Source organism: Sarcophilus harrisii, chromosome 1 (assembly GCF_902635505.1).
Source record: "Sarcophilus harrisii chromosome 1, mSarHar1.11, whole genome shotgun sequence".
NCBI lineage: Eukaryota > Metazoa > Chordata > Mammalia > Dasyuromorphia > Dasyuridae > Sarcophilus > Sarcophilus harrisii.
The window spans coordinates 669,568,946-669,638,139 of record NC_045426.1 but is presented as its reverse complement, the minus strand read 5'-3'; the positions used below and the strand labels follow the sequence as shown (position 1 = coordinate 669,638,139).

Genomic DNA, 69,194 nt, shown 5'->3' with positions numbered 1-69,194 from the left:
ATTCCTGACCCTCATCTGGTCTCTCACCCACAGGTACTGGGGAGAGTGGGAAAAGCACCTTCATCAAACAGATGCGGATTATTCATGGGGCAGGCTACTCAGAGGAGGACCGCAAGGGCTTCACCTCCCTGGTTTATCAGAACATCTTCACCTCCATGCAGTCAATGATTGAAGCCATGGACACCCTTCACATCCCTTACAGCTGCCCCGAGAACAGGGTGAGCCCAGCAAGAAAGAGCCAAGGGGGGTGAGGGATCAATGGGAAGTGACTGCTCAGCTCTCTCCTCACATCAATCCCCCATACCCAGTCATATGGGCTCCTGGGGAATGAGAGGGTCACAGGCTTAGGGCTGAAAGGAACCGCAGGGAACCTTTTGTTGGACATGTGGGGAGATAGGCTCAGAGAAGACAGATTTGTCCCAGATGGCCCACCTCAGGACTCTTTCTGCTGTTCAGAACTATCTCAGGTATCTTAGTGCAGTGAGTTTGAAGTTAGAGGCGCTCGGGTTTAATGAACAGTTTGCCCTTGATTTTGAGTCTCAATTTTCTCACCTGTAAAAATGGAGAATTGGACTAACTCCCCAAAGTTCCCATTGCATGAATTTGTATTCCTAATCTTCCTAATTATGGGAAGAAGAAGAAGATGACATATCAGGGTAGGCTGGAGGCAAAGGATGAAAGAAATTATTTTGGAAACTCAAGAGCCCACATCTCTCCTCTCTTAGAGGGGCCCGACTTGGGCCGATAGCCCTGATGAGCCTGTGGTCTCTGAAATTCTGACCCCTTTACCTCCCAGCACCACGCTAGTCTGATCATGAGCACAGATGCCTACAAAGTGACGACCTTCGAGAAGCCCCAAGCCCACGCCATTCAGTGTTTGTGGAAAGATGGCGGCATCAGAACCTGCTACGAACGCCGCCGCGAGTTCCATCTGCTGGACTCTGCTGTGTAGTGAGTGTGGGACAGATGCCCAGCTTTGGTGGTCTGGCTGTGGGGAGGATGGTGGTCCCTTGCTAGGCTTGTGGCCGATGGCTGACCTCTGGGAGTCTCTGGGCCACATCCAGGAGAGGGATGCTGGATGGAGCAGCTTGGGGGTGGGGGTCAGGGATCTAGAAATCCAGGGCCATCTCATACTCTGCACATGTGTGTGTGTTTTGTGTGTGTGTGTATGTGTGCTGTCCCACCCCTCTGTGGGAGTCTGCATCAGGGCACATCTTGGGGGGCTTCTCTGCTGTGCATGAGGAGAGAGTGGGTGAGATCTAGGGGAGAGCAAGGATTCTGTTCTGTTCCATGGACTTAGTGCTTCATCAGCCCTCCAGCCTTTTTGGAAAAGTGGGCTGCTGCCTACTCTTCCCAGCAACCACCAGGCTCTTAATATATTCTTAGCACACAACACCCTCACAAATAAACACCCAGGGTGTCTGTCTAAACCACTGTCCCACCGGTAGTCACCCACTCTAGGTCAATAAACTCTCATGTGCCAGACCCTGCGGGAGTCATAGTAAGTGTCTGGCCCCCCTCCAACCCTGACCCTGTGAAGGGTAGATCCCGGAGCCTCAGGGAAGGAAAGCAGGAGTGTAATCCTGGAAAGCTTCCTGATGGAGGCGGCGTTGGGGATGCTGTTTGGTGGCAGGCAGACAGGCAGGCATGGGTCCCTGCTTTGGTGGGTGGGATGGGAGGGAGTGGGGATGGTTGCCCGAGGACCCAGAAGGGGAAGAGGGCAGCCAGGGCTCAGAGCCAGGTCTGGGTTTGCAGTTACCTGTCCAACCTGGAGCGTATCACGGCAGACAGCTACATTCCTACAGCCCAGGACGTCCTGCGGAGCCGAATGCCCACGACCGGCATTAATGAATACTGCTTCTCGGTGCAGAAGACCAATCTGAGGTGAGCTTCCCAAAGCCCTCCCAGGGGCTGCCCTGTGCCTCCCCCAGCTTGGTTCTACTGATCCCTTGCCATGTAGCCTTGAAAAAGATATCTTTTGTCTTTCTGAGCCTCAGTTTTTCCATTTAGAAAATGAATTGGACTAATTGACTAATAGCAACTAGGTAGCTCAGTACAGAAACACTAGACAGTCAGGAAGACCTGAGTTCAAATCCAGATTCAGATACTGGCTGGTGTCCCTGGATAAGTACATTTCTGTCTGTTTCATTTTGTTCTCATCTGTAAAATAGGGATAATAATAGCACATTACCTCCATGGGTGTCATGAGGTAGTACAGAAGTTACAAACCTTAATGTGATATAAATGTTAGCTCTTATTATCATTATTATCTCTAGGGGTCCTTTGAGTTTTAGTACACAGAAGGATAGAGCACATGGACAGAGAAATAGTCATTTTTCTGGGCTAGCAACTGAGGGGCCAGTTTTTTGGGGGGAGATTTTGAGGTGACAGCCAGAAAGTTTAAAGCCTTGATTTGTCCCTCCCCACAATCTGCCCCTCCCCAGTTCTCAGCTTTAACATCAAGCAGAGGAGCCATGGCAAAGGTCTGATGAGGTTCCTGGCAGCGGCTCCATCCTGCCCCCACCCCACCCACTACCACAATAGAGCTGAGGCTACAGGTTTTCTTCCTGTTCTCAGAAATGTGGGTCACTGATAGTGGGGTCTGCGTCATTTTCCCCAAACCCCATGGGTAGGTTTTTCCCCCCAAATGGGCCTTCACTTGTGGGTATCATCCCATGAAACTTTGGGGAAAAGTAGGAGGCCGGAGATCTACCAGAGTTTCCCAAATCTCCGATTCTCTGAAGTCTGTCTGAGGTGGCTCCCCAGGGCTAACAAAATCCAAGGGAATATGGGAAAGCATGCTGTAGAATTAGTTGCTAAAACTAGAAAAACCATAAGATATTGAATGGGAAAGACCTTAGATAACATGAAAGATGGGAGGGTCCTTGGAACATGGAATGTCAGAGCTGGGAGGGCCCTTAGAGCCCAGAGAATCAGGGCTGGGAGGGCCCTTAGAGCCCAGGATGTCAGAACTGGGAGGGCCCTTAGAACCCAGGATGTCAGAGCTGGGAGGGCCCTGAGAACCCAGGATGTCAGAGCTGGGAGGGCCCTTAGAACCCAGGATGTCAGAGCTGGGAGGGCCCTGAGAACCCAGGATGTCAGAGCTGGGAGGGCCCTTAGAACCCAGGATGTCAGAGCTGGGAGGGCCCTTAGAGCCCAGGATGTCAGGGCTGGGAGGGCCCTTAGAGCCCAGGATGTCAGAACTGGGAGGGCCCTTAGAACCCGGGATAGCAGGGCTGGGAGGGCCCTTAGAGCCCAGGATGTCAGGGCTGGGAGGGCCCTTAGAGCCCAGGATGTCAGGGCTGGGAGGGCCCTTAGAGCCCAGGATGTCAGAGCTGGGAGGGCCCTTAGAGCCCGGATGCAAACTGGGAGGGCCCTTAGAACCCAGAGTGGGGTGGGGGGCCCTTGAGCCCAGGATGTCAGGGTAGGGGCCCTTGAACGGAGGTCAGGGCTGGGGACCCTTAAAATTTTTCGATGAACCCTTACCAGAGGGGTGGGGGGCCTTAAGGCCCCCAGGTGGGGCCTGGGGGGCCCCTTGGGAACCCAAAAGTCGGGCTGGGCCCGGGGTTTTTGGCCCTTCCTTCCCAGAGCCTCCGGGGGGCAGACCAGGCTTTCGGGGCTGGGGATTGTGGGGGGGCGGCCAAATCCAAAATGGATCACGTTTCAGAAGCATTGCCCTCTAAAGGCCCCGGAGTAGACCAGTGTCTGGAGGAGAACAACCAGGAGGTCAGTCTGCCAGCAGCCCTGCCGGCTCGGAAGGGGCTTAAATCACCCTGAAGGGCCACCCAGGGGCGGGCGGGGGCCGATCGCCCTGGGCGTTAGGGGCCCCCAGCCCCTTGGAAGAGGGAGATGGGGGGGAAGGCCAGGTGGGAGGGGATGGGGGCGCGGCCGGAGCGGTTGGAGCGGCCGTTCACTTAGAGAGCGAGTCAGGAGGGGGGGACGCTCTGTCAGCCCCAGACACAGGCGTGCAGACGCCCTCGGGCGAGAACCGGAGGCAGCCTCGAGGCCGCCAGCGCTGACCCCTTCTCCATCCCTCCCACCCCCCAGGCTTGGAGGGGCCTCGGGGCCATCCCAGACCTCGGCGAGAGCCCCCTCTGCGCCCCCCCCCCCCCGCAAACGGGCCCCCAGGCAGCCGGCTTTTTGCGTGGCGATGGCACGCCCAGGGTCACACGGCTGGTGTGGGAAAGTCCTCCTAATGTGGATCCGTCATTGGATGTGTCTTAGAGACCGACTGAGGAGCCGAGAGCTCGCCTCCGCCGGCTGGGTGTGTCTCAGTCAGGACTCGAACCCAGGGCTTGTGGGCGCCAAGGCGAGGTCTCCACCCGCTCTGCCCTGCGGGGCGTGATTGAGGTTCTCAGCTGGAGGCTTTCTCTACGGGCCTTGGCTTGTCCCGCCCGTAATTAGATGGTGACAGGCGCTAGGAGCTCCTTATAGCTGAGGAGGAAACCAAAGGCTAGAAAAGTGATGTGGTTTGTTCAGGGTCACCTACCTAGGGATCCATGGAAGCCTAATTGGAACCCAGAGCCCCAAGTACCACACCGAGGTCCCCACACCCATCCTCCCTCCCCCCCTTCCTCTCTCTCTTTCTTTCTTTCTTTCTTTCTCTCTTCTTTCTTTCTTTCTTCCTCTCTTTCTTTCCTTCCTTCTTTCTTCCTTCCTTCCTCTTTCTCTTTTTCTCTTTCTTTCTTTCTTTCTTTCTTTCTTTCTTTCTTTCTTTCTTTCTTTCTTTCTTTCTTTCTTTCTTTCTTCTTTCTTTCTTTCTTTCTTTCTTTCTTTCCTTCTTCCTTCCTCCCTCCCTCCCTCCCTCCCTTTCTCTCTTTTTCTTTCTTTCTTTCTTCCTTTTCCTTCCTTTTTTTCCTTCTTCCTTCCTTCCTTCTTCCTTCCTTCCTTTTCCTTCCTTCCTTCCTTCTTCCTTCCTCTTTCTCCTCTTTCTTTTTCTTTCTTTTTTTTTTTTTTTCTTTCTTTTTTCTTTCTTTTTTATTTTCTGTGGTTCCCATTTCCAATTAAAAATTTTTTCTTATTTTTATTGTTTGTAATTCCTATTTTATTCTAATTTTATAATGTACATAATGGTACAATAGCACAAGCTTATGATTTATAAATAAGTAAATATTATATAAGCATAATATATATTAATTATATAAGTAAGTATAATACGAATATAAATATTATATAAGTGCACATATTGGGGTGCATGGCCCTAATTTTGTTGATGTTAGCAGTATGCAGTCCCACTACCCCACAGTTTGTATATCTGTGCTAAGTCTCCCTCTATAGTTTCACGATGGCATAGAGGGCTCCAGATGGCATGTCTGCAGGGCACAAGGTCTGGAAAGGCTTTGAGTCTGAGCCCACAGACAGGCTCCATGTCACTAAGTTCAGAGAAGCTTATGACTGAATCCAGGTAACCTGTTGGGTAAGAAATGGCTCTGACCTCTGGCAGCCCTTCAAGACCACATCCAAAGGCTTACAGGGGTCTCCATAGGACTTATGTTGGTGAGCCTGGAAGTATAAAACAAATAATCCTGTGCACAGATACGATCAGATGCACACGATGCACAAATGTAGTCCCCCCAGCCCAAGACACACAAGGACTTACTTGTGCAGGAACAGGTACCCTTATTAACCAGCTTGCTCTCTTGCTTTTTTCATCTTTGCTGTGCTCCCGCATACAATTTTATACAAAATGTAAATAAAGGGAAATCTGTTTTGGAGGGAGAAGGGACTAGAAGCTTGGAGGATTAGTTGCTTGCCTGTTGCTAGCAATCTTTAAGTGAAGGCTGGACAGCCACTTGTTAGCTATGTTAGTGGGGCCTTAGATCTTGAGCTAGAAGATACCTTGGAGGATGTTGTAGTCCAACGCCTTTATTTTACAAAGTAGGAAGGCCGATACTCAGAGAAGTGAAAGACCAGGTCAGAGTCTCACAAGTAGTCAGTGACAGCCGGCGGATTCCTGCTCAGGTACTGGTTGGACTGTATGTAATAACCGTTCCCCGGGATGGCTTTCTCTTCCTAGAACCGGATGAAGGAGAGCCTGGCCCTGTTTGGCACTATCCTGGAGCTGCCCTGGTTTAAGAACACTTCCGTCATCCTTTTCCTTAACAAGACAGACATCCTGGAGGAAAAGATTCCTACCTCTCACCTGGCCACCTACTTCCCCAGCTTCCCTGGTGAGAAATCCCTGCTCTCAGCCCCGAGGGCCCTGGCCTTCTCTCCAGGGTCCCTTGTAGCCTTCTATTCTACCCAGAGACCCTTGCCCTATGGCACGCCGACCCTGGCTTCAGGGGTGGCCCTGTTTCATCTATGAGTGGTCCATATTCTTTTCTTAGAGCCTCTGAGCTGGAGGAGCCATTAGGGATAACCAAGCCTACCTTACAGGTGGATGGGGACTAAGGGGCCTAAAATTTCCCTGTAGGAGCAAAATCACTAGAACCCTGGTCTCTGCCCATATATCAGGGCCCTGGACCCCCTCTTCCTGACCAACAAGACAGGTGGGTTTCTCTATAAACATACAATGGACTGTTTGTCTCCTCTAGGGCCTTGGTTTCCTTTTCTAGAAACTAGGAGGATTGGATTTACTCCTTAATTGCCTTGGAGCTATAAAGTCTAAGATTTCCCTCTCCCTCTTTTTCCATAGCTTCTCCTCCTGAGGCACCTGTCAGTCCCCAGCCAGGGAAGCTTGTGTGGTTCCCCACCCCCAGCCCAGAGCACCGTCCTGCCCTCCTCCCGGTTCGCCTCTCTGGCTCTGGTTCCTGATTTGAGGAAACCAGACCCCAGACAGGAAAGGGGTACTTACTGGCCAGACTCCAGCCCCAGATGCTTGGTCCCACTTCCTCTTTTGTTTCTGTACTGGCTTGAGCCTGGCTCACGGAGACCCCAAGACACTCCCCCAGCCACCATATTAGGGTTTCACTATTCCCTTCCTCCTTCTCCCCAGGCCCCAAGCAGGATGTAGAAGCAGCTAAACAGTTCATCTTAGACTTGTACACCGGGATGTACACCGGTTCTGGGGACATCAAAGGCTCCACAAGGAAAAACTCACGCTCAAGGCGTCTTTTCAGCCATTATACCTGTGCCACGGACACCCACAACATCCGCAAGGTCTTCAAGGATGTCCGAGACTCTGTGCTTGCCCGCTACCTGGATGAGATCAATCTGCTCTGACTCTGGCCTCTGTGGGCTAAGAGAGGGGGTCCCAAGGATGGGGACAGCTCCCTTCTCTCCCTGGCTGCTCTTGGCTCCTCTGGTCAACCTCTTGCCTTGTGCTCTCTGGAACTGGTTCTAAGCCAATCATAATTTGTCACCTTGGGGTTCCTAGAAGGGAATGTGGGTGATGGTTTAAATGACCTTAGAATATCAAGACAGGCAAAGAGAGACCTTCAGAGTTAAAAAGACTCTTAGGACTCAGGATGTCAGAGCTGGGAGGGCCCTTAGAACCCAGGAGGTCAGAGCTGGGTAGGCCCTTAGAATCCAGGATGTCAGGGCTGGGAGGGCCCTTTATTACAGGGTATGTCAGAGGTAGGAAGGCCCTTGGAACATAGACTGTCAGAACTGGAAATTTTCTCTTTTTACATATGAGAAAATTGAATCCAAAGAAAGAGATTCAACCATCATTGCACAGCAAATGAGTTGTAGAACCACACTGTTCTACGCCACTCCCCGAGTCAATGTCTATAGCTCTTTAGTAACTTTGGGCCTGAAGGAGGGTGGTCCAACCCTGAAATGGTCTTTGCAGACCTGGTTAGTCCTGGACACCATAGGGGACTTTTCCAGATGTATGCTGTACATCCCATATGGGATATAGTCAGACTAGAGATTGCTAATGGGTAACTGGACTTTTATTCTTGTTTCTAAATTGGGTGATAACCTCCTTTTAAGCCTCTCATTCCTTCTACCCCATTCTCTTCTGTCTATTTATTTGCTGATCTCCTGAAAGTTCCATGGAGAGAAGTTATTAAAAGATATGTATAAATATTGCTGTTGTTTTATTCCCTGGGGTTCCTGCTTTATAGGGTACCATGGGACTCTCATGAAAAAGAGGCTGGGATACAGACTCCACGGTCCTATTGGGCTTCTTCTGGGGCATATTCTCCACTACTGTCTGAGTTCTGAAGGAGGGCCATATCAAAGGGCCTCCTTAGTTCCCTATTTTCTAGGTGAAGGATGACTTGGGTTGGGTGTAAGCAGCCTAAAACTCTCAGTTCAATTTAGACAGAGGCCATGGCCAGAGAACCACGGTCCTTCAGGGGCTATGTAATCCAACTCTTTTGTTGCTGTTTATTTTTGTCTTGTTAAAACATTTTTTTCTTGTACATCAGTCATTTCCAGAACTCCTCTCCCCTATTTTCCCCCTTTCTTTCATAAAGGAGGAACTTAAAGAAATGTGATAAAGTTAAGATCACATACCAAGTTAGTGTCAGAACTGGGACCTGGAAGTACAATTTAAGTTTCTGTTCTTTCAGTTTCTGCTGCCTTTCAGTGGGCCCAGTTCTCCAAGGATTATCCCTGCAATAAGGCTAGGATATAGGCAGCCAAAACATGACTAGAACCCTAGCCTTTTTAAAGATCTACCCAAATACCTCATTTTATGAAGGAGGACACCAAAGTCTCAGGAAGGATGGCACAGTGGAGAGAGCACCAGTCCTGGAGTCTGGAGGAAGGAAGAAAAGGAGGGAAGAAGTAAGGAAGAGAGGGAAGAAGGGAGGAAGAAAAGAAAGTAAGAAAGGAGGGAGGGAAGGAAGAAAAAAAAAGAAAGGAAGAAAAGAGGAAATGAAAGAAAAAAAGAAAGGAAAGAAGGAAAGAGGGGAGAAAGAAAGAAAAAGAAAAGAGGGAGAAATGAAAGCAAAAAGAAAGGGAGGAAAAAAGGAAGAAAAAAGGAAAAAAGGGAGAGAGGAAGAAAAAACAAAGGGATGGAGGAAGGAATAAAAAAGGAAACAAAGGAAGAAAAGGAGGGAAGAAAGAAAAAAGAAAAGGAGGAAAGAAGGAAAGAAAAAAGAAGGGAGTGAGAAAAAAAAGAAAGGAAGGAAGGCAGAAAGGAAGGGAGGGGAAAAGGAAGGAAAGAAAAGGAATGAAGAGAGAAAGAAAAAGAAAAGAAGGGAGGGAGGAAGGAAGAAAGGAAGGGAGGGAGGAAGAGAGGCAGGCAGGCAGGAAGAGGAAAGAAAGAAAGGAAGGAAGAAGGGAGGGAAAAAAGAAAAGTAAAGGGAGGTAAGGAAAGAGAGGAAGGGAGGGAGGAAGGAGGAAAGAAAAAAGAAGGAAAGAAGGAAGAAAGAAAGAAAGAAAAAGGAAAGGAAGAAAAAATAGGGATTTACCCAAGCTTCCACAATGAGCCAGTGGTACAATCAGAACTAGAACAAAGCTAAATTAGGAACATGTATAAAAGAGACCTCAGAAGTCATTTAGTTCAGTTTTCAGGTGAGGAATCAGCCCCGAGAGGTCAGAAATTTGCCCAACATTATGCCCCTAGAAAGCCAAACTGAGATTTGACCCGTGATCCAGTGAGTCTTTTTTTTTACCTTTTACCACATCGCCTCTCCATGTAAGGACTAGGGTGTGTAGCAGGGGTGGCCATCAAGGAAACGGAAAGCAGCCACAGTCCCTTGGTGAAGGGAATCCAGTGAAAAGGTTCTTCTACAGCCTGCTGAGCCACTCATAGGGCTTGTCTCCATGGCAACTGTATTCTACTACTTTCTTTGTGGTCCTGATCCAGGGAATCTATGTATAGATGAACTGAGAACTGTGGGAATGGTAACGAGGTTGCTGCTTTTCTTCTGTATAGGGTTTTGGGTCAGGGGCTTTGGATAGTTGATGAAGAATGGGATCAAGGAATCAGACTTGCGGGGGCGGGGGGGAGTTTTGTTGGGCCTGAGAATGTGATCTCCCAGATCTGTGACTGGGACACAGAAGTTGTTTTTGAAGATGATGCTGGTCACCTTCCCTCAGTCCCTGTTTTCCTCTGGCAGGGTGGTCAGCTTTAAAGCCTTTTCAGCACTGGGGGAGGGGTGATGCTGCCTCTGAGGACCTCAGCTCCTATTCCTCAGCTTCCCCAGGAGATCTACCAGGGATCCTTCTGTTCCCACTCAGAAAGAGCCCCTCCCCCAGTCACTCTACAGGGCAGCTTGATACCTGGGAATGGGAATTCTAATCTCCCTCACCCACATCCCCAGTTCCTCTTGCTCCTCTCCTAGCTCCCCTCTCCTGGCCTCCAGAATCATCAGCCCCCTCACAAAAACCCCTGTCCGAGATCTCAAAAATGGGGACATGACTGAGCCACAATAGCAGGGGACAGCAAAGGTGTGACTATGGGTAGGGAAAGAATGGGCAGGTGGAATATCTCACGGCTATAGGGGGCAGCTCAGGGAAAGGAAGGCCCTGAAAGAGAGTGGAAAAAGGGATTAAGAGAGCCCTCAGTAGACCCAGATTCAGGAGGGCACGCCCCAAACACACTCTCTGAAGCCTGTATCCTGCTGTCACTCAACTCCCTTCCCTTCAATCATTTTCTCCTCCTTAATTCAAAGGAAGCTTCCTAGAGGATTGGGGGAGTGGAATGGGATAAAGACAGGGGGACCCTAAAACTGAAGGGCTGGGAAAGCCCCTTTGCAGAACAGAACGACAACCAGGAAGCACAGAATAGAGAATGCCAGATTTGCTCCAGGTGTTGGAACATGGGTTGTCAGAGCCAGGAGAGAGTAAATGAATGAAAGAATGAAAAAGTATTTATAAAGGCCCTCTCTGTGTCAGGCACAATGCTGAGTGCTGGGGATACCGAAAAATGTCAAATCAGTCCACATTCTCATGGTGGGGTTCAACATGTAATTATAACTCAGATCTGCATGTATATGGATGTATACATGTACAAGTCACATATATGGCCTATATGTGTGTGTGTATATGTAAACATACATAGATGTGCACACATACAGACACATATTTGAGGGGTGCAGGTGTGTATACACACACAAAAACACACTATAGATATATAGATGTGTATATCTAAATACATATACTCTCTATGGACCTAGAGTTATATATCCGTATTGAGAGAGAGAGAGTATATATGTATGGATATAGAGCTACCTCTCTCTCTCTCTCTCTCTCTCTCTCTCTCTTTTTGGCAATTAGGCAGTTGGGGTTAAGTGACTTGCCCAGGATCACACAGCCAGGAAGTGTTAAGTGTGAAATCAGATTTGAACTCAGTTCCTCCCAACTTCAGGGCTGGTGCTCTATCCACTGTGTCACCCACCTGCCCGTCTTTCTCTAGATATATACTTTCTCTACAGATACAGACATACACATAGCATGTGTAAATGTATAGATATATCCATAAAGGTCTAGAGCTCCCTGGATTTACAGTTAATATATACTCTATAGATCTGCATGTATGTATAGAGAAATTTATATAGAGATAAAGCTATATCTAGATATATATTCTCTTTGGATATTAAACATATAGTGAATGTATCTATAGATATATCTATATAGATATAGAGCTATCTCTCTCTCTAGATATATAATTATATTCCACAGAGATATCTACATAGAGATAAAGCTATCTTTAGAAATAAGTACAGTGTGTATGTATATAGATATAGATGTATAGATCATGTCTTTCTCTAGACAGATAGCTAGAAATATATTCTCCCTACGGACATAGACTTATAACATGTGTATGTATAGATATATCTATAAATATAGAGCTATCCCTCTCTAGCTATATAACTAGATACACACTCTCTCTATAGATATAGGCATATAATTTATATGTATGTATAGATATCTCCATGTAGGTATAGAGCACTTTCTCTCTCTCTAGCTATATAGTAAGATATATAATCCATAGATAAAGACCTGTACGAATGTATAGCTATATCTATATAGAGATAAAGCTATCTCTAGATATATGCTCTTGCTGTGGATATAAACATATAGTGTGTATATGAACAGATATATCTATAGAGATATAGAACATTTCTCTTTTTCTAGACATATAGTTAGATATAAACTCTCTCTATAGATATAGACATATAGCGTGTGTGTATGTATAGATATAGCCATTTTTAATATAGAGCTCTCTCTAGCTAGATAATTAGATATATACTCTGTAGATTAGACATATATAGGTATATCTATGTAGACACAGAGCTTGCCCTCTCTCTAGCTACGCAGATATTTAGACAGTGCCTCCATGCATCTTATTCTATTTCCATGTACAATAACTGCATTGCGTTGTGTGTAAGAGAATGATAAGAAAGAGAGAAAACCAGGGAGTGGGGGATTCACCCTGCAGACACCGGATCTGTGGAGCCCCTCCCTGCCTGGTTGTTGTGAGACCAAATGAGATGCTATCTTTAAATCACCCAGCTCAGCCCAGGCTCACTTGTGTCACAGGTAGTGCTTCATATATGTTTGTTTCCTTCCCCATCTAATGAGCTAACGATTGAACACAACAAAAACTAGAGCAAAACAAAGTACAACCTTCTCTGACTTGTGATTTTGTATGAAGAACTCCCTAGATGGAAATTTCTTCTACCCACACAGGTCAACAGCTGCCCTCCAAGTTATAATTTTATATGTTGCCTAGAACGTAGAGAAGTGGAGTGAGTAGACCAAGAGCTTGTAGCCGACATGTCTCAAAAGCAGAACTTGAATCTAGGTCTCAGGAGACTTTTTGGTTGGTTCTTTCAGGCCTTCTAGAATGAAGCTCTCTTTAGGATTTTCTAGGTAAACTATGGGTAGCATATTTGAGTATGGGAAGAGTTCCTTCTCTTCCCTCTCCCCACCTCAGACTGGGGGCTTGCTGAGGGCAAGATTTGGTCTCCCCCTTTAGATTAAAGCCTCCAAACTCAGGGCTTATCAGACTGCTTCAGATCTACTGGCCCTCCTCTCCTTTCATGGTCAATTTGTGGTTCTTCCCACAGGGGGCACTGGCCATCCATTGTGGTTTAACAGTTGCCTAAGAGCTCTCTTCTGCTATCTTGGTGAACTGTTGGTACATTACTTACTGTCCTGCCTCCTCCTCACCAGAATCACGTAGTTATAGAATGTCAGGGCTGGGAGGGCCCTTAGAGAATGTCAGAGCTGGGGGGGCCCTTAGAACCCAGGAGGTCAGAGCTGGGAGGGCCCTTAGAACCCAGGAGGACAGGGTTGAAAGGGCCCTTAGAACCCAGGATGGCAGAGCTGGGGGGGGCCTTAGAACCCAGGATGTCAGAGCTGGGGGGGGCCCTTAGAACCCAGGAGGTCAGAGCTGGGAGGGCCCTTAGAACCCAGGAGGTCAGGGCTGGGAGGGCCCTTAGAACCCAGGAGGTCAGGGCTGAAAGGGCCCTTAGAACCCAGGAGGTCAGAGCTGGGGGGGCCCTTAGAACCCAGGATGTCAGAGCTGGGAGGGCCCTTAGAACCCAGGAGGTCAGGGCTGAAAGGGCCCTTAGAACCCAGGAGGTCAGGGCTGAAAGGGCCCTTAGAACCCGGGATGTCAGAGCTGGGAGGGCCTTAGAACCCAGGAGGTCAGGGCTGAAAGGGCCCTTAGAACCCAGGAGGTCAAGGCTGGGAGGGCCCTTAGAACCCAGGATGGCAGAGCTGGGAAGCCCTTAGAACCCAGGAGGTCAGAGCTGGGAGGGCCCTTAGAATCCAGGAGGTCAGGGTTGAAAGGGCCCTTAGAACCCAGGATGGCAGAGCTGGGGGGGGCCTTAGAACCCAGGATGTCAGAGCTGGGGGGGGCCCTTAGAACCCAGGAGGTCAGGGCTGGGAGGGCCCTTAGAACCCAGGAGGTCAGGGCTGGGAGGGCCCTTAGAACCCAGGATGGCAGAGCTGGGATGGTGTTTAGAACATAAAATGTCAGAGCTGGAAAAGTCCTTAAAACATAGATTTCAGAGCTTGGGAAAGGGGGAGAGTTGTGGAGGCCTTCAGCACACAGAATATCAGAGCCAGGAAGAACACAGGCCCTAGCACAGAGAATGTCATATATAGCTCAGGTGGGAGGACCCTTGGAACATAAGACAGTGTCTAAATTGACAGTGTCCTTAGACCACAGGATTGGAAGGGTCCTTAGAACAGAGGAGACAGAATGTCAAAAGGGGAGAACTGTCACCATGCAACATCCCCCTCAGTTCCTAGTCCGGTCCTGTCCTGCCCCCAGAGTCTCCCTGTGTTTGGTCTCTGCCTTGTGTCCAGGGGGATGCATCTCTGCTTTGCTTTTCAGTGTATGTGTATGTCCATTATTTCTGTCTATAATTTCTGTTTCTGTGTTGTTTCTTTCTGTGAATGTCTCAACAATGTCTCTGTTGTGTCTGCTTTGCCTTTCAGTGTACGCGTATGTCCATCCTTGCTGTCTGTAATTTCTATTTCTGTGTTCTGTTGATGTCATATAATATACAATGTCTATAATGCTAAATAATGTAGACTGTCTTCTGTCAGTGTTTTCTGGTGTCTATCAGTGGGGTGTGTGCACGTGTGCGCCCACAGGTCTGCATATAACTAGTAACTTCCAGGAACCTGGGCTCCTTGACCAGCTGCCAGCCCCTTCCTGGGCCAGACTGAGTTAAGGAGGGCGCCTGCGGCTGACTCGCTGCCAAGGGTTCCCTTGGCGCTCTAGGATGCCCGGGGCGCTCCTTCCCTCACTTTTTCCTCTGAGAGGCACGGAGGGGCCTGGAGAGCCACCTTCCCTTGCTCCCTGAGGGCCTGAGCCGTCCTTGGGCTCCTTCCCCGGCCCCGTCCTACTTGGGCCGGTCTGGGAGCCTTCCTGGGGGCCGTGCCGGCTCCCGTGTGGTGGCTCCTCCACCGCAGCTGGGGTGGAGGCCCCGCTGGGGCCCTGGCCCCTCCCTGCCCCTCCTGCCTCACCCTTGGGGGCACCGCTCCGCCGCATAACAGGAAATTTCAAACAACAGGAAACCCTGGCCTAGTCTTCGCTGCTCAAGGCGGGCAGGACACTCCACCCCGCTGCCGCCGGCCGCCGAGGTCTCCCTCTGCCTGCGGGGCCCCGGGGAATAGCCTCGCGGATTTCTCGTGGCCCCTGCTCTGCTCCCAGGCTGGGGGATGAACCTCTCCTCGTGCCGCCAGCTGGTGGACGGCGGGCACCCGGACCTCATCCTGCGGCACTACAACTACACGGGGCGGCTGGAGCTTCGGGGACCCCCGGGGGAGGGCTTGGGCTGGCTGCGGGCGCTCTTCGTGGCCGTCAGCTGCCTGATCATCGTGGAGAACCTGCTGGTGCTGGTGGCCATAGTCACTCACATGCGCTCCCGCCGCTGGGTCTATTATTGCATCGTCAACATCACCCTGAGCGACCTGCTCACGGGCGTGGCCTACCTGGCCAACATCGTGCTGTCGGGCCCACGCACCTTCCGCCTGACGCCCACCCACTGGTTCCTCCGGGAGGGGCTGCTCTTCATGGCCCTGGCGGCCTCCACCTTCAGCCTGCTCTTCACGGCCGTGGAGCGCTTCGCCACCATGATGCGGCCCGTGGTGGCCCGCAGCAGCAAGACGGCACGCGTGTACGGCTTCATCGGGCTCTGCTGGCTGCTGGCCGTGCTGCTGGGGCTGCTGCCCCTGCTCGGCTGGAACTGCGCCTGCGAGTTCGCCGCCTGCTCCAGCCTGCTGCCGCTTTACTCCAAGTGGTACATCCTCTTCTGCGTGGTCATCTTCAGCCTGATCCTGGCCTCCATCATGCTGCTCTACGGGGCCATCTTCCGCCTGGTGCGCGCCAACGGCCAGAAGGCCCCTCGGGGCCACGCGCAGGACAAGGCCCGGCGCCTCCTCCAGACCGTGCTCATGATCCTGGTGGCCTTCCTGGTCTGCTGGGGCCCGCTCTTCGGGCTGCTGCTGGCCGACGTCTTTGGCTCCTCCGACTGGGCCCAGGAGTACCTGCGCGGGATGGACTGGATCTTGACGTTGGCGGTGCTCAACTCGGCCATCAACCCGCTCATCTACTCCTTCCGCAGTCGGGAGGTGTGCAGGGCAGTGCTGGGCTTCTTGTGCTGGGGCTGCCTGAGACTGGGGGTCCGCGGGCCCGGGGACTGTCTGGTCCGGGCCATGGAGACCCATTCCGTCTCTTCCACCGAAAGCTCCCTCCGGCCCCGGGACAGCCTTCGGACTTCCCGCTCCCTCAGCTTCCGGATGCGTGAGCCTCTGTCCAGCGTGTCCAGTGTACGAAGCGTCTGAGGCCCCCGCCTCCAGCCTCCTGGCCCAAACCCCTCCTCTCGCCCTCGCCTCCTGGCCGTGGCCCACCCGAGGGAGGGCACGTCGGGGGTGGGGCCTCGTGCCCTTGGCTAACTATGGGCCGAAGTTCCGGGAACCGTCTCCCCTCGCCTACTTTCCTGCAAGGGGTTTTGGGCAATGATCTGGGGTAGGGGTCCTGGGCTTGAGGCCAAAGTCCTGATGTCTCGGGCAAAGAGGATGTTACATCATAGAGCCCAGCACCCCAGTGGGCACTGGCAGGATGTCCAGGGCAAAGATCTTCTACCTCTGGGCCCGAGGGAGTGGCTGTTTTGGCGGGCTGAGACTCTCTACTTGCAGCCACCTCTCTTCCACACCCCAGTGGACCCCTACCCTTTTGTTCTGGTTGGCCGGGAAGGGTAAGGTTCTTTGGAGGACTCCAGCCTCATCCTTCCTTGGGCTGGGATTGCTGAGGCTGCCGGGCCAGGCTGAGTGGGCAGCTTGCAGACCGGTGACTTGTTGGAGTGGGGAAAGTGCAGAGAAGAAAGGGGGTCGGGGTAACATAACCCTATGTACGTGGGCCCTGGAGAACGGGCTAAATGTCATGCGATGGAATTCAAAGCATGAATGGGAATGTGTGACAGGCGAGGGGATTAGTCCTGGGAAAGGCTTTCCTTAGGGACGTGTCTGGGCTGTTGCAAGGGTATGAAACACTAGACATTTGTCTATGTGTGTAGGTCTCAAGAGTCCACAGTGTTCCTCTCCACAAGAGCACATAAAGAGTTCATCTTGCTCATCCCCTTGCCTCCATGGCACTCCCCAGTGTCTCTGAGAGAAGAGTCTGCTCACCCCTTGGTTTTTAGAAATCTAGGGGTTCTATCTTCCTGTTATTTAAAGATCTCCCTCCACAAGAGCACATAGTTCATCTTGCTCATCCCCTTGCCTCCATGGCACTCACAGTGTCTCTGTGGGAAGAATCTGCTCACCCCTCTGTTTTTAGAAATCTCCAGGGATTCTACTCTTCCTGTTATTCAAAGGTCTGAATGGAGACACATGGGTATTAGGATGTGTGTTAAGAATGAATATGAGTTCATTTTAATTAACTTTACAGGATCACAGCTCAGTGGGACCTCAGAGATGTGCTAGTGTAAGTGACCATGACCTGGGGCTTGGGTATCTGTGCATGTTTTTAAAAAAATTTTAGATAACTGCATTTCAACATAACTGGTTTCCTCAGTAACCCTGTGTCTTTTGCTTTATGCATTTCAAAACATGATTTTGAGAAAGGGTGCAAAGGTTTTTCACCAGGTTTCTTCCTAAAGGGGTTAAGTATACAAGGGAAGGTTAAGAATCAGTGATTTAGGCCAATCCCTTTATTTCACAGCTGGGGAAACTGAATCCTACAGAGGGGAAGAGCTTATTTGTAAGAGAGATGGAATATATCTGTAAAAATTAGAATGTGATTGTGTATTCAGGGAGTAGGGTTGAGAAAGGAACTCTGTGTGTGTGTGTGTGTGTGTGTGTGTGTGTGTGTGTGTATGTTTTAAACCAACTGCAGGCTCCTCTTGTCATTTCCCCCTCTCTAGGTCTGGGGTATTTATCTGAAAATCCCAGTTCCCTGGCCTGAGACCATTAAATATGGTCATTTTCTCTCTATCTCCCAAGTCTCTGAGGCCAGAGGGATGGCATTGGCCATCCCTTTTCCCCTACCCATGGCCCCTCCCTTCTTACCCTTAAATGTTATTTTTCACAAATTAAAGAGGAACTGCCAGCCAGTCACTGTGGGGAGGTAGCTGCCATTTTCTGGGATGTTGGGGTGTAGGGCTCCATCCATAACCGTTCTACGTGGACAGTGGGTAATTGAGGAAGTCAGGGCTGGAAAATGGGAAGGACAGAGCCCCAAGTCCTGAGCCTCTCTGAGTCCAGATGCTAGCAGAGGCTCCTTTCTCTCTGCCCTGGAGACCCACGGTAGCCTCTCACCTCTTTTTATTTGTGTTCCCACAGCTTCTGTCCTTCCTTCCATATTCCCCAGGCTGACTTATTTCTTCGTTTTCCTAGAACAACAGACAGAAGCTGAGCTGGCTGTCTGGGACATTTGAGTTCTAGGTCCAGTTCTGACAGTTCCTTGACAGCCTCAATAACTTCCTCCATCAGATGAGAAGATTGTACCCATAAAATCAGCTCTCAACTTTGACATTCCATGTTCTCAGGACCCTCCCAGTGCTGACATCCTGTGTTTTAAGGGTTCTTCCAGCCCTGACATTCTATGTTCTAGGAGCCCTCCCAGCTCTGACATTACATGATCTAAGAACCCTCCCAGGGCTCACTTTCTGTGAGCTCTGACATTCTAAGGTCTCTGACATTCTTTATTCTAAGGTCTTTCTAGCTTGATGTCCTGTGGTCCTAGGTCCTAGACATAGTATGCATGAAAAATAATCCAGATGGGGAAACCTGGAATGCTGTCTCTGCAGATTTTCAAACAGACTAGAGGACCATTTGTCAAGGACAGTGTAGAGGGGATAAGGGTCTTTCAGAAGTCCCTTTCAGCTGACATTCTCTGAATCCCTCCTAGAAGAAAAAGAGACTTCTGGGATTAGTCAATAAACATTTTCTAATGACAATGTGGCTGAGGATTCATTCTTGATTTTGATCTCCAGGTCACCTTTTGAGTAGATTCAGATCATTTTCAGAAGCCCCAGAAACATCCTCTTCCCTCCCTCCCCCCACAGTCATTGCCTTGGAAACAGGAAGCATAGGGCTGCTACTGGATGTGGGAGGGTAAGAGATGGTGACCGTTGAGGAGGAAATAGCTAACACCCCAGCCTTGGTACTGAGATGAGTCTTTATGAAAGAGATACCAGATGCAAGAGAATTGTCTGAAATGGTGTTGGTCACAAGTGTGAAGGGAGCCCCCGTCTCTCTCCCTGCAGCTTTTTCAGGAAGATACAGAAAAGCTTTGGGTGTTCTTCAAGATTTGTGTTCTAGAGTTCTCGGTGGGGGTTCCACAGGCAATCTCCACCCCAGATCCAGTTCACTGACCACTTCTGGAGGAATTACCAGAAGACATAGTGTCATGCCAGAGAGATTCTTTCACTAGATGCTGAGTTCCACAAAGACACATACAGTGTCTTAGCCAAGACTTTGGGTTTAAGAGTTGAAAGGACCTTGAGATCCTTTGACAAATGACAAGGTCATAGATTTAGAGATGTAAGGGATGAATCCAATGAAGAAACAGAGTGCTAGAAGGGGTATGTCACTTGTCCATAGGTTTTGAACCCAGGTCTTCTCACCCTAAATTTAGGAGTTTGTCTTCTACCCCACAATACCATCTAAATGTGTTACTTCCTACAGTGTCCAGCAAAGGATGTTGCATAAAGGCAATCTTTTTTTTTATTTTAACTTTTTATTGACAGAACACATGCCTGGGTAATTTTTTACAACATTATCCCTTGCACTCACTTTTGTTCCAATTTTCCCCTTCCTTCCCTCTACCCCCTCCCCCAGATGGCAAGCAGTCCTATACATGTTAAATATGTTACAGTATATTCTAGATACAATATATGTGTGTGGAATTGAACAGTTCTCTTGTTGCACAGGAAGAATTGGATTCAGAAGGTAAAAATAGCCTGGGAAGAAAAACAAAAATGGAAACAGTTTACATTCATTTCCCAGAGTTTCTTCTCTAGGTGTAGCTGCTTCTGTCCATCATTGATCAATTGGAACTGATTTGGTTCATCTCATTGTTGAAGAGAGCCATGTCCATCAAAATTGATCATCATGTAGTATTGTTGTTGAAGTATATAATGGTTTTCTGGTTCTGCTCATTTCACTCAGCATCAGTTCATGTAAGTCTCTCCAAGCCTCTCTGTATTCATCCTGCTGGTCATTTCTTACAGAACAATAATATTCTATAATATTCATATACCACAATTTACCCAACCATTCTACAATTGATGGGCAACCATTCATTTTCCAGTTTCTAGTCACTACAAAAAGGGCTAAGGCAAACTTTTTTAAAAAAATCTTTTGTTTTATTTATTTTTTCAATAACTATTTTCTCTCCTTCCTACTCTGCCCCTATTTAAAAAAAAAGAAAACAAAATTGTTGTAACATATGTAACATAGTCACTATGTAACATTCAAGCAAAACAAATTACTACATTATAGAGGAGGATTTTAATAAATGGCTGTTTAATGGCTTAGATGGGGATGAATGGATGAATTGGGGGATGGGTGAATGGATGGATAGCCAAGGGAATAGATGGATAAATGGATGGATGGGTGAGAAATGGATTTTCTAGTCTGATGAAAGGATGGAAAAGGGAAGCAACATGATATAATGGAACACTTAACTGGGTTTAAATCTGAAGGTCTGCCACTTACTACCCCTGTGACCCTCAATAAGTCCCTTAATTTTGCCACTGGACTCTGATCAATGGAAGTGAGGCTGGTGACTTTGCATAGCTCTGCCATAGATAAACCCAATTCACTTAAACATTAAGTCATGAAGTCAAGTCATGAACTATTGATCCTCTTCAAAAATAAAGGGTAAGATGAACAGCAATAACAATAACCTCTAAGGATCTAAGTATCATCATTTATAAAATTAGATAGCTGGTTGTTCTGAATTTTGATTTGAAATTATTCAAGAAAAGAGATTTAAATCATCCATATTTGTTAATCCAGTGTTCTAATTATTGGGCATATACCCCTAAGGAAGTCAAAAACAGAAACAAAGATCTAACATATTATGCTCAAAAATTTATATCGGTTCTTTTTGTGGTAGTAAAGACTAGAGAGCAAAGTGGAGAGCCACCAATTGGGGATTTGTTCAAAAAATGTCATATGAGTGGATGAAATGTTGTACAACAAGAAATGATAAATCTAATGAATTAAAAGAAATGTGATAATAGCTAAAAAAAAATTAAAGCTAGCATTTTTCTGGTGCTTCAAGGTTTGCAAAACACTTTATGTATTTTATCTTTTTTGATACTGTACTAGAAATTTTATATGAACTGATGCAGAATGTGATCAGAAGAATAAATTAATGGCTATCAAAATGTAAATGAAAAATTGCTTAATGAAGCTAACTTTTGAGGAACTGAAAAAATAAGGAAAGTCTTTCAGAAAAAATAATGAATTATCTCATAGCAGAGAAGTGGAGAACTACTGGGATGGGATATTGTTTACATTGTCTGATTCAGTTTCTGTATTGAGATCTTAATTTAATCGTTTCTTTGTCACAAGAATGGGTTCCGTGGATGAGGGGTGGTTGGAATGACTGATGTACAGATAAAATGTATTAAAACAAAACAACTATAGTACAATGAGAGTCCCTAATTGTTTTAAATCTAAGCTTCTATGAGAACAAGGTCATTGGCCAGTGGTTTTCCATTCTGTGGCCCTGGATGGTCAGCATTGTAAGGACTTTGCAACAAGCAAAACGGCCAGACAATGGAATGGACCTCCTCAAGGGGGAATGAACTCTTGGTCACTGAAGGTTTTTAAGCAGCAAATGGATGATCACTTGTTCAGGATGTTTTAAAGGAGAATCGTGATTTGAGTTGGTGCTGAATTAATTGACTTTTGAGAAACCTTTCAGTTCTGGGAAAATTGTAAAATGTTTACAGTCTTCTTAGCTGAAGGGCTATGGGCTAACTCAGGGGTCCTCATCTTATTTCTCTGAGATCAAATGAGCTAATATTTGTGAAAAATGCTTAGCATAGTGCCTGGTACATAGTAGGTACTCTATAAGTGCTTATTCCCTTCTATGGAGTGAAATCATCTAAGTCCCTCTTTTTACAGATAAGAGACCTATTAAAAGGACAACAGAAGACTCATTGTCCAATGTGACACAACTAGTAAGGGATACTGGAGTAGGGGGTAATCTGCCTTCAGGATAAAATATACAACTCTTTGTTTGACTTAGAAAGCCTCTTGTGAACGTGTATCCTCTTCCTAATGTTCCCGGCTTCTCACACTTTTACATTCTGTAAGCTGTGACAGTGAGACATTCACTTCCTTGCTTTTCCAATGCTTGCCCCACAGCTCTGGTTCTGGGGCATTTTCACTGTCTGGCCCCTACATATGAAGTGTACCCCCTTCCCCCATCTCAAATCTTCCCTGGTTTTAGTCAAGTCTCAGCTAAAGTCCCGCCTTCTATAGGAGGGACTTTCCGGGATCCCAAATTCTGAAGGTTAGTGCCTTCCCTTTATTGAATACTCATCAATGTACCTGTATACATCTTATATGTCCATAAATGTTTGTACATTGTCTCTTTCATTAGATTATGAGTTCTTTGAAGGGAGGGATTGTCCCCTACCTTTCTCTGCATCCTTAGGACTTAGCACAGCGCCTGGCATCTAGTAGGTACGCTTGCTGACAGACTGTGCTCTCCTTCCCTCAACCCAGATCCGCCTCTACCAGGGCCTTTTTCTTTGAATAAATGAATCAATTTATGGTACAATGGATAAAATGAGTAATTTGGAATCAGAGGACCCGGGTTCTAATCAAGCTATATCAATGCAATGAATTGTACTTCAGTTTCTTCCTCTGAATGAGGAGATTCAGTGAGATGATCTCTAAGGTCCCGCTTGCTTCTTAAATCACTGATCCATGAATTCAACAACTTCATACCATGAAGGATGAGTGAGTGGGGTCAGACTTGGGAGTCTTTTAAAGAGGCTGGGAGTCACATGTTTGGAATTTATCAAAAGGATTCCTTCCCACTCAGGTCTGTGTTACCTACCTTAGTGCCTTAGCCCTGTGTTATTAGAGTAAATACTCATTTATTGGCTGGACCTTGGACCAACCAGAGGGTGTTTATTAATCACCTAACATGTGCTAGGCATTGTATGGCCCTCAAAAACTTTATATTCAATAATAATATGATTATTATATAGTAATACATAATAATTATCATAGCTTAATTTATGTAGTACCCTAAGACTTAGAAAGCACTTTGTGTGTGTTATTTCATCATTCAATCCTCTCAATAACCCTATGGGGTGGGGTTATTATTGTTCCCATTTCATAGTTGAGGAAACTGAGGCAGATATTATTATATCTATTTTATAATTGAAGAAACTGGGATGGATAGTATTATATATATATTATAACAAATTATATTTGTTTTTTATTTTATATTTTATATATAGGAAACTGAAATACAACTAGGTAATATCTAAGACAGGTCATCTTGAGTCCCAAGTCCAGTGTGATATTCCCTATACCACCTATATAACTTAATTATGGGAATACAATAGGGTCACAATAAACTCATGCAGAATCTATAAAAAATAAACAAAGAGAGATTGTAGCAGGAGAAGAGGAGAGGGCTCAGGACAGAGTCATGGAGCATATCCCGACATGAAGGGTAAAGTAATGAACCTGCTAAGATGATTGAGAAGGGGCTGGACATGTAGGATCACACTAGAACATGGGCACAGAAGCAGAGGGAGATGAGGGCATCCAGACACGGGGGACATCCAGCTGTGTCAAACTGAACTGAGACATCAAGGAGCAGGGGTGAACTTAGAGAAGTTTCATTCATTTAGGTAGTGGCAATTGTCCAAGAACTGAAAAATGAGTGGGAAGGTGAGAAAGTGAATGTGGGGACTATCCGCAGCTTTTGGTTTCTTTTTCTAGGAATTTGAGAGTGGCAAGGAGAAGAGGTATGAGACACCTTCAGGAGGTACTAGTGTCAAGTGTAGTTCTTTAAAGATGAGTGGAGGAACAAACTTTGATATATTTCTGAGGGTTGGGGAAGAAAATGGTGGATATGGACAGGAAAAGGATAGGGACTGGACTTATGAAGTTTCCTGGTATAAGGAACAAGCAGACGAGGAAGTTCCATCCCATGCGAGTTGATAGCTTCTTTGAAATTTAGTCGGAGTAGCCAAAGTCTCCAAGAGATTAAATAAGCAGCTTAGAATTACCTAGCCAGTATGTGTCACAGGTAGGTTCTGAGGCTGGCTTCCTATTGTTCCATAGTGATGAAAAGAAGAATAATTAGGAAGGGAAAGGGTGATCAAAGGGGCAAATTCTTGGAGGAGATTTGGAGTGTGCTGGCAAATATTTAATGACAAACTCTCCTTCCTCCCAAAATGTACACAGGAAATGCTTTTTAAGTATTAGTTGCATCATTAACATTTCTTTTTTTATTTACAAGACATATGCCTGGGTAATTTTTCCAACATTGACCCTTGCAAAACCTTCTTTTCTAACTTTTCCCCTTCTTCCTCCCCCCTTTCCCTAGATGGCAGGCAGTCCCATACATATTAAATATTTGAAAGTATACCATCATTAACATTTCTTTTATCACTTTCTGACATCTAGTTAATCAGCAGCAACAACAAACAAATCAAGGATTGATTTTTAGCATTTGACCACAGGCCTCTCTCTGGGTGTAGATGGCTCTCTTTATCACAAGATTATTGGAATTGATCTGAATCATCTCATTGTTGAAAAGAGCCACACCATCAGGATTGATCCTCATATAGTGTTATTGTTGAAGTGTATAATGATCTCCTGGTTCTGCTCATTTCACTCAGCATCAGTTCCTGTAAGTCTCTCCAAGCCTCTCTGTATTCATCCTGCTGGTCATTTCTTACAGAACAATAATATTCCATAACATTTATATACCACAATTTATTCAGCCATTCTCCAATTGAGGGGCATCCAATCATCGTCCAGTTTCTTCTGGCTTAAATTTTTCATCAAAATAAGGGATATGTTCCTCTAATGAAAGCTGAGGAAGGTTTGAGGAGAAGAAAAAGGGTTTGGATAAAAACCACCACGGGGAGCAGAAGGGAGGGTAAATCAGGCAAGATAAAAAGGGTTGGTTGTTGGGCAGTGGTAAGGATCCAAGTGAATGGGATAATATCAATTTGTAGTGAACCATTGCATTGACTTCTCTCTTGGTGTTTACCAGCAAGAGAGCAGAAGGAGAGTCTGGATGATTGGAGTAATCCAAGGCTGAAGTCTTGATGAGGAATGATGGCTAAAGAGTATAGATTTTGAAGGGAAGAATGCAAACCCATTGAGGTGACAATGATCTGGAAAATCAGAGAGAGACTGAATAACAGGAGGTTAAGGAATAATAGAATGAGGCACCAGGAGAAACTGAAGGTGGTATGGTACAGTGGACAGAGGATTTGGCTTGCAGTGAAATGGTTTGCTGCCTCAGTTTCCCCATTTGTAAAATGAGGATAGTTGCACATGATATCTAATGTTCCTTCCAGCTTTAAATTCATAGCCCTACAATAGGAAAATTGTGATCACATAATGGGGAATTTGATCTCTGTCAATGGTATACAGGTAAAAATACTTAATAAACAGCTCTGTGGGGGATGGGGTGCAGAATGGCTCCAAACAGTTCAAGATGGCTTTAACACACCCTTGTTCCTGTCTTCTCTTCTCTAAATCAAAAGAAGATATAGAAATGCCTCCTTATCTGAGCACCTTGTGATTACATTCTTCATTAAAAAGCAGATAGAGGAGGCAGCTAAGTGGTGCAGGGAACCAACCCTGAAGTCAGGAGGACCTGAGTTCAAATCTGGCCTCAGACACTACTTCCCAGCTGTGTGATCCTGGGCACCCAATTGCCTCAGCAAAGAAAAAAGAGGAATTTCTGGAATTCTTGTGGAGCTGAATGTGATTAAAAGTATGTGACTTCTGTGTGAAGCCAAAGTGAGAAATTTTAACAATAAAAAGGATTTTCTATTTGATCCTAGAAGTAATAGGGAGCCACTAACGTTTAATGTTCAGTATCAGTGGGACATATGCTCAGATCTGCACTTTAGGAAGATCCACTTAACAGCTGAGAGAAAAGAAACAACAGAGGGGGACCAGCCAGGATATTGAGGGGACATTTGCAGGGTGAAAGTACACTGCAACAATGCCCATTCAGGTGTCCTTCAAACTGTTTTGTGATCTAGTGAGATTTAAGTCTCAAGCCTCCCTAGAGTAGTGGTGCATATCTGCAACTTCCCTCATTTGACAAATGAGGAAACTGAGGCAGCAAAGGACTTGCTTAATTAAAGTCGCAGTGTCCGAGGCAGCATTCAAACCCACATCCCTGGCTGCAAGTCAAATGGTCTGTCCATTATATCACACCACCTTCAGTTCTTCCTGGTGCCTCATTCTATTCTTCCTCAATCTCCAGTTGTTCAGTCCCTCCCTGATTACTGGTGGATCTCTTGAGCTCTGGAGTTCTGAGCTGCAGCGGGAAATAACCGAATTGGTGTTTTACACTGAGTCTGGCATGAATATGGTGACTCCCAGGAGTGGGGAGCCATCAGGTTACCTAAGGAAGGGGGAACCTGCCGAGGTCAGAAATGGAGCAGGGAAAGCTGGGAGATGATCTGTAGTCGTATGGGGCTCTTAGCAGCCTGGGTGAGACCAGGAGACCACGTGTTAAAGAAACCGTCTCAACTTCCCGGGACCTTATGTGGTTATTGAGCTGTGTTTTAGGTCTTTTCTGTCAATGCTTCTGAATGTTTAATGTTTAATATTTCTTTTGTATGGAGGGAATAAATATTTGTCTCAGACCTGATTGATGTGGTATGTTGAGTGTCTCTTTATTACTGGCTTTGGGAAGACTCTACTCAGGAGCTAATACTTAAGTTTAAGCAATTTTTTCTTACTATGCTGGAGTGGAGGACTGAATGAGCCAGAGTGTGAGAAAAGGGAGCCTTCTGTAAGAGGCCATGCTTTCTTAGGATCAAAACAGGTGTGGATCCCATGCCCAAGTCCAGACAACATGGAGTCCTTAAATGTAAAGGGGATGGATGCAATGCTCTAACCCCTTGAGTCCAGTATATATATATATATATATATATGTGTGTGTATATATATATATATATATATATATATATATATATATACACACACATACACACACACATTTTTTTTTTTTTTTTGCTAAGGCAATTGGGGTTAAATGACTTACCCAGGGTCACACAGCCAGGTGTCAGAGGTCAGATTTGAACTCGGGTCCTCCGGACTTCAGGGCTGGGGCTCTATCCACTGCCCCCAGCTGCTATTTTTAAAAATTCATTTCATTTATTTATTTTTAATACACATACAGAGAAAAATCAGAACAAAAGGGGAAAACCACGGGAGAGAAAAAAACAGAAAAAAGAAGTGAAGGCAGCATGTGCTGATTTACATTCAGTCTCCTTAGTTCTTTTTCCAGATGCAGATGGGGTTTTCTCTCCAAAGTCTATCGGGAACCCCTGAGGAGAACCAAGTCTTTCCCAGTTGCTCACCGCGCGTTCTTGCTGTTATTGCGTACAAGGTATGCCCGCTTCTGCTTGTTTCCCTCAGCATCAGTCCGTGTGGATCTTCCCAGGCCTTTCTATAATCAGCTCGTTTATCATTTCTAACAGAACAACAATATTCCATCACCTTGCACCGCAGCCGAAGCCATTGCTGTGGTGGAAGTCAGCTAGGCTCGTTGGTCATTGGCTCCCCCTGGTGGCCCTCACGGTTGAGTCCTGGAGAACCTGTCCCAAAGCCAGAGGAGTGGAGGGGCCCTTGGCTGGGACTCTGCAGGCCTCCGTGAGCCTCGGGCTCCCCTCCTAGCAGGGAGGCTGCCGGCTCGGGAGTCCCCTCTGTCTGATTGCCCCCCCACGGGATCTTCACGGGGGCGGCCCCTTCAGCTCCCTGTGGATGCCCCCAGTCCTCTGCCCGGCTCTCCGCTTCCATCCTGTGGCCCTCAGCCCCCTCATTAGCTCTCGATGCCCCGACCTGACTCCCCTCGGAGTGCCTGGTGAGCCAGGGACACCGGCCTCCTGGCCGCTTCGCAAGCCCCTGATCCTCCATCTCCCACATCTGGGCCTTTCCCCTGGCTGCCCCGCAGTTTCCTCCCCACTTGCCTTTGCCTCTTGCTTCTCTGGCCCTTCAAACCCCACCTCCAGAGGCCCCTTCCCCTCCATGGTGGCCCTGCTCCTGGGATTAGGGCCCATGGTTCTTATCTGCATCTTCTAGGTTTGTAGCTGACCCCCTCCTCAGCGTGGGAGCCCCTGAGGCTTCCTTTGTGTCCTCAGCATTAAGCACAGGGACCAGAAGGTCAGGTGTCCCTGCTGCTGCTGCTGTTTCAGTCAGATCCAACTCTCTGTGACCCCATTTGGGCTTTTCTGGGCAAAGACACTGGAGTGTTCTGTCATTTCCTTCTCCATTTGACAGAGGAGGAAACTGAGGGAACAGGGCTAAGTGACTTGGCCAGGGTCACACAGTGTCTGGGGCTGCGTTTGCCATGAGGGCCCACCCACTGCACCCCCCCGCATCCGCAGCAAGGGCTCACCCACAGGGAGGGTTGGCAGATGCCTCAAACGCCCGTTGAGAGCTGAGTCATTTCCCCTGCTCCAAGCTTGAGTCTCTAAAATCCAAGGAAGTCACTGCATCCCCAAGGGTTTTTTCCATCATCATGACCAAAAAGCCTTCAGATTTCTGACACGTCTCCCAAAGGATTCACCTGGAACACATTTTGGCCCTCGTTCTTCTCTTCCTTCTCTGTCTTTCGGTGTCTGAGTCTGTCTGTCTGTCTCTGTCTGTCTGTCTCTGTCTCTCTCTTTCAGTGTCTGTCTGTCTCTGTATGTGTGTCTGCCTTGTCTGCCTCTCTATCTTTCTCTTTCTGTTCCTCTCTCTTTCTCTGTCTCTCTCTGTGTGTCTCTTTTTCTGTCTCTCAGTCTGTCTCTGTCTCTGTATGTGTGTCTGTCTGCCTCTCTCTGTCTTTCTCTTTCTGTTCATCTCTCTTTGTCTCTGTCTCTCTCTGTTTCTCGTGTGTCTCTCTCTCTGTACATGTCTCTTTCTGTTCTCTTTGTTTCTACCTTTGTTTCTCTCTATATGCATCTCTGTCTCTGTCTCTCCCTGTCTCTCTGTCTCCGTCTCTGTCTCTCTGTCTTAGTCTCTCTGTCTCTGTCTCTCTCTGTCTCTGTCTGTCTGTCTGTCTCCCCCCTCTCTTTTATGTGACTGTATATTAAACTATTACTATTTGCTAAGCTACAAGTCTATAATCTCCTTCCATTTCCCAGCAGGGAATTTCAGAGACGAAGCTCATTTCCTCGAGAGAAGAGGAGACGGTGTGTGTGAAGAGCCCAGGGTCATTCTGCCCACCTGCCTTTCTTCTGTCCCTTCCACTCTGGCTTTCACCTCTGTGACTTTGCCCCAGATCCGTGTCCCCTGTGTCCGAAGTACTCTCCCTTCTCGTGAAGGCCTTTTGGAGTCCTCGGCTCCCTTTATGATTCAGTTTGAACACCCCCTTCTTTGGGAAGTCTTTCCACCGGCCAGAGCTTCCACTCTAAGATTGTCTTCCCCGAATCTTGTATGTACCTTTTTTCCAATCGATAAAATATTTTAAGTAACTACTATGTGCCAGGCACTGTGCAAAGTGCTGAGACAGAACAAAAAGCAAACAAATAAACAGACCAAGGAATGGACAGGATAGATGGGAAATAATTAACAGAGGGATGGCCCTGGCACTAAGAGGAGGTGGGGAAGGGTTCCTGTAGAAGGTGGGATTTTAGTTAGGACTTAAAGGAAGACAGGAAGGTCAGGGGGCGGAGTGGAGAGGGGGAGCGTTCCAGGTATGGAGACAGCCCAAGGTACGCCCAGATTGGAGAGATGCTCTTGTCAGCAGAACAGCCAGGAGGCTGGCCTTAAGAGTATGTATCAGGGAGTAAGGCATAGGACGACTGGAAAGTTGGGGAGATGGGATGCTAGGTTATGAAAGACTTAGTCAAATGAGCATTTTGTACTTGATGCTGGAGGCAACAGGAAGCCCCTGGAACTGATGTGTGTGTGTGTGTGTGTGTGTGTGTGTGTGTGTGTATGTGTGTGTGAGAGAGAGAGAGAGACAGACAGACACAGAGAGAGAGAGACAGAGAGAAACAGAGAGAGAGAGAGAAAGACAGAGACAGAGAGAGAGAGACAGAGAGAGAGAAAGAGACAGAGAGACAGAGAGACAAAGACAGAGAGAAACAGAGAAACAACTATATATATATATATATATATATATATATATATATAGAGAGAGAGAGAGAGAGAGAGAGAGAGAGAGAGACAGAGAGATGATCAAACTTGTGCTTCAGGAAAATCACTTTCATGGCTGACTGGAAGCTGGACTGGAGTAGAAAGAATGAGCTGGGCAGATCTCTCCCCCGCAGGTTATTGCAATAGTTTAGGTGTGAAGTGATCAGGGGCTACCTGGAGGGACAACATCAGAGGAGAGACTGGGGCATATGTGGGAGAAGCTGTAAAAGTGAAATGGGCACATCCAGGAAACAACTTTGTTGTGGGGGGTGAGAGTCAGCGAGCACACCAGAATAACCCCTAGGCTGGGAGCCTGAGGGATGGGGAGGGTGGTGATGCTCTTCATAGCCATAGGGAAGTTAAGGGGGAAGGTCTAGCGGGAGAGATATGAGTTCTGTTTGGGGTGAATATGAGTTTAGGTCTTCGGGACATTTCTGTTTGAGAGGTCTGAGAGGCAGCTGAAGATGAGAGATTAGACGTCAGCAGAGAGGCTATGGCAGGAAAGGAATATTTTAGAAACATCTGCATAAATGAATAAATTAATCTGCATAAATGATGAGATCATCAGGTGAAAGAGTGTAGAGGGAGAAGAGAAGAGGGCTCAGGTCTATCCCCTCGGGGCACATGGTTAGAAGTCAGATCTGGAGGAGGATCCAGCAAAGGAGACAGAGAAGGTTCGGTCAGGGAGGTAGGAGGAGAACCAGCGAGGAGTTAGGTCCCAAAAGCCTGAAGAGAGGAGAGTGTCGAGGAGTGATCCACAGTGTGGAAGGCTGAGGGGAGGTCAAGGAGAATGGGGGCCCAGAAAAGGCCACTGAAGGGGCTCCTAAGAGATGAGTGCTAACGTGGAGAGAGCAGTTTTGTGCAATGCTGAGGTCAGAAACCTGATTCTAAGAGACTGAGAAGAGAGTAAGAGAAAAGAAAATGGAGGTAAATAATCTGAGGCCTTTTGGATGAACTTACCTATTTATAGGTCCTTTACAGTTAGAAGAGCTATTGGAGAGCCTGTATTATATATATATATATATACCTGCTTGTTTTTAATATTTAAATGTTCATTTGCCTTTCTTTTTATTCCCAGCATTTAGCCTAATGCCTAGAACATAGTAAACACTTAATAAATGCTTGTTGAAAGCTCCATATTTTAGACATAAAGATTTCATAAATAAATTAAAGGAGAATGGATTTATGGATGGGGAGAATTCATAACCTAGAGATGCAGCTGGGTAGTGCAGTGGATAGAGCACCAGCCCTGAAGTCAGGAGGAAATGAGTTTAAATCTGCCCTCAGACACTTAACACTTCCTAGCTGTGTGACCCTGGGCAAAAAATAAATAAATAAAAGAGATGGAGAGGTTCACAGGTGAAATGGGCAATTTTGGTTGTATAAAACTTAAAAGTTTTCTCCCTTTTTCAATAAAACCAATTCAATTAAAGTTAAACGAGAAACAGACAAGTGAGGGGGGGGGGAATCTTTGAAAGAAGTTTCTTTAATAAAGGTCTTATTTCTAAGATTTATTAGGAATTGATTCAAATTTATAAAACTAAAAGTCATTCTTCAATCAAAAAACCGTCAAAGCACGTGAACTGGAAATTTGCGGAGGAAGAAATCCAACCTATCCATAGCTGTATGAAAAAGTCCTCTAAATCACTAATAATGGAGAGATGTAACAACTCTGAGGGATCATCGGGCATCCATCAAATTGACAAAGTCGACAAAGGAAAATGAGAAATTCTGGAAGGGCTATAGTGGAGCTCTGAACTAGTCTAGCCATTCTGGAAAGCAGTTTGGAACCATGCCCAAAAAGCTATTAATCTGTGTGTACCCTCAGATCTATTCCATTATTAGATCTATCCCCCAGAAACAAACAAACAAACAAACAAACAAACAAAAAGGGAAGGGACCCACATGTACAAGAATACAGAAAAGCAGCTTTTTTTTGCAGTGGCAAAGAAGCTGAGGGAAGGCCGTCACTCGGAGGATGGCTGAGGAAGCTTTGGCGCGAGGAAGGGATACCGCTGGCTGTAAGAAGTGATGAGGGGCCCGGATCCAGAGAAACTTGGGAAGGCTTGCAGGAGCTGATGCAGGAAGGAGTTAGCAGAAGCAGGACGGCTTGTACAACAACCACGATAGGAGCGCCTTTGAGAGGCTTGGGAGCGGGTCGGTGAAAGCCGGCGGTGGCTCCCGAGGAAGCCCGGCCCGGCCTCCTGAGAGTCCCTGGGCTCAGCATGCAGACCGAGCGCTTTGTGGGCCCGCGGGCAATGTGAGAGCTTGCTTTGCTTGCTCAGGGTTATACGGGTTTTGCTTTTCTTGTTTTCTCACAGGTTTTGGGAAGGCGGGAAGGAAGGAACTTTTCTGAAAGTAAAACTGAACATTTTTTTTATTTTAATTCATGGGTTCGCTGGACTCGGGGACAGGCAGCAAAGCATCAGCAACGAGCGGCTTCCCAATCTCTCCCCCCGGGCGGCCGCGCAGGACTGACGGAAAGGAAGCGGCCGTTTGTACCGCGGGAGGGTCCCGCGCTTCTCCCCCCGAAGGGCCCTCGCACACTTAAAGCAGCCGCTGTGAAGAAGGAGCTTTAGCTTCCTGGGGAACTGGCTCCGCGGCTCTTCAGCCACCCCGGGGACGCTTCTGGCTGGGCAGGTACGGAGACACCAGCAGGACCTTCGCGTCAGTGAGGAAACAGGCGAGATCCTGGAAATCGGGAGGGAACGAAGGAAACCGGCATTTATTAAGCGTGCGCTGTGTTAGGGCATCACAAATAGTATCTGAGGTGTCCTCCAAACAGCTCTGGGCGGGGGGCGTTCCAGGCATTCTGCAGCTGGGGAAACCGAGGCAGGGGGGCGCCGGCTCCCACCCCCTCGTTCTGCAGCTGGGGAAACCGAGGCAGGGGGCGGCGGCTCCGACCCCCTCGTTCTGCAGCTGGGGAAACCGAGGCAGGGGGGCGCTCCGACCCCTCGTTCTGCAGCTGGGGAAACCGAGGCAGGGGGCGGCGGCTCCGACCCCCTCGTTCTGCAGCTGGGGAAACTGAGGCAGGGGGGCGCCGGCTCCCACCCCCTCGTTCTGGGAAACCGAGGCAGGGGGCGCCGGCTCCCACCCCCTCGTTCTGCAGCTGGGGAAACCGAGGCAGGGGGGCGGCGGCTCCGACCCCCTCGTTCTGCAGCTGGGGAAACCGAGGCAGGGGGCGGCGGCTCCGACCCCCTCGTTCTGCAGCTGGGGAAACCGAGGCAGGGGGGCGCCGGCTCCGACCCCCTCGTTCTGCAGCTGGGGAAACCGAGGCAGGGGGCGGCGGCTCCGACCCCCTCGTTCTGCAGCTGGGGAAACTGAGGCAGGGGGCGCCGGCTCCCACCCCCTCGTTCTGGGAAACCGAGGCAGGGGGCGCCGGCTCCCACCCCCTCGTTCTGCAGCTGGGGAAACCGAGGCCGCAGAGAGCCAGCGATCTGCCCGACGCCACGTCACTGAAGGCGGAGCAGAGCCAGACCCAGGCGCCGCGTGGGCGCGCGCCCCTGGCGGAGAGCTCTACCCCCAGACCTACAATTAACTTCTGACACTCCACGTGCGCGCTCGGGGCTGCGTGACCCGGCCACCTTGGCCACGGAGACTACATCTCCCGACGGCGCTTGCGCCCGTCTGTCCGCGCGCGGCCGCCGCGGCTCAGAGGACTACGACTCCCATGAGGCCAAGCGCGTCCGAGGAGCGCGTCCGTTCTCCGGGGCCGCTAGGACTACGTTTCCCAGGAGGCGGCGGCGGCGGCGGGGGCGTACGCGGCTGCCTGAAGGACCCCGGGGCAGTCCATGCCGCTGTGCTGCCGGCGGAGCAGGAGTCCGAGCTCGGGGAGCCCCCGCGCGCGCCGCCGCCGTCCGTGTCCCCGCCGGAGCCCCGCTGACCGCGGGCCCGCCCTGCCCGGCCGCCAGGATGCTGGAGGAGGCGGGCGAGGTGCTGGAGAACATGCTGAAGGCCTCGTGCTTGCCCCTCAGCTTCATCGTCTTTCTGCCGGCCGTGCTGCTGCTCGTGGCGCCGCCGCTGCCCGCCGCCGACGCGGCGCACGAGTTCACCGTCTACCGCATGCAGCAGTACGACCTGCAGGGCCAGGCTTACGGTGCGTCCCCAGGCCCCCGCCGCGCGGCCTCCCCGCCGCGACCCCGCTCCCCTCCCCGTGTGAATGGGCCCCGCCCCGCCCGCCGGGGCCTCGGACCCGGGCCTGGGGGCCGCTCCCCGCCGGGCCCCCTACCCCTCCCTCCCTCCCTCCCCGGCGCGCGCCCCCGGCCCGTTCCCTCGCGTCTCCTCTCTCCCGCGTTACAGTTGGGCACCTCCCCCTCCCCGGCCCCGGCGCTTGCCCCCCTCCGTGACCCTCCCCGTCCTGGAGCGGCCGGGAGCGCGGCCCCGACTCCCCGCCCCCCGACTCCCCGCCGCTGTGTGAGAGCGGGGGTCTCACGGCCTCCCCTTGCTCCGGAGCAGCCCCCAGAGCCCTGCTTTCTCCCCCTCCTCCTCCCCGGCCCTGCTGCGTTGGGGACTCTCCCTCCCCTGCCCAGCTGCCCCGACCTGTCCCCGCCGGAGCCAGCCCGGCCCCCTGACCCGCCTCGGGACTGCCTGCCCTGGGTCTGGGGGCCGGCCTGCCCCGCCCCCGGCTCCCGGGCCCGCGCCCCAAACTTTGCTCCCCTTCTCCCCGACCCGAGCCCAGCCTGAGCTCCCTTGGCCTCCCCTCGAGCTTCTGGGCCGGGCCCCGCCCCGGAGCCGGTGCCGGCCTGCCCTGCCTCCTTCCCCGGGCCCAAGGGGAGCCCCATTCTCCAGCCGGGCTCGTTTCCCTGGGTCTCCTCCTCGGGCTCGCCCTGCTCCCTTTGCTCAGGTTTCCTGCAGCCCACTTATCCCCCCGGCCCCTGCCATGGGGGTCGCCCTCCTTTCCCCACGGTTTCCGGCTCCCTCTCCCCAGGCCAGGCTCCGGGGGGCTTTGGAGGTGCTTGCTCCTTGCCTGGACTCCGGCTTTTCCCTGGGGGGGGCTCCCCCAGCGGGGCTGAATTGCTAGCATTGCTGCTTCTCTGGGGGGAGGGGAGGGGAGGAGAGGGGAGGGGAGGTGGGACAGCTGGCAGTGACAGGCTTTGGACCTGCCACAGGCGTGCCCAGCCTCCCGGCCCGGGCTGGAAGCTGCACGTGTGTCTGTCTGTCTCCCTCGGCTCCTCCAGCTGTTGTCTTGGGCCCCCGGGGATCCCCCCGGCCTCGAGCCCCTGGGCCCGGGCCTCACATTTCTGCTGCTGCCGCCATTGGGCGGTAATTTGACCTTGGCCGGTCTGCAGACGGCGGCCCCATGGCGGGGGGCGCTCCCGGGCCTTCCCTCGAGGCTGCGGGTTCGAGGCCACCGGGGCCTCCCCCCGGGACCTGAGTGCCACCCTCACTTCGGATGGAGAGGCTGAGGCCCAGGGGTCTCCTGCCCGGGGGAGGCCCAGCCTCGGTGGCCGCTGACCCGGGTAGTGGAGGAGGCGCAGGAGCTCCCCTGGGAGCCGGGTACATCCCTTAGCCTGCCGGGGCCTTCGGGCGGCTGCTTGACCTGGCCTGCTGAGGCCTCGGGGGGCGAGTCCTGGGACGGGGGACAAGTCCTGGGACGAAGGATGCCTGGAGCGGGGGCCGGGGCTCCGTCCCAGCTCTGCTGCTCGCTGCCTGGGTGCGCTCGGACAAGTCACTGACCCTCCGCTGGAGTGGTCGCGGGGGGTCCGACGTGCTGGCTTCTGAGGGCCCAGTCCAGGCCCCGTTAGAGCCCCCCATTCCCTCGTGTGTCCTTTGAACTAATCGGAGACTTCTCCCTGGCCGCTCCCGCTGTTGGGCTGGGCCCGCCTGAGGCCGCGGCCACTGCCGCGTTTGCTTTTGGGGCCTGGGGAGCCAAGGCTCGAGAGACCCGAGGAAAAGGCAGGCTGTTTTTCTGGGCTCTGCTTAATTGGGTCTCCTGGGAGACTCCACAGCCCCAGGCTGGGAACGGGGTCCTAAGCTTGGATTTGGTTTCCTCCCCTGGGACCAGGCTGGCTCCCTCCCAGCTTTTCTATGGCCTCTCTGGCTCTGTCTGCTTCCCTTCTTGTTCCTAATCAGCCCCTGGCCCCCACAGGCAGCCCACTCCCAATTAAATTCAGCAAACCCTCTTTGGGGAGGGCCTCCCAGTATGTACGGGCCCTCCGCGGCACAGGGACCCTCTTCTGCCCACCTGGGTCTCCGTGGCGCCCGCTTGGCCCGGAGATTTGCTCACTGACTGTCCCTGCTCTCCTTGTCCTCTGACCAGATAAGCCCCACAATGTGGGGCTGGGAGAATTTGGGGTGTGCTCGGAGAGGCCTCTGGGAAGGGGGTGCGGGTCTAAAGTCCCGGGCCCAGTGAGTGCTTCCTCTTTGTGCCCTCCCTGGGTGGCCCATGGGTCTCCTCTCTTGACTGAGTCGGAAGAAGAGGAAATGTTGAAAGGTGGTGCCCGGCCTGGGCCGCCCCAGGGGGGAGAGAGGCCCCAGCAATCTCGTTAGTGCAGTCCGGACCTAGAGTGGGCGCTGCTCCGGGCCTCCCCGGGCCAGGGCCTGGCTGTGTCTCCCTGAGGAGAGACGGGGCTTTGCTCCCTGAGGGACTTGCCAAGGTTGCGCTCCCTGCTGCCACCTTTCCCCCCATTCACCTCCTCCTCATTTCCAGGTCAGGCTATATTGCATCTTGGATTGCTGGGGTGTGGAGGCCAAGGTTCAGCTGCAGCTGAGTTTGAATAGACTGGAGCCGGCAGGTGAAGTGGGCAGGGACTAGGGCTGGGCTCTGAGTCAGAGACCCAGATTGAAATCTGTGTCCTGCCCTCCTGCGCTCCTGAGATTTTAGGCTCATCCTTTCCTCCAGCTGAGTCTCAGTTTCCCATTCATAAAATGGGACGATTAGACTTCTGAGAGACACAGAGTGGCCCTGAATGAGAGTTTTCTACCCCTGGTCCCTGAGGTGGCCCAAGGAGCTTGATGAGAAAAGTGTTCTGGTGCCGGCCCCTTCAGAGTGGCTTGGGGGGAAGATGGCGTTTCCAGCTAAGTAAGGGAGTTAAAGTTAGCGAGAGGCCATCTCCGAGGACTGGGAGCAGTCTCTCAGCCACTGGCTGAACGACCCAGGCAGGCTTTGCCCCTTGGTGGCTCTGAATCTGTTTCTCCATATGAAATGAGAAATTTCAGAAATTCTCTGTTACTATAAACTTGACAGAGTTTTTCTGTTTCTGAACACAAGTGGAAAGAGAAGATTGCATATAAAACTGCAGATCTTGGTGTAACGGCTTTAGTGAGTGATTATTCCCTTTTCTATGGCCCTGTAGAGGTGAGAAGAGCTGGGTTCAAATCCTGATTAGGCCCCATTGTGGCTGAGGGAGGTGACAGGATTGACTTGTGGGCCGGGCTCAGCAGGCGCTGGGTGGTATTTACAGATGGGGGATTTGGACGGTTGTCAGGGCAAGACAATGTCAGATCCCCTTTGCTTCTGGACTTCTATTTGTCTTTACTGTCATTGTGCCCAGAACATGGCTGGCTTCCCAATGAGCTGCTGGCAAATCCAGCTGACCAAATGCGAACAGTCTCTTTCCTCATGAACTCCTGTTGAAAAGCACCACATCATTTCCTCCTTTTCATCCCTTCCAAGTTCTTGCAATTAATATTTCATAGAATTGTTTTTGGGACTACTTTTCTCCAAGTGGAATGTTCCTTCCCACTGTCCCTGGGGTTTGCTGATGCTTGCTTGTTCTGTCTGTTGGGAGGTCAGCCGTTCTCTGCCGCTGGGGCTGGAGAGGTTTGTCCCGCACCCAGAGCGGCTGCCTGAGGCTGTCGGCGGCAGAGCATCCAAAGGGAACCTGGCCGAAAGCAGCTTTTTTCATGTTTGTTCCCTGGTGGAGAGTTAAAAGGATGTGTAGAGAAAGAGAGAATAATGATGGAGAATCCCACTTCTGTAGCCAGCACCCTTAACTGTTTTGCACATGGTAGTCACTTAAATGTTCTTAAATTGACTTCTTTTATTATCTCACACCCATCAGATTGACTAATAAGACAAAAAAAATGTTGAATGTTGGAGGAATTATGGGGAAACTGACATTGTTGGTGGAATTGTGAACTGATCCAGCCATTCTAGAGAGCAGTTTGGTACTTTGCCCAAAGGGCTATCAAACTGTGTGATCCACCACTGCCACGTCTATATCCTGAAGAGACATCCAAGTAGAGGGGAAAGGACCTGTTTGTACAAATATTTATAACAGCTTTTTGTGGTGGCTAAGAATTGGAAATTGAAAGGATGCTCATTAATTAGGGAAGGGCTAAACAAGCCGTGGTATATGAATGTAATGAAATATTGTTGTGCCTTAAGAAATGATAAGCAGGATGATTTCAGAAAAACCTGGAAAGACGTAATATGAACTGATACATAGTGAAATAAACAGACCTGGGAGAACATTTGTACACAGTAACAGCAAAGTTGTTGAGTGAAGAATTGTGAATGACTTACTGTTCTCAGCAATACAATGATCTGAGACGATCCCAGAGGACTAATAATGAAGCATACTATCCACCTCCAGAAAAAGAACTGATATTGACTCAATACAGAGCAAAGCATGCTATTTTTCCATTTCCATTTTTTCTTTTTATTTGAGGATTTTTGCGCAAAATGACTATTGCGGAAATGTTTTACACATGTATATTATCTATATCTGATTGCTTACCTCCTCAGGGAGAAGTAGGGGAGACAGGGAGGGATAGAATTTGGATCTCAAAAATAAAAATAAAAATTTTAAAACCTGTGGTGGGGGGAGGATTGACTTGCTTTATTGTTTTAAAATGTACAAAATTACCTTCTTCCACAATGGCCCCAGGAAGTACTGAATACAAGTATTACAGGGACTTAGATTGCTATTATTGATATTGATTAAAACATTTTTTTTAACAAGCATTATCTCTCTTTCCTCTTCCCCTCCTCCCCCCATATTTATTTTTATGAAAAACCCTTCATACGCATAGTCTGGGAAAAACAATGATCATGTCTGTATTTTAAAGTCCATCACTCTTTTGAAACTAGATGGGTCTCCTGTGTCATCTTAGTTCTATAGGTTAGTGGTTTATTGTTGAATTGATCTGGTCTCAAGTCTTTGAAAGTCATTTTTCTCTATAATATTGTTATATAAAATTCTCTAGTTCTGTTCTTTTTGCTTTGCACCAGTTTATAGAGATCTAATCAATTTTCCCTGAAACTGTCCCTTGGTTCTTTTGGCCCAATTGTATTCCATTTCATTCATATATCATAATTTATTTACCCATCTCCCAGTAGGAGAGCACCCTTTTAATTTCCAGTTTTGGAGTAGGGCTATAATAGTTATGTATATGTGGATCCTTTTCCTTTTTCTTTGATTTCTTTGGGATATAGACTTTGTAAATATTTTTGCTGGGTCAAAGAATATGCAGAATTGAATAAATTGGGGCAGTTCCAAATTGCTGTTCAGAATGGTTGGACCAGTTCAAGGCTCCAACAGTGTATTAGTGTGCCTGTTTTTTTGCAGTTCCTCCTTCTTTTATTATCTTTGTTAATCTGATAAATTTGAAGTGGCCTCTCAACCCTAAAATTTATTTTTTAACTTTATTTTTTAGCCCAAAGATTTAAACTCCTAATTCCCACATTCTTTCTAAAGTAAGTACACATCTCTATGAAATTAAGGGATTTGGAGTGAACAGTTTCTAAATTCCCTTCCAGTTCTAGTATTTTATGATTTAGTTGTATTGTTTAAAAGTTTTGAGAGACATAATTCTGGGTGATTAGTCAAATAATATCAGCATTTTAATGAAAGAGGTCAATGGCACTCTATTTCAAGACCATCATGGGACTTATATGCCCTTGGAAAAGTGGATGTTCACGAGAGAAGTGAATACTGCAGTGGGAAGTGGGCTCACTACCATGAGGGGCTGAGAGAGTCACTCTTGGACAAAGCAGAATTTCTACACCCACCCCCTGCTTTGGGCAATCTCACCAATTTATTCCCCACCCAAACCTGAGTAGGACAGGATGAGCTTCCCCACCTTAAGTTAAATTCCTTCCAAGTTTGGATGGAGTCTAACCAAGATGGAAGAGAATAAATTTTTATCTCATCAGTAATATCCTTCAAGAGACTGAATTCTGAAATGAGGACTATAGAAAAAGGGGGAATTCTGGATCTGCCCTCATGTATTATAATCAGCATAAAGGAATGTCATGATTGGAATTCAATAGAGGAGATTTAAATGGATAAGGGATCAAAGCCTGGAAAACTTTTTTTTAAATGGTTTTGGCCTTCCCTGTGTGTCTGCTCCCTCTCTGGGAGGAGGGAGTGAGAGTGAAGGACGGTGAATGCTGTTTAATGGTGGCTACAGCAATGGCTGTTAAATGGCTAGTTAATGGTTAATGGCTAGTTAAAGCCTAGAATAAAGGTGCTTAAAAGGCACCCCTGCCTTCCTTTGAAGTTGTGAAGAGGATGAACCTCTCCCGATTGGCCTCGGTGTTTAATAGCAACAGCTGGGGTGCCGGGACACCTCAAGTGATTTTATTTGGGCGTTTTTGCTTGTAGTGAACTATTGCCAGCTGCTTGTGTTAGCTTTGCCTTTGTCAGGCAAGTATAAGTCGGTGTTGAGGGCCCCAGGCTGGCCGGGGTGGGGCCCCTTTGCATTGTCCCTGGCTAGTCACGGTTCTAACCTCGTTCTCAGAGCAGCCGTAGCATGTCCAGGCGGAAGGATGCTTAGAAATCATGAAGTCCGACCGTCTATTACCGGGAAGGAAACGATTGGTCCTCGCCCTGGCCAGCAACGAGTTAAGTTGGGCTTTCCCATGGATGTCTCAAACTTGGCGTGTCCAAAACTGAACTCACTTTTTTCTTCCACTTTCTGAAAAAGCATGACTGGTCTTCTAGACTCCCAGGTGCGTAACCCTGGCATTAACTTCAGCTCTTTACACTACCTCACCCCATGGAGCCAATTAGTTGCTACATCTTGTCTTTTCTGCTTCCTGGGCTGTCTCTCCTTGTCTCCACTCCAACAGCCACTGCCTTAGTGGAGGCTCTCATCATTTCTCACCTGGGTTTGTACAGCAGCCTCCTAATTGGTCTCTCCACCTCAAGTCTCGCCCCGCTGCAGCCTCGTCCATGCATTGTAACCAGTGATTTTCTTTAAGCAGAGATTTGATCCCTTGACTCTCCTGAGTCAGCTCCAATGCCTTCTTACGGCCTCAGGGACCTGTGGTGGGTCAGTTTTTAGTCACGTCCAGTTCTCTGTGATCCTGTTTGGGATTGTCAGAAATAGTGGAGTGGTTTGCCATTTCCTTCTCCAGCTCATTTTACAGATGAGGAGTGTGGCTGAGGTTGGATTTGAACTCGGGAAGATGAGTCTCCTTGATTCCAAGCCCAGTGCTTTATTTTCTCGGCCATCTAGAAGCGTAAGGATCAAGTATAACCTTCATAGTTTTTAGAAGTGTATACAGCTTGGCCCCAACTTAATTAAAAATAAAAACAAGTTTTTTTCAGTTCCAAATTCTCCCTTCTCTATCTCTTTCCCCTGCTTATTGAGAAGACAAGAAATAGGATACCCATTATACACATGCAGTCATGCAAAATCTTTCTACATTAACCTGAAAAAAAAGGCAGAAAAATATATGAAGAGGAAAGTATTCTTTGGTCTGTTCTGAGTCCATGAGTTTTCAGTTTGGAAATGGATAACATTTTATATCATGAGTTCTTTGGAATTGTGTGGCTCGTGGTATTGATCAGCGTCACTAAGTCCTTCCGCAATGACCTGTATAATATTGTTGCTTCTGTATGCAGTGTGCGCCGGGCTTTTGCATGGGTTCCTACAGGTGAACAGAAGCAGGTGGTTCTGAAACCTCCCAACCTCCCCTTTCTGGTTTCTTGGACAGATTTCCTTTTCTTGGGGTCTGTCTTCCAGCCGGACTAGCCTTCCTTACCCAGGACTGTCCTCTCAGCCCCGGGCCTGAGAGCTGCCGCTCGGGCACCCCCTTCTGCATGGAGCTTCCCCGACCCCCATCCCCTTGTCTTTAGCTGTCGGGTATATACCTCCGGGGGGGGGTCCTGCCCCGTGAGAAGGTCTGTTCCCTGTCTCGGGGTGTGTCCTCCCTCCTGGGGCTCCCAGGGGGCCTGGCCTTTGGGAAGCCTGGGCTTGGAGGCCTCTGCAGCGGCTCCTCTGCTCCCTTCCCGCAGGCACCCGGAACGCAGTGCTCAACACGGAGGCCAGGACGGTGGAGGCGGACGTGCTGAGTCGCCGCTGTGTCATGATGCGGCTGGTGGACTTCTCCTATGAGCAGTACCAGAAGGCGCTGCGGCAGTCGGCGGGGGCCGTGGTCATCATCCTGCCCCGGGCCATGGCCGCTGTGCCCCAGGACGTCATCCGGGTGCGTATCGGGGCCCCAGGCTCTCAGGCCCATTAGGAACCAGCACATTGGGCTTCTGAAGGCCAAGGGTCACTCACCAGCCCGGGCAGTCTGGGCAGCAAGTCCTCATCCGCTCCCTGGTCTCAGTTTCCCCATCTATGAAGTGATGGAGTTGGACTGAGCGTCCTCCAGGGCTTGTAGCTGTTCCTTGCTTGGGGGCCGCCATTTTGTTCTCGATCCCTGTTCTTCCCGGCTCCTCTCTCCCCTTCCCGTCCCCCCAGCTTGGTGTTTCAGTGTCTCTGTGTGGATCCTTGTTCTCTTAGTGTGGTCAGTCGGCAGCAAGCAGGAAGTCGGTTAATTAATGTCTATTAAGTGTCTAATGTGGGGAGACACGTGGAAAGACAAAAGGCAGTCGCTGTGCTCCTCCATTCCCTCTTCCCCTTCACAGTCTGATGGGGAGATCCCATGCAAAGGGCTTGGGACCAGACATTGTGGTCATTGACAGAGAACGGGCTTTAGCTTTAGGGAGAATTGGGAAAAACTTGGGTAGAAGGTAGGACTCGAAGCTGGGACTTAAGGAAACCAGCAGCAGGAACAGGGAGGAAGAGAATTGAAGCTGGGGGCTGACCAGTGAAATTCCCGGACTCCGGAGACGGGGGTCTCCTTCAGGAACAGCCAGGAGGCCAGAGTCATGGGTTTGAGCAGAAGGGGCCAGGTTATAAAGGGCTTGGAACACCAAGTGGTCTCTGGAGGAGGCAGGGGGTTTAATCGAGTCTGGCCCGTGCTTGAGGAAAATCCCTTTAGTGGCTGTGGGGGTGAGTGCTGGCATAACTGGGGGGCTGGAGGACAGAGACGGAGCCTGGGGGCAGCACAGCCACCTCCCAGCCTTTACAAAGTCAGTGCAGGGCGGTTTCCAAGGGCGGTCCTGGGGCGGGACCTCCTGGAGGTCAGCCCTGGAGCTTTGGAGGAAACTAGGGGTTCTCTGAGATAGAGGAGGGAGGCTGCAAAATCCAGGTCTGGAGTGTGTGTGAGCGTGTGTGTGAGAGAGAGTGTGTGAGTGTGTGTATGTGTGTGTGTGTGAGTGTGAGTGAGAAGTGTGGAGAAGAAAGGGGGTTGTGTGCAGTAAGACAGGGAAGGCCAGAGGGGAGTGTGAGGGGACAGCGCAGTCTCAGAGTTTCCTGAGGCTAAAAAGAGCAGTGAAGTGCAAGGCCGAAGTGGGGTGAGTGGGGTGAACAGGGCCTCCCCAAAGCGTGGCGCCCTGCCCCCTCCCTGCCCCGCTTGGCCGGCACCTCCCTCTTCAGCAATGGAAACTCTGCATCTCACTTTGTCTTGGGCGCACGCCACCCCCACCCTTGCTCTGGCCCCCTCCCTTGGTCTTTCTCCCCCGTTAGAAGGGCAGCTCTCTAGGGCAGGACACCCACAGCCTCCACTCCTCCCCTGGCAGGGCCTGCCATTTCTCACTTGGAGCTCAAGCACTTACCTTTTTGTCTTTGTGCTAAGGGCTCCACCGCCTCCCTGTTTGAGATCCTCACCCCGGTAGCCTAGACCCCAAGCGCCCGGTCTTCGGGTCCCAGGACCTGTCCCAAGGCTGTTTTGAGGAATAAATGAGCGAACATGTGTCAGGTGAACTGCCACTTTTTTTTAAGGCCATAGAATTTCCCCCCCCCTCCCCCATGGTGCCCCTGGGGGACAGTGGGCAGACCCCTGGCTTGGGCAGACCTTAGTCCAGAGGTGGCCCCACCCACACGTCCTTGTCCCCGTGGTCAATCTGCCGCCCTGCCTCTGCCCCCCAGCCTGCCCAGGCGCAGCCGCACCTGGCCTCCCATCGGCCCCGCTCCCCTGCTCTGCTCCCCCCAAGGGGCTGTGGCTCCTGAGGAGGCCCTGAAGCGCCGGGGACTTGCAGAGAGCGTCAGGGGGACCTCCTCGGGGGCGGTCGCTCTTCCCGGGGGGCTCCCAGCCGCGGGGCTCAGGAGCCCGGCCAGGGTCTCCCTGGGCTTGTGCCATCGGGGATTCTGCGAGGGCCGGGGGCTCTGGGTGGTGGCAGTGTTTATGTCTGAGCGCCATCCCCTGGGCTCCCGAGCTCCCGAGAGCCTTCTTTGTCTTCCCAGTACTGAGCACACAGGAGGTGCTTAATAATTACTTGGGGATTTGCCGGAAGCCTCACAGTTCCCCACGAGGCCTAAGTGTGTACGTAAGTCGGCCTATAACTGAAATAAGGCCTAGAGACCAAAGCTGGCCACGGTCATGTGGCTGAAAGGGGAGGACTAGGACAAGAGGCGTGGGCCTCTGGCTGGAGCGTGGGCCCCCTGAGTGTCCTGGCCCCTCAGCACTTCCCACCCCCCACCCCCTCGTGCCCCCACATTCTGGAGCCTGCTTGTGGCGCCTCCACGGCCTCTGACAACTTGTAGCTCCCCCCTTTGGTGGGCTTGGAGGCTCTCAGATGGGGTCTACTCTGAGTCCCGGCTTTCCTTCTCTCCCTAGCAATTCATGGAGATTGAGCCCGAGATGCTGGCCATGGAGACCATCGTCCCTGTCTACTTTGCAGTGGAGGACGAGGCCTTGCTTTCCATCTACGAGCAGACCCAGGCCGCCTCGGCCTCCCAGGGCTCAGCCTCTGCAGCTGAAGGTGGGGGCTGTTCGGGCGGGGGTGACTTCAGGTTCCTGGTGTCTCTGTCCAGGGCATTTGGTCGTGGGGGGCGGGGGTGAAGGGGCTGCTCTCTCTTCAGCTCGTGTGGAAAGCGTCCATTTGGGGGATGGTCGGACATGTATTTATTCCAATTCTTCCCCCCTTCCATGACCCAACAATGGATCAACATTTCATCTCTAGTTGGGAAGAATTGTTAAAGTAACTTGGACTCCTGGATTTTATATTCACTATTAATTTTACTTATTTACTTAATCAGTCAGTACATTTTTAAAAAGTGACACCTTTTTATTTTATTCATTTTAGAAATTTCAGTTTTATTGATGGGTTGATGGCTTTTTTTTTTTTTTTTTTTAACATTAGTCTCTTTGGAGTCTTATAATCTTTTCCACATACACTCGCTGAACTGTCCCTCTGACAGCCCAGCCCCTTTTGGGTGACTCCGTACCCGAGGGCTGCCCCCTCCCCCCCATTTCTTTTCCTGGCCCCAGACCACTCCTCCCAGCTGCACTGTCCCACAGGTTTGGGGGCTTCTCTCGTTGATGGTAGGGGCTTTCCCGATTCTCACTCCCCCCACAGCTGCTCACATAGGAGCCTCCTTGCCTTCCCCCTCATTTGTTGTCCCTTGGCCACAGCGCCGTGTTCTGTTCTGTTCCTGGAGCACTTTGCTCAGCACTTCCCGGGCAGCGGCCCCCCTCTGGCTGCCCCCGAATGTGCAGAGGCAGCATTTTTCAGTGACTCTGTGTCTCGCCTCTCTAATTAAATGGCAGGAGCTCCTGTGGGAGGCCCATGTTGTCTGCGCCCTGCAGCCACGCGCACCCAGGAACCTCGCACCCATCTCTGGGATTGCTCGCCAGCTTCTGGCTGTGGGGGGGCCGATGGGGCCCCTTGCCACGTCTCCAGAAGAGTGGGCTCTGTGTGAGGGTCGGGGGCAGAGGCTGCTGGAGCAGAGGGGGAGGGAGGCCTCCCTGGCCAGCTGGGCAGGGGGCAGGTTCTGCTTCCTGGGAGGGGCTGGGAGAGGGGACCCGGGCGGAGAGGGGAGCACTGTGGCCTGACCATGCATCTCTTCTGCAGTGCTTCTGCACACCGCCACCGCCAATGGCTTCCAGATGGTGACGAGCGGGGCTCAGAGCAAGGCCGTGAGCGACTGGCTCATCACCAGTGTGGAGGTGAGTGCCCGAGGTGGGCCGGACCCGAGCCCGAGGAGCAGAGGGAGAGATGTAGAAAACGTCTTTTTTAAAAATCTTTTTTACTGATTTAACATTTCCTGATTTTTCCTGGTGTGTTTTTGCCCCCACTGGGAGCTGTCCCTTAAAAAGATGAGAAAAAAATTATGATGTCAGAGTTTCATTGAACTGAAAAGAGCCAATGCCACGGGCAGTGCCCCCACCCCCCACCACATGCCACCTCTTTGGAGGAGGTGGCGGCGGTGGCAGCTGTCAGGTTCCTTCTTCATTGACAGCTCTTTAATTTCCGGAGGGACGTCCCCTTGCCAGTCATCATCCTTTGGGTCCCCCTTCCCCAACCTCCCAGTTGCCAGGGGCGCGTGCCCAGGAAACGCGTAGCTTGTGACACAAAGATAAATCTGGTGCAGACATTGGAAGTGACCAGTCACTGCTGGGGCTCACTGGGCACAGATTCACAGAGAAGACTTGGACCCACGTCCCCTTCCTCAGGCTCCAAATGCTCCCCTTCCTCTGAGGGGCCCCTCCCTGCCCTATTCTGGTGTGGAGACGAATCTGGGCTTTTGGAGGCTCTTCAGGTGGAGGGGATGGGCTGGCGGAGGGGCCTCCGGTGGGGAGAAGCTGGCCTCTGCTCCCCCCTCCCCCCATCTCACGTTCCTCTTCTTTGCCATCGCCCTTAACGGCAGAGCCCGGAGATCAGAGGCTCGGACTTGCTGGGGCTGAAGGCTCCGTCAGGCCCTCCCCCGCGCGCTCTGCCTCGGCCTCCCAGGCCCGACAGCCAGGGAGCAGTGACCCTGCTGGGCATCCCTGCTCGGGCAGATCCGTGGGCCCCGGGGGGCGCTGCAGGTCTCTCTGGTCCCGGCTGTTACTGCGAGTGGGGCCCTTTGGGGGTGGGAACGAGCCCCTGGCCCCCAGCCCGGGGCCGGGCCGTCTGCGCCCTGGGATGGCTGAGCACTGCTTGGGGTTTGCAGCCAAGAAAAGACATGCAGGAATGACTTTCTGCTGCTGGAGACAGGGGCGGCCTCCTTTAAGCTCGGAGCCCGCTGCGGCTCTTCAGGGGTCTGTGCCCCTCCCTTGGCTGAGATCCTGCATGGGCCCTGAAGTGCAGCTTCACCTCGGAGCTTCCACAGCTGGGGTGCAGCTCCTCCTCGGTGGCCGTTTCCTCCTCCGAGTTTGGAGGCTTCCCCGGGCCGTGACCTGGGTGTGGGCCTGCCCCCGTCATTAGTGTATTGAGTAGCATGGTTCAGAGAAGAGCTCCCTTGGCAAGGGACCGCTCCAGGGGCTGTGCCAGGGGCGGGGCTGTGCCAGGGGCAGGGCACAGTGGGGGGTAAGGCTCCATGCTCCTGAGGGTGGTTCTTCTGCAGAGGCAGACCCTGCCTCAGGGAGTCTGGCTGCAGCCGGCGTTCCTGCTCCTCTCTCTGCACCAGGACACTTGGCTTTGTCCCCACTGCACCCCTCACGTCTGGGGCAGCCCGAGGGCTTGGGCTTAGTGACCTCAGAGGGGACGCCTGGCCCTGGGAGGATTCTAGGCTGGCTTAGTGGCCCTCAGGCACAGGGTTGGTTCTGGCATCCAGGCTCATCCTGCTTATAGAGAGTTCTTGAGGGGGCCACACAGAGAGGTGGGGAAGGCTGCGAGTGCCCGCTGTCCCCCCATCGGCTGCTGTCGGTTCCCCTCCACCCCCCTCCACAAGTTCCCGTGAGCCTGGGAGGTCCTGGAGGGCCCAGTGCCAGGCCCGGGGCCCGGTGACTCTCTGGAAACTTCCTGGCTCCTCCCAGTGACCTCGGGGGCCCCTCACAGAGGTGAAGCTCTCGGTCACAGTCAGGAGCAGAGCCGAGACGTGGGCCCAGGCCTGGGGGGGGGGGGGGGGGGGGGGGAGGGGGTGAGCCCAGGCTCTTTGGGCTGTTTCCTCGGTGCTGGCCTGGGCAGCTGTGAGAGGGGGTGGGATGCACTGAGCCTGCGGAGGAGGGCCACAGCTGGGTGGCACCGCAGGGCACAGGGCACCGGACCTGGATTCAAATCCAGCCTCCAACACATACTAGCTGCGTCACCCTGGCAAGTTCCTTAAGCCCTGCGACTTTCCCCCCCAGCTCCTAAATGAGGGTGACGACGACCCCAAAGGTTGTGTGAGGAGCAAGTGAGAGACTCTTTGGGAAGTTAGCATGGAGCCTGGTGGTGCGAGGCAGAGTGGGGGCAGCTTGGGGTGCGGGCCCCTGGTTCCAGGGGGAGCTCTGCCCTCCGCTGCTGACGGCCATTGTCTCCACAGGGCCGGCTGACAGGCCTGGGCGGAGAGGACCTTCCCACCATTGTCATCGTGGCGCACTACGACTCCTTCGGGGTGGCTCCGGTACGTGCCCCCGCTTTCTCCCCGGCGGCTTCTCCCTCAGGGAGGGCAGGGTGGGGGGCTGCACTCCAGGCCGACCCTAAGGCGCTGCCTCTGTTCTAGTGGCTCTCACATGGCGCCGACTCCAACGGCAGTGGGATCTCTGTGCTGCTGGAGCTGGCCAGGCTCTTCTCGAGACTCTACACCTACAAACGCACCCACGCGGGGTAAGTGGGCCCGAGGCTGCAGAAGCGCCTTCACGGGGAGCACGGGTGGTCACTGCCTGCTGCCCATGAGCTGTGGGGCTTAGTGCTGGTGGGGGCCGCAGCCAGGATGACCTCGGTCCCCCTCTTCCTCCTCTCCCGCCTTTCTCCTCTCCTTTTTTCTCTCTGCCCGCTCCTCTTCCTCCTCTCCCTGTTTTCCCCCCATTAAGGCAAGCCGGATTCCCTACTCTCCTGCTTCTAGCTCTTTTGCCTTCAAGTCTGCTCTTTCCCGACTCAAACCTAAAATCATAAATTCTCAGCACTGGAAAGGACCGTTGAGCTTATCTAATCCAGACTTGCACCCCATGTAGCAGTCTCCATGGCAACCTCCTTGACAGGTGGTCAGTGTCTGCTTGAATGCTTTTGGGGCTGAAACTTCCCTCCTTTTGGGAATTAGATAATGGGCAGGTCCCCTAGGAAGATGGGGCTTCCTAGGCTTGAGCTGAAAAGGCCTTTCCAACATTTCTCCTCCTCCTAGTGCTAGCTCTGGTCTTTGGACATCTCTTGCTTCACATCCAGGATGCTATGTTATTTCTACTACACCAAGCTGGTTATGTTCCCTTTTCAAACTTTACTCATGCATTCCCTTCCTTTCTCCATTAGCATATGATCTTCCTTTTACAAAATAATAATAAATATTTTTCAAAATATATGGAGATAGTTTTCAACATTTACCCTTGTAAAATCTTGTGTTCCACATTTTTCTCCCTCCCTTCCTCCTCTAGACAGCAAGTAATCTAATATAGGTTAAACATGTGCAATTCTTTTAAACATTTTTCCACATTTATCCTGCTGCACAAGAAAAAATCAGATCAAAAGGGAAAAAAATGAGAAAGAAAAAAGAAACAAGCAAACTCCCACAAAAAAGGTGAAAATGCTGTGTTGTGATCCCCATTCGGTCCCCACAGTTTTCTCTCTGGGGCAGATGGCCCTCTCCATCACAAGTCTTTTGAAATTGGCCTGAATCATCTCGCTATTGAGAAGAGCCACATCCATCAGAGTTATCACATGATCTTGTTGTTGCCGTGTACAGCATTCTCTTGGTTCTACTCCTATTCCTAAGGCCCAGTGTTGACAAGTATGTGTCACAGGAGCTAGGGGAGTCCTTAGAACACAGAATGTCAGGTCTGGGAGGGGCCTTAGACTGTTGTAGGTTTTGTGCCCTTGGCATGGGGCCTAGCTCCTGAGAGCTCCCCTTGTGTTGTTGGCTTAAGTTGGTGGAAGAATTACGGCTGTGTTCTTGTTCCCAGGACAGACTTCTCCCCAGCTGTGCGGGGCACTCGGAGATTCCCACTTCCCCAGCACCACAAAGGGTCCAAACTTTTCTACTTTCAAGGGCTTTCTTGGTGTCTGAATCTTGGATATTTTAGCACAAAATTCACAACAGTGGAAGAAACCTTTGAATTAGGAGGCAGTTACCCTGGTGTCAGAGTCAGGTCTGCTGTTAACTCATGTCATGACCTTTATCAGGTCATTTCCTCTCTGAGACTCAGTTTCTTCATCTGTAAAATAAGGCACTTGAATTAGATTACTTCTGAGTAATCTCTGAATGAGATTATTACTGAGGTTCCTCTTACTTGTGACTTTCTGGGTTCTAAGGGCCCTCCCAGCTCTGACCTCCTGGGTTCTAAGGGCCCTCCCAGCTCTGACCTCCTGGTTTCTAAGGGCCCTCCCAGCTCTGACCTCCTGGGTTCTAAAGGCCCTCCCACCTCTGACATCCTGGGTTCTAAGGGCCCTCCCAGCTCTGACATCCCGGGTTCTAAGGGCCCTCCCACCTCTGACATCCTGGGTTCTAAGGGCCCTCCCAGCTCTGACCTCCTGGGTTCTAAGGGCCCTCCCACCTCTGACATCCCGGGTTCTAAGGGCCCTCCCAGCTCTGACCTCCTGGGTTCTAAGGGCCCTCCCAGCCCTGACCTCCTGGGTTCTGAGCTCTGACAGTCCAGTCTAATAGTTTTGTTTTTCACCTGGCAGGTACAATCTGCTGTTTTTTGCCTCAGGTGGAGGCAAATTTAATTATCAGGGTACTAAGAGGTGGTTAGAAGACAATCTGGATCACACAGGTGAGTCAGGGGCCACGGTGGGGGTGGCTGAGAAAGGGGCAGGGCTGGAGGAGGGGCTGGGCAGAGGCCTGGCAGCAGTGGCCAGATTCCTCGAGAAAGCTGGTCTCCTGTTTGTCCTTCTCTTGCTGGAGCTCTCTTGGCTTTTCCCTATCACCTGTGTCTCTCCATCTCTCAGACTCCAGTTTGCTGCAGGACAACGTGGCTTTTGTCCTCTGCCTCGACACTCTGGGCCGAGGGAATGGCTTGCACCTGCATGTGTCAAAGCCCCCCAAGGAGGGGACCCTGCAATATGCTTTCCTTCGAGAGCTTGAGATGGTAACTGTCTGGGCTGGGGGCATGGGTGGGGTCTCTCTTTTGCTCTGCCCCTGCCAGTTCTGGGTTGGAGACCAGTGCCCCCATCGCCTGGGGAGGCTCACCCCGCTGGCTGTCCGGCCCGGACGGGAGCTCTGTGGCCTGGCCCCGTCTTCAACCACGCAGCTGCTCGCTCTCTCTGCAGGTGGCTGCCAGTCAGTTCCCAGAGGTGAGGTTTTCCATGGTGCACAAGAAAATCAACCTGGCAGAGGACATGCTGGCTTGGGAACACGAGCGCTTTGCCATCCGCCGGCTCCCGGCATTCACAGTCTCCCACCTGGAGAGTCATCGCGATGGGCTGCGAAACAGCATCATGGATGTCCGGTAAGCAGGCTCAGGCCGCCAGCTCCTCTCCCTCCTCCCTCTCGTGGCGTTCTCCTGGTGCAGCCCAGAGCTGGGGAGCTGAGGGCCCCTCAGAGAGGCCCAGGAAGGCTCACCAGGTCGGAGGTGGGATGGCAGCGCAGGGATCCTCAGTGGCCCTCCTGTCCCCCCAGGGCAGCTGCTTGTGTGGCTCTTGCTGCCTCCAGCCTGGTGCAGATAGTCCCCAGAGAAAGCCCCCTTCCTTCCTGAGGGTCCTCCAGCCTCTGGCTGGCACTTCCCTGGTGGGCGTGAAGGGGCCTGGCCATCCTGGAGAGTGGGATTGGGGAGATCCCCAGCCCTAATGAGGAGGGGGAGGCCTGCGGTTTGGGGCAGATGTGGTTATTCATGTGGCCATGAGCTAGTGAAGTGAGAGGCCGAGGCTTGGCCCAGGGAGGAGTGGAAGGAGCTGCTCCCCAACCTGGCATGGGGCTGCCACAGGAGAGATCTAGAGGGCACAGACCCTTCCTCAGATGGGGGGAACATTGCCCAGCGCTGCCTCTCCTGGGCAGAGAGGGTCCGGGGCTCCTCAGGTACCTGGGAGCTGCTCAGGCCGGGTTGGCAGAGAGCGGGACAGTTGGAAGGAAGAGTGTGGGACTCTAGACAGGGGGAACTTCAGCTGTTGTGCCTGGCAGCTCGTCGGGGCCAAGTGCCCCAGCAGACGAGGCTTCTTCCAGAAAGCCGGCTTCCTTCTCTGCTTCCCCACACAGCCTTGCACTAGGGGGAGGGGAGGGCTTGCAGACCCTCCCCAGTCTGTTCCGCTGTCCCCAGGGCTTTGGGGGAACCTGCTCTGCCTGTGGCCGCCTCAGAGCCTGCCAGCCACTATGGTACACTGCCTGAGCTGTGGCTCCCGGATGTCCCCTGCTTCCCCTGCACAACCAGCTCCTCTCTGGGTCATTGTGTCTGGGATGTCCGGAGGCTCCTGGTCACCAGAGCCCTCTCCAACAGCTTTGATGAACCTGAAGCTTTTTATTCTCTACAGAGGGTGACTTTGATGGCAGAGCAGTACAGCGGCTTTGGAAGACTAGTGACGTTTAAAATAGGGCTTTTGTTTCAAAGGAAACCTGGGGTCCTTGAGGGCCGTTCTCCCCGCGCCAGCCCCCCCCTTCCCATTCTGGGCCCCCTTGTCCAGTCCCAAGTCTTTCTCTCCAGATGCACCCCCTGAATGTGGCAGCATTCAGCACCCTGGGGGTTTCCTGTATAGATGCTTCAGCCAGACACTTGGGAGAGTCTCTCTTTCCTTTGGAAGGGTCTGCCGCTAGGAAGGACAAACCCAGGAGCATCTGCAAGCCCTCACCATTGCTAGAGAACTCACCCTATCTAGAGTGATGGACAGCCTCCAGGACAGCAGCCAAGGCTGTGGGGGAGCACACTCAGGCCTTGGCCTTGGGCCCTGGCTCTCCATCAGAGGTGTCCCTCTCGCTTGTTCCGAGAGTCAAGGCCTGGCTTTGATGCTTCACAGGAGGTGCCTTCTTGGGGGAGAGCTTGTCTGGCAGCAAATTAAATCTTTTTTGTCAGCTGGCAGTATGCAGGGTTGCGTCTTTTAGTCAGTTGTATGGCTAAAGACCTAGGAAGCCATGGAATAGGGACTAGAGGCCGTTGTCCTCTCTGCAGTGCAGGATCACCAGCTAGCGTGGCCCTGGCCATCCTGGCTTGGAGGCCCCCTCTGCCCTTCCTACCCCCTGCTGGCTCTGATGCACATGGAAGTTTATTTTCATGAAAGTTTGAAAAGGTGGGAAAGTAGCCATATGGGTATGTAGTTATTTGCATTTTCTTGGCCAGCTCTTTATGGTAATGAGCTCTGTGGTTCTCCTTACCTCCTGCCCCCAACCATGTGGTGTCTTTCCTCCTTTCGGCTGTCTTGGTGAGCAGTCCCTCAGCAACCTGAGAACCGGGTCCTCTGCAGCCTCCCCCACTGGGTACACCTGCTCTTTTCTTCCTGATTTTCCCCTTTTAATTTCTTTGGCATCTTTGCTGCTGCTGCCCTGTACAATACTTAGGAGAATGGGATTTCAGGCTTCAGACGTGTATGAGTTTCACTGTTACTGGTGGGAAAAGGTTATTGTAGAAATGTTGACAGGTCTTTTCCATTTCTTTGCCTTTTCTTTATTTTTCCAATTTTCTCTTCAAATGTCCTCTCAATCTGTCCTGGTTTGGTTGGGTCTCTTAACTTTAAATTTATTTTTCTCTATATTGCTTCTTGATAAGTTTTATGAGGTGAGATATGACTTGTGTTTTTCCACTGTCATTCCGTCACTTTTTACACATGAGTTTATGTGGTTTGCCAGTGTTGGCTTTAGCTATTATCTTTCTCAGGTTGGTAAAAAGATGGACCAATTTTTTGGCCGAGATGATTCCTGGATGCTTATGTGTATGGTTATTGCTTTTACATCAGTGCACATCTGTTCTTTTATTTATTTACCATTTACCATTTTTCTATATTAATAGATTGTTTAAATAGGTCAGGTTGAAGTTTCCTCATTTGCTTGTTTTATCTCCTCATTTTTAATCTTCACATTTTGTGTTTGATATTTGCTCTCACAAGTCGGTGGCCAAGAACATTGATTTGGAAATGACTCCCACTTTAGAATCTGAAGGCTTCCTGTCTTTGTTTTAATTTCAAAAATTTGCTCGTTTTGAGAACATGACATTCAGCAACAATTATTTCACTTGTAATATGGTATTTTAATTTAAAAACGAAAAAAAAATACAATTCTTAGTATCTTTCATTTTTACATCACCTATATTTCCTACTGTGAACTTCCCCCCACTCTCTTCCAGGGAGCCATCCTTTTTAAGATAAAAAATAGAAAAAGGAATAAGGAAAAAATGAGTTATGTACAACTAGCTGACATATGTCAAAAAACTAGTGCTTGTGCTGTGTTTCACACCCATGATCCTGCACATCTGGAAAGAAGTGGGAGTGTGTGGAGGGAGGATCCGCTCAGTCAGGTTCCTTGGTGCTGTTTGGTGTTCATTCTGTCCACTCCCACCCGCCTTCTGGCTGAGAGAAAATGTTCACGATGGGTAGGGTTTTCAGTGTTGTTTACAAGCCTTTGGTATCTTTGGTTTCTTATTCCTGAAACAGGTTTCCCAACATACCTTTCCCTGTTTCTTGCCCCCTCCACCTTTGCATTGAAGTCACTGAGTATAGGGGAAGGAGCACCAGTTCTGAAATCAGAGGCCTTCTGTTCAAATCCTGTCTCCGATTTGTGATCTTAGGAAGATCATTTCAGCTTCCTGGGCAGCCTCAGTTTCCTCTTCTTTAAAAAGAGGGGATTGGATTTGATGGTTTCCGAGGGTCCTTGCAGAGCTGGAATTGCAGGTGCGGATTTTATTCAGGAGGTCTTTGGAATTTCTGTGTCTCCTCGTCCTGGGCAGTAGAAGTTGGCCTGTGGCTGGCAGTTATCTTCGTAGTAATCTTTTTGCTGAGGTCTGATTACCAAGATCAGATAACAGAAATGAGATTAATTTTGCCTTTGGCTACCAGATAAAATCTAGCTCCTGGCTCTTTCCTTTGCCTTACCTAAGAGAACCTTCCAGGCCCCAGGCAGCAGCTGCTTCCTTCTGTCTTTTAGTTTCATTCATGGGGGAAGCTGTGATAGGTTTTAGTACCTTCCCTAACTATAGGTCAGCTCTTTGGTCATTAGAGAAAAGTCTGCCATTTTGTATGTCGGGATTCTCGTTCATGGATGATTTAAAAACTGTGCGATTCTCTGCCCCCGATCGTGGCTGGAGTGGGAAGGAGCTTCCTCTCTTCCCTGGGGGGCCATGGCTGTGGGATCATCGCTCTGTGACTGACCTGCAGGTAGTGACCTCTTTCTTCTTCATCTGGGAGCTTGCTCTGTTTCTAGTCAGATAAGAACCGACAGGCTATGCATTCGGATGGGCTGCCCTTGGGTCAGTTCTATGCTATGTGAAATCCGTAGCAGTCCCGGAGATTCGAACACGGAGGTGGCCTTTGTAGTGCGGCCCAAAGTCCCTGCCGCTGGGGAGGCTGAGGCTGGGGGCACCTGCACTCGGGAGCTCTGCCCTGGAGAGGAACAGCTCAGGCCCGAAATGGGCTGAGGGCTTCCTGGCTGAGGCCTGAAATCCAGCCTGGGCTGCCTGCAGGGCAAGAAAGGAAGGGGAGGAGAGGAGTGTGTGGTACATAAGGAAAAAAAAGGGATGGTGATGGGCTTGGGGTTTTATTGGTGTAGGGATGTCCTAGGGGAGGGTGCCCTCTCCCTGTGCAGGTCAGCGCCTCCTTTGCAATTTCTTCAGCTAAAAGTGTCACATGGCTTGGATGGGTATGGCATATTTACGTTGGTCTGGAATCAGTGAACATTTCTGCCAAATCATACCTTCCAGTGGCATGAATTTGAATCTGTGCCGTCATTCTAGGGTATTGTTATCTTAGCTGCCCACAGTGCTGACAGGTGCTCTCGGGAGCACTCTGGATCCTTGGCCAGCAGGGCCTCGGAGCCAGCACTCGCACCTCTGAGGGACTATGGAAACATGATCAGCCGAGGAAGAGACCGAGGGGGCTTTGGGGCAGAGCTGGCATCCGACCCTCAGGCTTTAGCAGACCTCAGCTTGGACCAGGGAGTGGTCACCGGTTTCCTCATCTGTACTCTGAGGAGGCCGGACCAGATGGACCCCTGAGGCTTCTCCAGGCCTGGCTTGAGCGTCCTGGCCAGAGGCCTTCTCACACTGGGCAGCGGCTGTCACTCCTGGCCCCTGCCCGGCAGCAGCCCCCCCAGGAGCTCTGGAGAGATCTGAGTGTGTGAGGGCTGTGAGGGAAACAAGCCGCGCTCCTACCCTTGCCCAGAGCCACGTGGGCCTGTCGCAGTCTGGGCAGCGATCTCATTTGGCAGTGCCCCTGGGCCTCTAGCCTGCCCTGTGCTGGAATGGCTGTGAGCAAACCTGGTTCTGGCCAGGACCTGCATAAGACTGAGGGGTTTGAGTGAGGGGTCAGAGGCAAGGCCGGGAACCCAGAGACCAACTGGCCGTGCTGTGTTCCTGTTCCTTCCCCTCTCCCCGGGAGTTAGAGCAGAAGCCAAGGTCCAGAGGAATGAAGATAGGACTCCTCCAGACAACAAAGCTGGCCTGAGAGGGATTGAGTCACAGGTTTCCTTTTTTGGGGTTATGTTGGTAATTGCTTGAGCTTTGGGCTTGTTGAAAGGTAAAATGGGATTCTGGGGCAGGAGCGGCTCTCCTGTGGTGAGAGTTTGTTATCTCCTTGCAAATCGTGTGTACCGTTACCTGGACAGGAGGCTAGTTTAGGTGGGTAGTGTAATGGGTGTGACTGCTGGCAGCGTGTCAGGCTGGCCAGTCTTACCAGCACGGAAGGCCGGTGGTGACCTGAATCTCTGTGTGCACAGGTGATGTCATTCTTTTATTCTGCGGCAGAGTCCCTCCCTCCCCCATCGCCACTGTCTCCCTCACTCTCAATTTCTCCAGGTATCTCCTGTCCTCAAAAACCCTCGCTTGTCTCATCCGTCCCCTTAGCTATTGCCCTATATCACTTTTCTAATACGAGCCTCCCACAGAGATCTGGAAAATAGCTCAGACCAAGACTTCATTGGGAAATTCAAGGGAAAAAAATCCCAATATGTCATTTCCTCCCCAAGTCAGTATAGGGAGAGAGAAAGGTCTCTGTGGATGCTGGCCGTAGGCTGTAGCTAGAGGTGCACCTTGATGTGTTCCACCATAGAGGGACTGGAGGGGGAGGGGGTCTATCTAGGGGGACCCTGGTCTTGTGCAGGCTGCTACAGACCCAGTGTGGGCTGAGAGGAGCGCTTGCGGACCCCAGGCTGAGTACTGAGCTGGGAATAAGTCCTGTGAGCGGCCCAGAATGGAGTGGGTCGCAGTTTTGGTCTCCAGCCTAATCTGATGCCTGCAGTGGAATGTCTAGGGTGGACTCTCAAACCGACTCTGCACCCACAGGGCTTCCCAGCTGATTTGGACAACAGTGTCCTCAAATTTCTGACCAGGGATAAGCCAGAAGTGTGGACAGACCCAGACCCAGGTCAGGGACTTGCAGGGAGAAGTGAGCACACGTTGCTTTGGATCAGACCACTTTAGGAAGATTGACAGCTTTTGAGTCCCCACCTAAGCTCTCCCCGAGTTCTTGGACTAACATAATGCTTAGGAAGCAGCAGAAGGACCCAAGAGGACAAAACCTCAGTTCAGACATTTCCCTCATGGGTAAGCAGAGCCTCGCCCTAAAATGAAGTCCCAGGTTAGGAAGTAGATTGGAGGAAGGAGCAAATAGAGGGGAAAAGGGCACTGCAAAGAACTATGGGTAGGTGACAGGAAAGCTCAAGACACAAGTTCATAAAAAGAGTATTCTCTCAATGATCTCAAAGCAAAGCCTTAAAGAAAAATTGCTTAGACATAAGTTCAACTACAGTTTCTGGACAGATGAAGCAAATGAATGTTTTTTTAAAAAGGGCTAAAAATTATTTTAAAAACAAAATGGGAGCACTAGAGGAAAAAATAGGGGAAAAAACAAGAGCTAAGGAAGAAAGATTTGAAAAGAGAATAATTTGAAACAAGATCTAAAACATAGGAAAATAAACTAGGGGAAAAAAACTTTCAGAAAACTAGAATGGACCAAATAGAAGCCAGTGACTCCATAAAGCAAGAAATATTAAAAAAAAAAAAAAAAAAACTCAAATAATTGAAAAACTAGAAGAAAGTGTTATAGTAAAAACGGTGGTCCTGGAAAATAGGAGAAATCATTAAGAATCATTCTGTACTGTACCTAAAAGCCATGGCCAAAAAAAAAAAAAAAAAAAAAAAGCAGAGATGACATATTTTAAGAAATTATAAAAGATGTTATTTACAGAAACAAACAAAAAAACACCACTTGAAACAGTTAAAATTAAAAGGCTAGTGCAGAATTTAATATGATTTCAGTTGATTTTCAGTTTAAAAATAGATACTAAATTTTGATTGCCCTCTTTATCTTCTCTTCTCCCCCCCAAAAAAAGGGTACAGTGGATAAAGCACCGACCTTGGAGTCAGAAAGACAAGAGTTCAAAGCTGGCCTGAGGCACTTAACCATAGACAGTGAAGTAATATATTAAAAAAAAAAGTATAATAACTTTCTCTGATTAAGAAAGACATCATTTCTCAAACATAGAATGGAGTTAAGTTTATAAAAACAATATTTTGCAATTGATAAGTGGTCAAAGAATATGAACAGGTAATTTTCAGAAGAGACCAAAGCTATCCATAGCCATATGAAAGCTCTATATCACTATTGATAAGAGAAATGCAAATAAACTGAGATACCACCTCACATCTATCAGAAAAGACAACTGCTGGAAGGGGGATGTGTGTGTGTAATTCACAGTTGTTAGTAGTCCAAGTTCTGGAGAACAATTTAAACTGTACCCAAATGGCTATGAAATTGTGCATACCCTTTGAGCAACACTACTGGGACCTTTATTCCAGTGACATAAAAGGAAAAGGATCTATATGTATAAAAATAAAGCTAGGTTTTTTTTTTTTTTTTTTTTTTTTTTTGTGATGGCAAAGAATTGGGAATCAAAGGGGGTGCTCATCAATTGGGGACTAGCTGAACAAGCTGTTGCATGGGATTGTGATGGAGTATTGTAGTGCTATGGGAAATACATGAGATGTGGTTTCAAGAAAAAACATAGCAAGCTTAAATGAACCGATGCAAAATGAAGTGAGATGAACTGAAAGATCATTGTACTTAAGAACAGCAATCTTGTAATGATGATCCAAGACAATGTTAGGACTCATGATGAAAAAATGCTATCCCCTTCTAGAGAGAGAACTGATGAAGTCTTATGTACAAATTTGAAATATAATTTTTTTTAACTTTTTCTTGATTTTTTTTTTGACAATATGGCTAATGTGAAAATGTTTTGCATAATTTCACATGTATAATACCATATTATATGCTTTCTCAGCTGTGAGGTAGAGGTAGGAGGGAGAGAAAGGATCTGAAAATTACAAAAGAAAAGCATGTTAAATAAATAAATGAAACTTATACAGAAAATTGGTTCTATAAAGTAGAAATAGATTCTACTGATCATCTCCTGAAAGAAATTCCAGGATGAAAATTCCCAGTAATGCTATATCCCAAATCCAGAGCTTCTAGTACACAGGAAAAAAAAATAAAGCAAATTTCTTCGTGGCTATTTCCTGGAAATTCAAGTGCCAAGGAGCCAGTCAGAATCATGTATGATTTAGTAGCCATCACAATGAAGGAGTGTAGAGCTTGAAATACAGGACAACACTGGAGGAAGCAGAGAGTGGAAGGATGGGGAAAATGATCCACATAATGGAGCTGCACAAGTGGAAATCTATCTATCCAAACAAGGAGGGAATTGTGTGGAGTGAGGAACCCTTGAATTCTACTCCTTGGTTTAGTTAAAGGAGGGGAAAACATCCCAGATTGAATACAGAAATACATTTTACTTAATAGGGAAATAGGAGAGGAGAAGGGAAAGATGAGTCTTTTTTTTTTTTTTATTTAATAGCCTTTTATTTACAGGATATATACATGGGTAACTTTACAGCATTAACAATTGCCAAACCTCTTGTTCCAATTTTTTCACCTCTTACCCCCCCACCCCCTCCCCTAAATGGCAGGATGACCAGTAGATGTTAAATATATTAAAATATAACTTAGATACACAATAAGTATACATGACCAAAACATTATTTTGCTGTAGAAAAAGAATCAGACTCTGAATTATTGTACAATTAGCTTGTGAAGGAAGACAAAAAATGCAGGTGGGCATAAATATAGGGATTGGGAATTCAATGTAATGGTTTTTAGTCATCTCCCAGAGTTCTTTTTCTGGGTATAGCTAGTTCAGTTCATTACTGCTCCATTAGAAATGATTTGGTTGATCTCATTGCTGAGGATGGCCTGATGCATCAGAACTGGTCATCATCTAGTATTGTTGTTGAAGTATATAATGATCTCCTGGTCCTGCTCATTTCACTCAGCATCACTTCGTGTAAGTCTCTCCAGGCCGGAAAGATTAGTCTTAACCAAAAACAACTCTTAAAGAAGGAGCAGGAAACAAAGAAAAAAAAGAATGAGAATAAACGAGGGAATAACACAATTAATGATATACTATGAATGTGGATGGGATAAACTCACCTTTAAAATAGAGGGACAGGAGAATGAACAATTAGGAAGCAGAATTCAACAGTGTTTACAAAGACACAGGGCACAGGTGAAAAAGAAAGATGAACATGGTTAAGATGTGGGGTTGAAGCATAAGGTAAGGTATCTTATACAGCAGAACATGTAATTAAAAAGCAACCAAAAAAAAAAGATGGTAGCAATCATGATCTTAAAATAATAGTATAACTGATGAGATAAATAAGGAGGCTACATTTTGCTGAAAGTTACCATAGTCAGTGTTAAACATATATTTATTAAATAGAAAATAAATACTTAAAGGGAAAATTAAATGAGCTATAAGAATGAATAGTAAGACTAATGTGGGACCTCAGTGTGTCCCTGTCCCCATCATACCTAGAAAAAATTAACAACAAAAAATGGATGACCATGATGCAGTGAAGACTTCATTGAGATTAATTTTTTTTTTTCTGATGGGGGATAGGTTTCTTCATAACATTTCATTGCTGATCTGTAATAGCTAGCTTTAGAACAAACATTCTTCACTTTTTAAAAATTTCTTAGATTCTTACACCAATGAGTCTGGAACAGCCTATGGACCCCTTTTCTGAATCTTGTTTCAATCTATAAAATAAAGTACAAAATATTACAAAGGAAACCAATTATATGGAAATGAATCTGTCAGAAAAAAGAATGTGTCCCAGATTTTGAAGATATTTTAAAAGTTTTCCTGGGAGCACTGAGAAGTCAGGTGACAATTTGGGGTCACAGCCAGGATACATAAAACTGACTTCCTGAATGCTCGTCGTGGTGGAGGGACACCTTTGGTTGCTTTGCACAGAGATGATAGAGATGAAATTTAGGGGTAATAAATAGTGTGATGTGAATGACAGCGGACCAGAGACAAGGGGCTCACAGGGGGAGGGCTGTGGTTGTAGAGTACATTCTGTGTAGGGGTGACTTGGGCTTCAAGAGCCAGGAAAGGCTGGTGGGACAAGGCTGCTGAAAGTTTCCATGAGAGGAACAAAGGATGGTTTGTGAAGGAATAAGAGGAAGGAGATTGTGATGAGTGAAGGGGATTTCAGATTTTGGATTCAGGAAGGTGACACGGTTACGGGTCTAGGGCATGATCCACCGGCACTGTGCTGGAGCCAGCTCATACTGGTCGAGAGAGCCGGTTATTAAATTTCTACAGGGAAGCACTTAGGTCTTGGTAATTAGCAAGTATTGATTTAAGAAAAAGCTGGAGAAATGTTAATGATTTGGATTCAACTTCAGTGTATTGCTTGGGAGATCTTGGTACTAAACACTTTCCAACATAACCTTGTGATCATTCCTGGATTGAGGTTGTTGCCATTGACTACAAATCTACAAGTGACCTTAACTGTGTGACCTTGGGCAAGACCCTTTACTTTTGTTTCCTCATCCCTTAAACGCGACTAACTCCGCCTCTCTCCCAAGGTGGTTGTGAAGATCAAAAGAGGGGATATTTTTGAAAGCACAGAGCAGGTGCCTCAGCCTGTGGTCCTTCCCTAGCCCATCCTTGAGGGCGATGTGAAAGTGGGTACCGCGGCCCTGGAGAGGAGGATGGGGATGCAGCCTCCCCTGGGGGTTTCCCTGAAGATGGAAGAGTGAGGAGAGATGTTCTTGTCTAGACCCTAAGCTTTTCCCTCTCTCCCTTTGAAGGTCACGCGTAGATTCCAAAACCCTGACCCGTAACACTCGAATCATTGCAGAGGCCCTGACCCGGGTTATCTACAATCTGACCAAGAAGGTAGGAGAGCCCGGAAGCCCCCACGCCCCGCATCCCCAGCCCCATCCTCCCCTCAGCACGCTCCCTCCTCGTCTCTCTGCAGGGCACCCCCGCTGACCTCCAGGTCTTCACAGAGCAGATGGTAAGGGGGCCGGGGGCCTGCGTTGGGTGGGAGCCAGGGGGCAGGGGGGGTGGGCGCGCAGGCCGAGGCTCTGGCAACCCGGCTCTTCACAGCAGATCCAGCAAGAGCAGATCGACTCAGTGATGGACTGGCTCACCAACCAGCCCCGCGCCGCCCAGCTCGTAGACAAAGACAGTACCTTCCTCAACACCTTGGAGTATTACCTGAGCCGCTATCTGAAGGACGTCAGGCAGCACCATGTGAAGGCAGACAAACGGTGAGGGGAGGGCCCCATCAGCAGCTGGGAGAGTGGGGGGCACGGCGGCTTTCCTTTTTTTACGCACCCCGTTTTATTTCTGAGTCTATCCCTCTCCTGGTCCTACTCAGCAAACCATTCCTGATAGTTTGAAAAGCTGGGGGAAGAGTAGCCGAGTAACCAGTGCATCCCTTGGCCCAGAGAATGTCCAGGATCCCACAGCCTCCTCTCTCTCCCCTCCCTCGACCGCATTAGTATCTAGTATAAATCTGTGTCTGGGTGTCCAGCCTTCACTCCCAGCAGACCCCACTCTGTCCTTCAGCTATGAACTTTTGGTGTCCAACGTCAGGATCCTATCCTCATACTTTGTTTGCAAACAGAAGCTTAATTCTTTATTCATTTCTAGCTTTTTCGTTTCCTCCATACACATTTTTTGGGTCATCTTTGTTTCATTTAATTCTTTATTACTGGATGACTTGACTTTTGAATTTACTTTTAAAGGATATGAAGATTTAAGTACCTCAATCCCAAGCTATCCTGTTGCATTGAGGCTTCTCTCCTTTCCTCTCCTCTCCATCACCAGCACCCTTCTTCCCTTTCCCCTCACCCCCCCAAAAATCCTTTGTAACAAGTGTAATCAAGGCAATCAGATCCATGTCACTGCCTGAAAATGTATGTCTTGTTTCTTGGTTCTGATCCATCATTTTTCTGCCAAGAAGTGAAACCTTTTGCTTCTCAGTAGACCTTCTACTCCTCTGTAGGAAAGCCATTAAGTCTCCGTTTTCTCTTCTTGTCTCTCCCCTTTTTTCTTTCTCTTCTCTCTTTCCCCTTTTCTTCCCTCCTTCCCCCCTCTCCCCCTTTTTCTTCTTCCTCTTTCTCTCTTGCTTTTTCCTCTTTTTTCCCACCCTCTCTTTTTCTTTCCCTACCCTCTCTTTTTCTTTCCCTTTTCTCCCTCCTCTTTCCCTTTTTCCTTCTCTCCCCCCTTCCCTTTGCATGCAGAGTTCCTTAGGGTTTGGTGATAGCTAGGGAAGGGAGAAGCCCGGGGTGTCCTTTAGCAGTGGATGAGGCTGAGGGTGTGAGGGGCTTCGGTTCTGCTGAAAGGCCAATTTCTCCCCTCCAGGGACCCCGAGTTTGTCTTCTACGACCAGCTGAAGCAGGAGATGAACGCCTACAGGTAGGCGGGCTCCCGGGAAGGTGGCGGCTGTCTGTCTGAGTGGCATCTCCAAGCCTGCTTCCAGCCAGCCCTGGCTTCTGTCTTGACCCCAGCTGGCTTCCTTCCTTCTCCTCAGGGTCAAGCCGGCCATCTTTGATCTCCTCCTAGCCCTCTGCATAGGAGCCTACTTGGGAGTGGCTTACTTTGCCGTCCAGGTGAGTTGGGGGAGGGAGAAGAGGGGAGAGGGCTTTCCTGACCCCTCTGCGACTCCTCCAACAGTAGGAGGTCTGTGTTCCAATAGCTTACTCGTCCCTGCTCAGGGAAAGCTGGCCCCGCCCCGGCCGGAATAACCTCTTGGGTTTGAAGAAGAGAATGAGGCTGGTGCTGGAGGACTGGGGGGGCAGGAGGGCAGGGGGGCTGGCTGCTGGGGCTCACTATCCCTGCCCTAGGAGAGCGCCGCTCCCATCTGCCTGGTCCTTGTGGCGCCCACAGCCTGCAGGAGGCTGGGGAAGGGAGGCGAGCCTTTAACAGGGACCACCACCACAGGATGGGACGGGTGCCCTGGAGAGATGCAGAAAAGGGATCATGGGTACACGGTCTGGGAGGGCTGCTTGCAGGAGGAGGAGGTACAGATGAGGAGGAAGGGCACCAGAGACAGGGAGAAGTGAGGGAGGGCCCAGCATGGCCCACTGTGGCTGCAGCCAGGAGGGGGGGCGCGCATCAGCCTGCAGAGGGCCTTGAAGGCCGGGCAGAGGGAGATGGGAACCCCTGCAAGTGTCCAATCAGTGCAGTGAGGGAGAGGTCACTCCGGCCGCCCACTCCCCCGCCCTGAGGTCACCTTAGGCATGTCTGCATGTCCCCACCGCACAGGGGCCACTCTTGGTGTTTCTTTGCTTCTCTGGATCCTGTACACCAGAGGTGCTTAATTAGTGTTTGTCCCGGGGCTGGACTGGCCGTGGCCCTCTCTGGGTCTGGGTTTGGGGGATTCTGGCCTCACAGAGGGTCCTGAGGGCCCCGGCCTCCTGTCTCCCCTCGCCCTGGCCCGGCCTTTGCCTCCCCCTGCCCCAGCCCCGGTCTCTGCCTCCCCCTGCCCTAGCCCCGGTCTCTCCCTCCCCCTGCCCCGGAGCCCCGGTCTCTGCCTCCCACTGCCCCAGGGCCCAGGCTGGCAGCCATGCTGACTGAGCGCTCTCCCTTCTTCCTAGCACTTCGGCCTCCTCTATAAGACAGTGCAGAGAATATCTCTGAAGATGAAGCAGCAGTGAGTGCCCTCGCTGCCATCAGCCGCACTGAGCCAGCTCCCGGAGGGAGCAGCAGGAGCTCCCCTCAGCCCAGCCGTCTCTGCCCTTTTGTCCCCCAGTCCCCGCCGGCTCGGGCCGCCTCCTGCTCTTCTCTCCAGAGAAGGGGCGGCCGGGGACCTCCACAACCGCTCAGGCCCTCCCCCCCCCTTCTCCGGCCCAGGCCCCACTGAGACACTGAATCACAGGCGTCCTTGAGCTCCCCGGGAGAGTGGCCGGGGGGTCTCGGCCCTCCGGGACACACGGGTCAGGCCTGTCCTGGCCGAGCCGAGCTCTCCCCCTTGACCTTGGAGCTCATGTTAACGTGCACACCTGAATTAAAGAGAAGCGGAAACTTGAGGACTCCTTTCCAGGCCAGAGGTTCTGGCCAGGCTTTCTCTCTGCCTTCGATCAGAAGGCCTGGGTGCCCAGGGATGGGCTGGGGCCAAGGCCGAGGCCGGAGGCCGCCCGGGAGGAGACTGACGGAGACTTGGGGAGTGGGGCGCGAGCCCCGTCCCGGGTTCCTAGAGATCTGGCAGCTTGGGGCTTATGATGGGGAGGCAGGTTCTGAGTTAGGAAGGGGGCCTGGCAGAGGTGGGGCCTTGGGAGGGAGGGTGGTCCTGCCTCAGGAGGTCTCCCCGGGGGCTTCGGAGGCGATTGCCCTTCGGGGGCGATTGCCCTTCGGGGCACTCTGGGAGAAGTTCCCTTGTGACTGGTTTCAAGCCTTCTCTGGCTTTCCTGCTCCCCCATCAATGCCTCCATGGGAGGGCAAGCACCCGACATGGCATCCCTGAGCCTTGGCCCCTGGTCACCATTGTGGGCAGCGGGGGAGACCCGAGTCCCTGTCTCTAAACCTGTCTCCCCAAAAGTGAGGGCGTTGGACTGGATAACCTCTACGGTCCCTTTCAGCTCTGACCTCCCGGCTTGGTTGCTCCCTTCTTTCTGCTCCAGGGGGTCCCTTTCTCTGAGACACAGGGGGAGGAGGAGGCCAAAGAGAAGCTGGCATTTCTGCTTTCAAATAGCTGAACCCCGACAAGGAGCGTTGGAGTTACCTTGTGTCTCAGAAAGGGGCCTCAGGTGGGTGCTACCGAGAGGCGGGCCGTGGTTGGCTGTCGGGTAGCTGCCCAGGATGGTCACCCTGTGAGGTAGTGAGGTGCCCATCACCGGAGATGTTTTGAGCAGGAGCTCTTGGGAAGGCTCTGGGAGGATTGCCTGGAGCTGGGAGGGCTGGGATGATTCCCTCCTGACCCCTGTTTCTCCCACCAGTGGGGCTCCCGCACCTGTGCATTTAGACTGGGCCCGTGAGGGCTTGTTTTGGGAGGGTATTCTCAGGAAGTCCTGGGCCCGGCTCGGCTCCTTCCGAGCTCCTACTTGCCACTTGTGCACCCACAGCGGAGACGCCTCTATCCTGGAAGAGCTGGGTTTAGGTGGGAGCAGATTTCCCAGGGAGGCCCCTGGAAGGAAAGGGAAAGAAGGGGTGCTTAAGGAGGGGCCAAGGGTTGCCCTCCTTGCTGCACCTCCCCAGCTCTGGGCAGAAGCACTAGAGACTCATCTGGTGCCAGCCGATGCCGCCTCCATTTTCCTGCTCAAGGCTCAGAATGGGAGGGGGGGGCAGATTTTTCTACCTGGCTCCCCCCTTTAACCCTAATTCGAGCCAGCCAGCCCTTGGGCTGGGTCACCGTTTGCATATTCCTCATGTCTCCCGCCTCACTCCATTCTGAAGGTGCCTCTTCTGCTTCAGGGCTTCTGGGTGGGCCCAAAAGGCTTTTCTCCAGCCCTCCGGCCTGTCCTACCACAGCCCCCGGCCTTGTTTGAGCTTCTAAGCCCCTGGGGCCTGGCGGGCCTACCTGGCGCTGCAGCCCAGCCTAAGGGGAACCCTGGATGGAGTCGGGAGGGCCAGCTGGTGAAGGCCCTTCGTGCCCTGGACGAGCTTTCTGCAGTGATTGCCCCCAGGGCCCTTCCAGCTCCGACTTGCTATGTTCTTGTTCTGAGGTGAGATTTCTGGGAGAGGATTTGGAGGGAACAGTGGGGCAGGAAGAGCTGCCCTGTTTCCTGCCACACTCCTGGATCCCTCCTTCAACACACCCTTTACACAGGTTCCACTGTGGGCGAAATGGGCCCTCCCTTCCGGAGGTCTTTGGGTGATCCAGCTAGCCCATTATGTCTTCCTGGGCCTGTCCACACGGAGGCTGGACCCAGCTCCCACGGTGTGGTTTGGGGGCCTCCCCCTCCCTTTTTATTGTTTTAAATGAGCACTGATGTGTTTGGGCTAAGAAGTTTCTGCCTAGGATTGATCAGTAAGGTCAATGGATTGATTAATTCAGGGTCCCTGCAAATTGTGGGAAGAAATAACTTGGAAAAATAAAGCCATATTGAAAGATTTTCCTTTGGAGTCATGTTTTAGAGGCTGAGGACTCCAGGCCAAGGATTCTTGAGGGGTTTTTGTGTCCCAGACCCTTTGGGCAGTTACGAGTGCGGTGGATGGTGCGGGAGTCAGGAAAGCGCCAGTTGGAATACTCTGGAGACACGCTCTTATCCAAGTTCACGGGCTCTGCGAGATCTTTGCACAAACCCTTCAGTGTTTGTGAACTCCAGGTCAAGGATCCTTGGTCTGGAGGGACATGTGCTGCCTCTGGGAATCTTATCCCTGCTCAAGGGGGATGGAAAAAGAGATGCAGAAGTTTGGGCACAGGGAGAGTCTGTAGCCTCGGAAATCTGCACTGCTCAACTTTCCAAACAGGTTGGTGCTCCCCGCAGAACTGGATGGGGGAGGTGATTGTTCCTCAAACTCCCCCAGTGCACACTTGGTTGCTGGAGGATTTCATCATTTGGAGCAGAAAGGGGCCTGTTGCAGAATGGCTGATGGGGAAATTGGAGGTTTTTTTATACCTCTCCCCCAGTGTTTTGCCTTTTCTCAAGGCAGGCCTTGCACACATCCTGGAGTGTGAGCTGCTCCTAGCTCTGCAATGCAGGTGGAATAGGTGGGAGGGTTACCTGCCTCCTCTGAGACTTATTTGACTAGCTGCCACCCTCGGCAGTATTCAGCTGAGCTCTGGGACTCGGCCTTCCATCTTGTTGCTGCACAATTCTGGCTCCAGCCAGCCCTGAAAGCTTGGTGGCCGTTTAGTAAGAGAAACCACCTCCGGGGAGTTCCCTCCCAAGAGCTTTCCTAGTGTAAAAGGGCAAAGGATCTGGCCGAAACTCAGCAAGTTGTTCTGGAGAAAGGAAAAAGCAGTGCCCTTGGCATCGGGAAGAACTCTGTGGCAATGGGCAGACCACTCGGCCGAGTGGGAATAACACAGGTTGTACAAGTTGGAGCTGAAAGAGTTCTGACTCGGCACTGGGTCTGGAATAGAAAGCCCTGAGTTCAGATTCAGCCTCAGCTGTGTGACTCTGGGCAAGTCACTTCTCCCTGTCAGCCTTGGTTTCCTCATCTGTCAAATGAGCTGGAAGAACCATTCCATTCTAACCATTCCAGTGCATCTGGCAACAAAACCCCAATTGAGGTTGAACACAACTTCAGTGCTGTCATGATTGTGACTTGGCCAACTAATGGCTGGGTGCCCTCCTTCCTGCCCCCAGCGAGTCACTTAACTTTTTATTTATTTATTTATTTTTTTATTTAATAGCCTTTTATTTACAGGTTATATGCATGGGTAACTTTACAGCATTAACAATTGCCAAACCTCTTGTTCCAATTTTTCACCTCTTACCCCCCACCCCCTCCCCCAGATGGCAGGATGACCAGTAGTTGTTAAATATATTAAAATATAAATTAGATACACAATAAGTATACATGACCAA

The 69,194-nt window shown here is 50.3% G+C and overlaps 3 protein-coding genes across 4 annotated transcripts in view; all 3 read left to right on the top strand.

The window, feature by feature from the left end:
• GNA15 (G protein subunit alpha 15) overlaps positions 1 to 7,970 on the top strand; it is an 18,161-nt gene extending 10,191 nt beyond the window's left edge. The window contains exons 2-7 of the mRNA XM_031948304.1: positions 34 to 218; positions 797 to 951; positions 1,756 to 1,884; positions 3,591 to 3,726; positions 6,017 to 6,170; positions 6,938 to 7,970. Of these exons, the coding sequence (XP_031804164.1) occupies positions 34 to 218; positions 797 to 951; positions 1,756 to 1,884; positions 3,591 to 3,726; positions 6,017 to 6,170; positions 6,938 to 7,164 (986 nt within the window). The 3' untranslated portion in view covers positions 7,165 to 7,970. The remainder of the gene's footprint in view (positions 1 to 33; positions 219 to 796; positions 952 to 1,755; positions 1,885 to 3,590; positions 3,727 to 6,016; positions 6,171 to 6,937) is intronic.
• Positions 7,971 to 15,024: 7,054 nt separating this feature from the next.
• Positions 15,025 to 19,574, top strand: S1PR4 (sphingosine-1-phosphate receptor 4). Its single transcript, XM_023496972.2, has one exon. The coding sequence runs from the start codon at positions 15,025 to 15,027 to the stop codon at positions 16,147 to 16,149; it is 1,125 nt and encodes a 374-aa protein (XP_023352740.1). The 3' UTR covers positions 16,150 to 19,574.
• A 14,285-nt stretch (positions 19,575 to 33,859) lies between these two features.
• On the top strand, positions 33,860 to 67,773 carry NCLN (nicalin). Of its 2 annotated transcripts, none has more exons than XM_031948246.1 (15): positions 33,860 to 34,273; positions 42,366 to 42,556; positions 45,017 to 45,161; positions 46,254 to 46,348; positions 48,628 to 48,708; positions 48,808 to 48,911; positions 50,919 to 51,007; positions 51,183 to 51,322; positions 51,504 to 51,682; positions 62,520 to 62,607; positions 62,690 to 62,728; positions 62,824 to 62,984; positions 64,084 to 64,137; positions 64,253 to 64,331; positions 65,319 to 67,773. In XM_031948246.1, exons 1-15 carry the CDS (start codon positions 34,090 to 34,092, stop codon positions 65,376 to 65,378), a joined length of 1,689 nt encoding a protein of 562 aa, XP_031804106.1. In that variant the 5' UTR covers positions 33,860 to 34,089; the 3' UTR covers positions 65,379 to 67,773. The 2 variants fall into 2 exon arrangements, with proteins under 2 accessions (XP_031804106.1, XP_031804103.1); XM_031948243.1 differs by having other exon boundaries at positions 62,821 to 62,984.
• Positions 67,774 to 69,194: the final 1,421 nt, after the last annotated feature.

What these genes read in the sequence shown, in the direction of transcription:
- S1PR4 (XM_023496972.2), top strand. Translation starts at nt 15,025, where the DNA reads ATGAACCTCTCCTCGTGCCGCCAGCTGGTGGACGGCGGGCACCCGGAC.
- NCLN (XM_031948243.1), top strand. Translation starts at nt 34,090, where the DNA reads ATGCTGGAGGAGGCGGGCGAGGTGCTGGAGAACATGCTGAAGGCCTCG. An exon ending in TCTACAATCTGACCAAGAAG is followed by an intron (nt 62,608 to 62,689) that starts GTAGGAGAGCCC and finishes GTCTCTCTGCAG; the next exon opens with GGCACCCCCGCTGACCTCCA. An exon ending in AGGTCTTCACAGAGCAGATG is followed by an intron (nt 62,729 to 62,820) that starts GTAAGGGGGCCG and finishes GGCTCTTCACAG; the next exon opens with CAGATCCAGCAAGAGCAGAT.